The sequence below is a fragment of the Pseudonaja textilis genome, chromosome 6 (assembly GCF_049901715.1).
Source record: "Pseudonaja textilis isolate UNSWEBS1 chromosome 6, rPseTex1.2, whole genome shotgun sequence".
Classification (NCBI taxonomy): Eukaryota; Metazoa; Chordata; class Lepidosauria; order Squamata; family Elapidae; genus Pseudonaja; species Pseudonaja textilis.
The window spans coordinates 4,885,793-4,946,740 of NC_141995.1; the positions used below are offsets into that span (position 1 = coordinate 4,885,793).

The 60,948-nt window shown below is 47.3% G+C and overlaps 2 protein-coding genes across 3 annotated transcripts in view; both read left to right on the forward strand.

Moving 5' to 3' along the window:
- SIGLEC1 (sialic acid binding Ig like lectin 1) overlaps positions 1 to 1,403 on the forward strand; it is a 57,874-nt gene extending 56,471 nt beyond the window's left edge. For both annotated transcript variants that reach the window (XM_087935719.1, XM_087935720.1), the window contains exon 22: positions 679 to 1,403. In XM_087935719.1, coding sequence (XP_087791845.1) covers positions 679 to 831 — 153 coding nt within the window. In that variant the 3' untranslated portion in view covers positions 832 to 1,403. The remainder of the gene's footprint in view (positions 1 to 678) is intronic.
- Positions 1,404 to 21,670: 20,267 nt separating this feature from the next.
- On the forward strand, positions 21,671 to 57,740 carry VAX2 (ventral anterior homeobox 2). The gene is made up of 3 exons (XM_087935726.1): positions 21,671 to 22,436; positions 52,025 to 52,212; positions 56,831 to 57,740. The coding sequence occupies exons 1-3, from the start codon at positions 22,163 to 22,165 to the stop codon at positions 57,311 to 57,313; spliced, it is 945 nt and encodes a 314-aa protein (XP_087791852.1). The 5' UTR covers positions 21,671 to 22,162; the 3' UTR covers positions 57,314 to 57,740.
- Positions 57,741 to 60,948: the final 3,208 nt, after the last annotated feature.

Here is a 60,948-nt window from a genome sequence, read left to right on the forward strand (position 1 = left end):
GGCACAATTTGGCTGGGCAGAGCAGGACAGAGGTAGAACAAGGCAGAGGGAATTTGGAGGAAGACCCAGGCCCACCCCCTCTTCATCCTAGGGCACGCAGGGAGGAACGGAGAAGGGAGCAATGTGGGTTGCATGGCTTTATGGGGGAGGAAAGGGCCCTGATTCCCTTCATTAGCCGCATCTGAGAACACAGTGTTTAAAAAGGGAGTTTGCACACAGCAACTTGTTGGAAGCAAATCATAAGTGATCCGTTATTGTCGAGGCTAATCTGGGTTCCTGGCGTCTTCCCAACTGTGTGTGTTTTGTTGGCCTTTCAAGTCTGCAATTCTTTCTCCTGTCCCGTCCCGTTGATTGTTGCAGCGTGGTTTGTGTGGCTTTTTATTTATAGTTTATATGTACTTTGTTTTCGGACCGAATTTCCTCCACTTAAAGACTGTTCTTGGGAGAGTTATTTTTTTCTCTCCAGCCAAAGATAACTGGACATTGGGGACCAAGTTGGAGGAATTAAAGGGACTTTTCTTTCTTAGGTGACTACGTTCGCCTTTGTGCCACGCCCTGGGTCATCTCATTTACCTTTACCTCTATCTGGTGTCTGCTTTGGCATCCGAAAAGCTTTCTCTGGCTCAGGTAGATACCTTGAGGTTCCTTTTCTGACTGGCTTCCTTGCTCTTTCCACAGTTGAACGTGGAGGCCCCTGACACTCCTCCTGCTGGACAGCCCTGCTTGTCCTATAGAAGGCTACTCCGGAAGGCTGGCCCCGTCCCGAAAGAGGCTGTGTCTGAGGCTGTATCTGAGGCTGTGTCTGAGGCCAGCTGTACAAGCACCATGTGAATGTACCAAAGAGGACCTCCAGATGGGTGTACAAGCGAGACAACCCAGGGCTGATCAGGATGGACAAAGATTGCGGGGTGGAAGACGTACTCTCTGTCTGGAAACCTTTTCAATCCTGAGTTCATCCTTGCCCAAAGACTCCCTTTGCCTCCCTCCCGAGCGCAACAGGGTTGGCCAAACGCAACGATTTTCACCCATGCAAATTGTCCACTTCCAAATTCAACAATTTTCTGTTGTTGTTGGGTTTTTTTATTATTGTTTTAAACGAGAGCCCCTTTCGGTCCCACGTCGAAGCACCAGGCGAGAAAGCCGGAGGCCGTGAGTTGTAGCATCGTCCTGCTGGGTGACTTTGGGCCAATCATTAGGAGGTTATGAGTTCTAGTTCTGCCTTTAGGCACGAAAGCCGGCTGGATGACTTTGGGACAGTTCCTCTTTCTCTTTCGGTCCAACCCATCCCATGGACTTGTTGTTATGGGAGGGGGAAATAGGAGGAGGAAGATGTGTTGGCGATGTTCGGTGCCTTGTTTTGTAAAAATAACAAAGGCAGAATAAATAAGAGCAGAGATGATTCAGCTACCATGAATGATCCTTTCTCACTGCTAGTAAGGTGAAGGTAAAGATTCCCCTCATTTGTGCTAGTCATTTCCGGCTCTAAGCGGAAAGGCCAGTGCTGTCCGAAGACACCTCTGTGGTCATGTGGCCCCCATGACTAAACGCTGAAGGCCCATGGAACCTTCCCACCAAAGTGGTCCCTATTTTTCTACTTGCATTTTTACATGCTTCCGAACTGGTAGGTTGGCGGAAGCTGCTGGGACAAGGAACGGGAGCTCACTCCATTACGCAGTGCTAGGGATTTGAACCGCCGAACTGCCAACATTCCTGATCAACAAGCTCAGCGTCTTAGCCACTGAGCCACTGCGTCCTCTCACTGCTAACACTCCACCCTAACTATCCCGGACAATTAAAGGGGGACCCCATCTATAGCCTCCACTTCCCTGTCTCTGAAGAGTCCCACACTTCCAGGTCAAAGGTTGCTTTTCCCAAAAGGCGACTAGATTTTCTCCTGTTTTCCCTTTTGAAAAGGTTGTCAGTTAATTTTATGAGTTTGCTTGCAAGCAAATTTTATGGGACAGACTGAGCTAGCCAATGGCAGATAGATAGATTTCTGAATGAATCTGCGATTCTGTGAGCAACTCAATCTGCCTGCCTGCTTTGCCTGACTTTGGTAAAAGTTGCTCTTTTTTAAAATAAAAAAATCAATATTTACATACATGGTGTGTTGTGAGTTAATTTTATGAGTTTGCTTGCAAGCAAATTTTATGTGACAGACTGAGCTAGCCAATGGCAGATAGATTGATTTCTGAATGAATCTGTGATTCTGTGAGCAACTCAATCTGCCTGCCTGCTTTGCCTGATTTTGGGTAAAAGTTGCTCTTTTTTAAAATAAAAAATTCAATATTTATATAAATATTTATAATATTTACACACAAGCCATGCCCAGCCAGTCACATGACCACCAAGCCACACCCACAAATTAGGCCACAGCCACAGAACCGGTTAATGGTCCCTGGGATCTAAAATTATGAGTTTGGTGGTCCCTGAGATCCAAAAGGTTGGAGACTTGTGGCCTAGATAACCTACAAGGTCTCTTCCAACTCTGTCATTTTGTTAAAACTGCCAACACAGCAATGCCAGTATGTAAAATATATTGTTTCAGGGTCCACGTTTGGAAAAGGATATCATAAAAAACAAAAGGATGAAAGAGAGCCGTCCAAACAATTCAGTTGCAAGCTTCAGAATTTTTGGAAAAGGGGCTGCTTGGAACCCCCAGAAATAAAATCAACATTAGAAGTCACATTCTTCCATGTGAAAATTACTGTTTCTCTATAGATTTTCCCCCATTCTTCCTTGGATAATATTTATTATTTGTTTATTAAATTTCTGGTCCACCCATCTCACTAATACAGCAACTCTGAGGTGGTATACAATATAATAATAATAAAAAAAAGATTAAAAAGTGGTAAGAAAACAAACCTAGAATGAAAAGATTAAAAGAATTCTAAACAGAAAAGAATTCTATTCTATGAAAAGATTAAAACTTAAGAACTGAGGTGATGGGGCAGCTTAAGAAGGAAACCTCAAAGCCACAGGCAGGTGGCGCTATTGGTCCCCAAACGATTGAACTACAGCTCCCATAATTCCTCAAACTGTCAGAGAACAAGACCGGAGCTGTAACCTCATACAGGCCAAGTTGGGGAAGGATGGGCTTTGAAGTTCCTTGCGTTGGGTGTGAGCTCCACCAGGTATCTGACACAAACTAGTGTCAAATGTTGTGTTTCCTTGGCCAGGAATTGCACCCGCAACATGCCTATGGGTTGCAGAGATCCGTATTAGATTTCGCATAAGGAAGAAGAATAAGAATAAGATTTCGTATAAGGGGCGTGCATAAAACACACCACCGTGCCTACCCTCCCTGTCCTATTGTTCCCATTTATTCGTACCTCTTTCCTGTATTCTTACTCATGTTTATATTTATATCTATTATCTTGCAAGCGATTGACAAATAAAGTAAATCAAATAAAAAAAAATAAAAGAAGGAAGGAAAGAAGGAAGGAAGGAGAGAAAGGAAGGGAGAGAATACCCATTCCTAAGACATCTGTAAGGGGCGTGCATAAGCACACCATCGTGTCTACCGTCCCTGTCCTATTGTTCCCATTTATTCATACCTATTTCCTGTACTCTTACTCATGTTTATACTTATACCTATTGTGCTGTCCAGACAGTATATGGATAGTTAGGAATTGGGAGCTGTCCCCTTAAGGGAATGCCTCATGGTAAATGTAGTCAATGCCTCCTGGGAAATGTAGTTTATGTCATGTGATCACATCTGTAATCCTGATTGGTCACTGAATTGGACCCTCGGTTGGGTTAGGGGAGTTTCCTTTATTCTTGCTTGGACCCCAGCATGGTGCTGGTGTCTTTCCCTTCGCTCCATCGTTACTGGATGAAGATAACTATATTTTCACACTATGAAGTCAACTGTGCAAAGATTGGACATTAGATGAATCTCAGCATAACTGTGAGTTATACCTTGAGGATGCCTGGTGTGAGCCAATAAAGAAACTTTGCATGGAAGCCTTTGTAGAGTTTATCTAACTGTCTTTATATTCAGCCAGCAATTTAGAAACAGAACACCTATTATCTTGTAAGCAAGTGACAAATCAAATAAATCAAATAAAAAAATAAAATAAGAAGAGTCTAGAGTAGACAGTGAAATGACATAGGTTTTCCTGCTTAGCAGTGGGCTGGACTCCAAGGTTCCTTCCAGTTCACTCATTCATTCATTCATTCATTCATTCATTCATTCACTCACTCACTCACTCACTCATTCAAGAATTTCTCAACCTTGAGATTGGACTTCAAGCTCTCAGGATTCTGTGGGAATTGTGCCATGATAAGGTATATTATGCACCTGGAATTATGGTTCCAGTCAGGGATGTCCAACCTTGGCAACGTTAAGACTCAATGACTCCAATGCCCCAGAAATCCGCAGCTGAGTTGCAAGAATTGAGTATGTCTAGTTTAATGAAAAGAAGGACTCGGGGTGACATGATAGCAGTCTTCCAATATTTGAGGGGCTGCCACCGAGAGGAGGAGGGTCAACTTATTTTCCAAAATATCCAAAGGCAGAACGAGAAAATGGGTGGAAACTAATCAAGGAGAGAAGCAACCTGGAATTAAGGAGGAATGAACCTGACAGTGAGAACAATTCATCGGTGAACAGATTCCCACCAGAATGTGGATTGTCCATCACTGCAGACTTTTAAGTAGAGATTGGACAGCCATTTGTCTGGGGTGATATATGATCTCTTGTTTGAGCAGGGGGTTAGACTAGAAGACCTCCACGGTCCCTTCCAACTCTTGTTATTATGGTCCTGTCCCAAGGAAACGTCCCCTCTTCATAAGCCAAGATCTCCTTGGAGCCTCCGAGCTCATCTAACCAGCCATTCAGGAGGACCAGGAACCCTGCAAACACCTGGATTAAATCCTCCTTAATCCTTCTTTTCACTAGGCCGGAACTCTTGTTTTCATATGTTTGATGATCCGTTGTTTATTTTCTTGGTGGTCCATGAAATGTTCTCTGGAGCCTCTTCTCTAACAGCAACGCTCAAAAATCTCCATCTTCTTCCGGTCTGTTTTTCAAAGTCCAATTTTTCCTTCCACAGAGGCTCACAGGAGACATCACAATTCTGCTTGCACAATTCTGGTCTCTCTAGGTCACCTTGACTTTTGTATGTCTTCTCCAAGGACTTTCATGGAGAACTTCCAACGCCTATTATACATTTCACTTCATGGTTCTTCCTTCCCTTTGCCCTGTTAACAACTTTGCCATCTGGCTGGTGAAGTTTCTGCAGGACCACATCACACACACACACACACACACACACACACACACACACAGAGAGAGAGAGAGAGAGTCCTTCTCTTCTCGTCCTATGTGGAAACCTCCACTCCTTTTTAGCATTGATGATGTTCCCTAGTTGGGTCATGAAATGCAAGAAAGAAAGAAAGCTCAGAGACCACTAAGAACCCCACAGTCATTGTCCTCCTCCTCCTCCTCCTCCCCCCACCCCATACATCCCACTCCCTTCTAGCACTGATAATGTTACCTACTTGGGTCATGAAATGTCTGCAAGAAACAACCAAACTCAGAGAGCACCAAAGACCCCATAGTTGTTGTTGTTGTCGTCATCCTCCTCTTCCTCCTCCTCCTCTTCCTCCTCCTCCTCTCCCTCCTACTCCCTGCTACCACTGATGGTGTTACCTACTTGGGTCATGAAATGCAAGAAAACAAGTAAGCTCAGAGACTACTAAGAACCCCACAGTCATTCTCCTCCTCCTCCTCCTCCTCCTCCTCCTCCTCCTCCTCCTCCTCCTCCTCCTCCTCCTCCTCCTCCTCCTCCTCCTCCTCCCCCCATACATCCCACTCCCTTCTAGCACTGATAATGTTACCTACTTGGGTCATGAAATGTCTGCAAGAAACAACCAAACTCAGAGAGTACCAAAGACTCCACAGTTGTTGTTGTTATTGTTGTTGTTCTTATCATCATCATCCTCTTCCTCCTCTCCTTCTCCTCTCCCTCCCTCCTAGCACTGATGGTGTTACCTACTTGGGTCATGAAATGTCTGCAAGAAAACATCCAAGCTCAGGGAGCACCAAGGACCCCACAATCCTCCTCCTCCTCTTCCTCCTCCTTTCCTTTTCCTCCTCTTCTTCCCCTCCCCTTCCTCTCCACAAACCCATTCCCTTCTAGTACTGACGATGTTACCTAGTCAGGTCATGAAACCTCTGCAAGAAAACAACCAAGCTCAGAAAGCACCCAGAACCCTTCTTTTTTTATCATTAAACCCCGTTAATGTTTTTATTTTTTTCTTTTAAATAAAAAAAGACCATTTCTTTCTACTTTAATCCGATTCGCCTCCCCTTGGATCTGGCTGCCTGGATGCATCTTATCTGTCCGCAGGGAGGGTTGAGTGAAGGAATCGCGCGGTTGGCCTCGTTTAGGCGGCCTTCGGGTGTTTAGGGCGTCGTCTGAATCCAGACCTTTTCCCGAGGAAATGGGCTCCCTTGCACGTGAACACCTTACGCGCAGGTAGACTTGCGATGCCAGGAAGGGTTATCTTTCTCCGGACGTCTTTGCTTTTTCTTTGTTAAATTGTGCAGTTGCGAGACCAGTCCTCCAGTCCAAAAGGCGGGCAGGGCGCCGGGCTTTGGATCGGGCGCAGTTCCCAGTGAGCGCGCTTTGCGCCTGTGGTGTTTAGGCGCGGGGGAAACCGGGATCTCATCCAGATAGATGGACTTTCACACCCAGAATAGACCGCATTATTCATTGATTTAAAAGATGTATACAGCCGCCCACCTTTCACCCAGCTCTGGGCGGCTATATACATCTTTTAAATAAATATACGAATCGTTGGATGCGCCCACCCCGTGTCTTTTTTTTCAACGAGTCAGTGGTCTCTTAGAAGGGTCGTTGGACTCTACTTCGGACTCCCCTCACTTTAAAAATAGCTTTTGCTGGTTGTCCAAGGCCAGAGTAACACTCCAGGCGGCCACTCCGCCCGGACTACACCTCCCATCATCCCCGGGACAGCCGGGCAGAAAGCAGGGTGCTTCTTAGCCACAGGATCCGTTAAGGACTCTCTCCAGCTAGGAATTCGTTTACAGAGCAGCCGCACAATAATCAGGAGGCCCATCATCCGCTTCCGAAGGAGGGAATTCGAAGGCGAAGGTTGAACAGAAACCAAGATTCATTGCTGGAATGAAAATGAGGAATTTCCAGGCGGGTCGGCATAGTATCGCAATAACAGACACACACACACACACACCCCAGTCGCGATGGCGAAAAACGTTCTGGGACACCCAGGAACGAAGCGGTTCCTCTCCGGATCCTTCAACAAGGACCGGGATTTAAGTATGAAGTGCTCTTCGAATATATAGTCCCTTCGGTTTGATAGCTGCCAGTCGGAATATGCTGAGGAGTTTCGCTTGTAATTTTCCGCCAGAAAATCAAGGTATAGGCACCCGGTGTATGTTTGTATAAATATGCACGTTATTTGTACTGCTGTGCGCTTCTAGGGCAAGTAATTCCAATTTGAAAAGTGGGAAAAGAGAGAGAGAGAGGAACGGAGGAAGGGAGCGAGGGAGGGAGGAGCAGGGGGAGAAAGAGAGAAAGAGAGAGAGAGAGAAAGAAAGAAAAAAAAGAGAGAGAAATAGAGAAGAGAGAGAAAGAGGGGAAACAAGGGAGGAAGAAGATAGAAAGGTGGGAAGGAAGGAAGGAAGGAAGGAAGGAAGGAAGGAAGGAAGGAAGGAAGGAAGGAAGGAAGGAGGAAAAAAGAAGGAAGGAAGGAAGGAAGGAAGGAAGGAAGAAGATAGGTGAGAAGGAAGGAAGGAAGGAAGGAAGGAAGGAAGGAAGGAAGGAAGGAAGGAAGGAAGGAAGGAAAAGATGAAGATGGGAAGGGAAGGAGAAGGGTAGGTGGGAAGGAGAAGGAAGAGCCCACCGGCTTGCCTGCTTGACAAAAAATATTTCCCGTCTCCCCATTACATACGATTCTAATTCCTGCATATCGGTTTTATTTTTATTTTTCCTGGAATTTAACAAGGCTCTGACCTCCCTCCGTTTCCCTTCTTGGCCCGGGGAACGGCTTCTGTTGGGACTCAGGTCGGACCGCTGCTGTAGGCGGCCTTCGCCAGCTCCAGGCCGTAGAGCCCCGGTGGCTAGAGGCCACCACCGGAGAAGGAGAAGGAGAAAAAGGGAAAGGAGAAGGAGGAGAAGTGTGGTAATATATCCATCATATTCTGCAAGTTCTTGTACAGCTTTGTAAGATCTGGGGGTATCACAAACGCTCCTCATGAGGGCAGTAGTGTCTTTATGATGAGAGTTTGATCCTGTTATCTGCAAAGCTCAGAGGACAGGAATGTGTGTGGGAGTTCACAGTACCTATCCGAGCCATGGGACCTTTGGTGCCCTGCTTTCTCACGGGAAATTTATCACCTTCGCCAAGGCCTAGCTAGATAATGTTGCTGAGCTAATGTTGAAGTCATTGTTTTGATTTTGTATTTGCATTTTCTTAATAAATACTGCTACCTGGGGCTCGGGGCTGGCAGTTGCTCAGACGTCTTCTCTGCGTCTCCCGTCATTTTTTCAATTGCCAGTCCACCACAAGTGGTGACCCCGACGTGATAGTTTGGAAGGCTATACGTTTTGGCGTGTTAGCTTGAAAGCTATACGTTTCCCGCATCCTATACTCATCGTCGCGGACGTCGACTGGGCCCTCATCTTCTTCGCTGGACGGAGACAGATTCTTTTCGTGAGTATGGGGGAAGGTCTCTCGAAAGCTCAGACAAAGCACCTTAGAGAAATGAGAGAGATCGCTGGGAATAGTTTTAAGTTTGGAGTTCATAGTAGAGGACATGAAGTAGGAAAGAAAGAAATTGAGGATTTATTACAGTATGTTTGGAAACATATTCCGTGTTATCCAGAGGAGGTAGTATTAAAGTAGAGCGCTGGAGAAAGATAGGGAAATTTTTGCACGAGGAGCCTCGTGCCCTTCTTCAATTTTGTTAACCTGGAGGGTGGTTATGGATGCATTAGCTACGCATGAACAACCGCTCCTATCACCCCCGAAGAAGGTTTGCCGCCTTACAATGCGGTACGTATATTGCCACCGACAGCACCTCCAGATAAATCCAGAGGGCTGTCAGGCACTGAAAATACTTTGTCAGAAGAGAAGAGTTTGCCTTTAAGAGTTCAAGTAGATGCAGTTACTGCAGCTATTCAAGAAGCAACAAATAGAGGGGAATTATCAGGAGATGATTTGGTAGATTTTGGAGTGGAGATTCAACTTAATCCAGTAGAAATTGGTGTGGACGTTGCTTTAAATCAACAGAGAGATGGAATGCTTGAGGAGGGGTTCGTTCTTCTCCCACAGTTAAATTTACAAGCCGTGGGGCTCTCCCTGACGGCGAAGGTGGTGAGAAGACCTTTACTAACATCAAACAAGGAAACAATGAACCCTATGAAAATTTCATTAGCAGATTGAAAGTGGCTATTCAATTTGCCCGGTATGAATTGCTTTTGAAGTTAGCAGTAGAGCAGGCAAATGCAGATTGTAAAAGGATTCTGAATCCACTTATTGCGTGTGGAAAGCGAGAGATCACAGATTTGATAAACGCATGTAGAAAGGTGGGGAGTCAGACTTTTAACATGGAGACTTTAGTTCTGGCTCTCCAGGCAGGAAATGCTAATAAAGAAACTTTTTTCAATTGTGGGAAGCCTGGACATTTTAAAGCGCAATGTCGGGCTCCTGGGGGGGGGTCAAAGTCAACAAAAAAAGAGATCAATGGGACAGGGTGTGACCTAAATCAGTAATCAGTATATCAGATGCTCCTACAGTCTTTACTGATGGAGAAAATTTTTTTTTTGGTGCTTGTGTTTGGAAAGATAAATCTGGAATTTGGCATACAAAAGTGACATCAGAGCAGAAGTCTGCCCAACAGGCAGAACTTGCTGCTGTAGTTTTGGCTTTTCAAAATTTTCAAAATCAGGATTTTAATCTAATAGTGGATTCTTTGTATGTATATAATTTGTTACCCTTTGTAGCAGGTTCTTATTTGTCTCCTGGAATATCACCTAATATTCTACGTTTGCTTTTGTTGTTGCAAGAATGTTTGGAGCAGCGTATGAATGTGTGTTTTATTGCTCATATCCGTAGTCATAGTAATTTACCTGGAATTTTATCACAAGGCAATGCCAAAGCTGACAGTGCTGTAACTTCAGTTCTCACTGTCCAGCCATGGGACAGCCATAGTTATTTTCATCAAAATGCTAAAGCGTTGGCACATCAATTCAAGCTTACTGCTGCAGAAGCTGCTGCCATAATTCAACAATGTCCAACTTGTTCAAAGCAAGGCACGGCTATTCCTATGGGAGTCAACCCCAGGGGGTTGAAACCCTCAATGATTTGGCAAATGGATGTTACTCAGTATCCATCATTTGCACCTTGGAAGTATATACATGTGACTGTGGATACTTATTCAGGATTTCTAATGGCTACTCCTCAAAGAGGTGAAGCGGTTAAACATGTCATCAATCATTGCATTAAGACATTTTCAGTCGCTGGTACGCCTCAAACTTTAAAAACAGACAATGGTGCGGCTTATCGGAGCACAGTCTTTGATCAGTTTTGCAAACAGTGGTCCGTGGAACATAAATTTGGAATTCCATACAATTCCACAGGACAAGCTATTGTGGAGCGTTATAATGGCACGCTCAAGAACATGTTAGCTAAATTAAATAAAAAAGGAGGGAAGCTCCTGGGGCTTCCGGCAATTCAAGATCATTTAAATCTTGCTTTGTATACTTTAAATTTTTAAATTTGTCTGGTAACCCCCTGCGAGCGCGGCCAGCAGGCATTTTTCTTCCCTTCTACAGATGCAGTGAGGCCTCGAGTGTTGGTGCGATTCCTTCCGGATCCGGCATGGGTTCCCGCTGAGCTGATTACGTGGGGACGTGGTTATGCAGCAGTAGAACATCTTGGTCAAATTCGTTGGGTTCCTGGTCGATGTATCCGGCCTGATCATTCACAAGCGCCTTCGCAGGTGCCAGTGAGGATGTTTCTGATTCTCAGGATTCCGTTCCTGTGGTTCCTGATTCCGTTCCTGAGGTTCCTGATTCTCAGGATGGTGTTTCCGTGGTTCCTGATTCTCTTGATGCCGGCAGTCCAGGCGTGGCGCTGTGAAAGCTGGGAAAAGATGACTGCTTATCTGAGATTATCAACTTGTATGCAGCAGGTTCCTTTGGGGAATCGGACTAAATTAATCTGCAAACAGCGGCATCTTTTGATTTTTCCAGCATATTGGTCCTGGCATAAGGGTCAAGACATTCTTTACTCGGGACCTGATAAGGATATTATATCTTCAGCCTGTGCTACAACTCTGATTCTGTTTAATGTTTCTGTTTCAGACTATGGACAATATTGGTGTCAATTGGAGTTGCCTAAGTTACTTTACACAACTTCTTTTTCCATTCGTCTTATGCCTCCACGGACTCTAATGCGGAGGCGGAGAGCTGCTATTATCTCAAAAACTAGAGACCTTGGTGATAATTTATGGAAGGAAAATTCCTACATCAAGGACGTTCGGATTGCAGCAAAGAGTTTAAATGTAACTAATTGTTAGCTTTGTATGCATGTACCCACCTTTTGGAATAGCTATGAACTATAGAGATATTCATATTTTAAATAATTTTACTGTTGCTATGTTTTATGATACTGTTGAGAATATTAAGATGTTAAATGAAGAAGTGTCTGAAATTCGCCAAGTTACTTTATGCTTTAGATATAATGTTAGGAGTTTGTGCTTTAATTCATTTACATTGTTGTGTTTTTTATACATAATTATGAGCCTAACATTACAAGAACTGTTCATGATATGGAAGACCGCATAGCGAACACGAAGCAGGAAAGATGGCTTCAATAAGTCACTTTGGGCTTTGCTATGGGATTGGCTTCCTGACAGCTCATGGTTACGTTTATTGCTTCAATTAGTTGTAATAATTGTTATTACACTTATTATGTTATGTTGCTGTATTCAATGTATTCCTAATCTATTTCAAATGTGTGCCTCAGCCTTAAGTGTACGAAACCAAGTTTGCGAGGGAACTGTGTATTTTGCCACTGAAACACCCCCTATCTTTGAATAAATAAAAAAGGAGGGAATGTGGTAATATATCCATCATATTCTGCAAGTTCTTGTACAGCTTTGTAAGATCTGGGGGTATCACAAACGCTCCTCATGAGGGCAGTAGTGTCTTTATGATGAGAGTTTGATCCTGTTATCTGCAAAGCTCAGAGGACAGGAATGTGTGTGGGAGTTCACAGTACCTATCCGAGCCATGGGACCTTTGGTGCCCTGCTTTCTCACGGGAAATTTATCACCTTCGCCAAGGCCTAGCTAGATAATGTTGCTGAGCTAATGTTGAAGTCATTGTTTTGATTTTGTATTTGCATTTTCTTAATAAATACTGCTACCCGGGGGCTCTCGGGGCTGGCAGTTGCTCAGACGTCTTCTCTGCGTCTCCCGTCATTTTTTCAATTGCCAGTCCACCACAGAGAAGGGTGAAGGAAGAAAGAAGAGAAGAACGAGAAGCCCTCTCCACAGATTTCTGGGGAAGAGAGATGCCGCTCACCAGATGGACGGAGGAGGAGGAGGTTTCTTAGGTATTTATTCGTTTTGTTAAATATCTACACCGCCCCACCTCACCTACGTGACTCCGGGCTGTTTACAACAGCATCATAGACCTATAAACACAAGGATGAAAGCGTAGCTTAAAAACGGAGTTTATCGTTTTAAAAAACGGTAAACCAAGTTACTTGCCCTTCGTTTCTCACGGAGCTAGTCTAACCCGGGACTGGTGTGTGTGTGTGTGTGTATGTGTGTGTGTGTGTGTGTGTGTGTGTGTGTGTGTGTGTGTGTGTGTAGCAGCAGAAAACCACCGTTCTCAAATGCGAGAGAATCTTTCCTCTCTCCCCCACATCTCCCTTCGGGGGTTCCAACTTAAATGATCCAAACGGCGGAGTTTCTCCACGCTCGCTCGAGGCCGCGGAACCCGAGTCCCAGCGACGAATTTGTTCGTGTGAGTGGTCGTTTCTGTTCTTCCCGCCTCGCCCACCGCCTCTTTGAGGCTTTCTCCTTATTTTTTCCTCCGGGCGGGCAAACGGTTTTGGGGGGGGTCTTTTGCGCCCGCCTTTATGACCAGGTTTAAGAAGTCTGCCCCCCGGAATGTTTTCGGGAGTCTGAAACGTTCGTGGGAATAGAAAGGCGGGAGTGAGCTCCATTGGGGACCGGGGGGGAGGGGGCCAGCCTCCTTCTGGAAAGCCATCATCCTGCCCAAGGCCCCATCCAACGGAACGCATCTAGAAGAGCTTTAAGAACAACTCCGCGGAAACCGGCCTGACTCTGGAGCGCAAGAAGGGGAGGGGGAGCGAATTCCTCCGGCTTAAAAGAGGGCTCCAGGGCAGGAGGGCTCCTTCGCTCTAGGAAGCCGAGGCAACAGGGAGCCGGGAGTAGCGGGACGGCCTCCCTTCCACCGGGCTCCATTCCCCTGCCTTTCGGTCTAAGCGCAGCTTCCTTGCGGCCTCGGGGGTGGAGCGAGATCCGGGGCTCCTTCTCCTCCAGCGCCCAGGCCTTTAAACCTCTCCCCACCCCCCACGCCCACGCCGGGGTTTCTGCGCCTTGGAAGGTCGCTGGCTTCTTTGCTTCGAGCCCCCAGAAACTTCGGTCTTGGGGCGGCCTGACTGCCTGGAAGGGGAAACCAAGGTTAGAGTAGAGTAGAGTAGAATAGAATAGAATAGAATAGAATAGAATAGAATAGAATAGAATAGAATAGAATAGAATAGAATAGAATAGAATTGAAGAGTAGAGTAGAATAGAATAGAGTACAATAGAATGGAGTGGAGTGCAATGGAATGGCATGGCATGGAATGGAATGGAATGGAATGGAATAGAATAGAGTAGAGTAGAGTAGAGTAGAGTAGAATAGAATAGAATAGAATAGAATAGAATAGAATAGAATAGAATAGAATAGAATAGAATAGAAATGAAAGGAAATGAATGGAATGGAATGGAATAGAATAGAATAGAATAGAATAGAATAGAATAGAATGGAATGGAATGGAATGGAATGGAATGGAATGGAATGGAAAGGAATGGAATGGAAAGGAAAGGAAAGGAAAGGAAATGAATGGAATGGAATAGAATAGAATAGAATAGAATAGAATAGAATAGAATAGAATAGAATAGAATAGAATAGAATAGAATTCTTTATTGGCCAAATGTGATTGGAGACACAAGGAATTGGTCTTGGTGCAAATGCTCTCAGTGTACATAAAAGAAAAGGTACATTCATCAAGAGTCAAGAATCATCAGGTATATCACTAAATGATAGTCACAGGGTTATATGGTCACAGGGTATATAGTAAATAGAATCTAGTCATAGGGTACAATAAGGAATCAAATTATACTAGGAAGCAGTCGATATAAATTGTAAGGATACAAGCGACAAGGTTACAGTCATACAGTCACAAGTGGGAGGGGATGGGTGATAAGGAGTGGTGAGAAGATTAATAGTAATAGTAGTGCAGGCTTTGTAAATCGTTGGACAGCGTTGAGGGAATTATTTGTTTAGCAGAATGATGGCATTTGGGAAAAAACTATCCTTGTATGTAGTTGTTCTGGTGTGCAGTGCTCTGAGGGTAGGAGTTGAAACAGTTTATGTCCAGGATGTGAGGGGTCTGTAGATATTTTCACAGCCCTCTTTTTGACTTGTGCAGGATCCAGGTCCTCCATGGAAGGCAGGTTGGTCGCCACTGGGTTTTTTTTTTCCTGCAGTTCTAATTGAGGTTCGGCTCGTTGGCCAGGAGAGTCATCCCTCCCCCCCCCCCCACACTCCGATTTAACATCCCGGCGAACGTCTGAACTGACCTCTTCACACACACACACACACACACACACACACACACACACACACACACACACACGTGGATTCTCTTAATCTTTCCTCCACCTGGTGACCTTATAGGTGTGGGGTAGGGGATTATGGGAAGTTAAGTCCCGGGCCTCCGGCACAGCAGAGAAGCACGTCCCTTCCCTCGGCATTCTGGGTCATCAGCCTGAATTTCGCGAAGAGCAAATGAAAACGGCTACATTTGGGCAGGAAGAGGAATAATCAAAGGTGGGTGGTGAGGGGCGCCTGGAAATCGTGTGTTTGGGGGTGGGGAGATTGACTGGCTGGAGCAAGAAAGAGCAACGGGGGCCCCGATGAAAAGGAATCCGTTGTGAAAAACCACTGGGGTCGGAAGGAATCGGGCGTGAAAAGCCACTGGGGGCCGGGAGCTCCTTCGGGGCCCTGAAGGGTTCCCAGGTAGAAAGCGGGGTGGGGCTGGGGGCTAGGTGGGGATTCCTCCCAGGTCCCCATTACAAAGGGGTCGAAGGGGTCACAGCCGAACTGCGGGTCCATTTCCTCCAGGCCTGCCTCGACCCCTGGCTGGGGAGTGGGACTAACTACCCCAGGCCTTCCTCCCTTCGTTCCCCTCCTCTCTCTCAGCCGCAGTCAAAGGAGCTTTCCAGGACACACACACACACACACACACACACACACACACACACACACACACACACCAACCATACTCCGGAGCCATGGCTCCTCTGGCCAGGCTGTTTCTCCCGAAGGCGCCAGGGAAAGGCAGGCAGAGAACGCAGGCTGCCCTTTCTTTCTTTCTTTCTTTCTTTCTTTCTTTCTTTCTTTCTTTCTTTCTTTCTTTCTTTCTTTCTTTCTTTCTTTCTTTCTTTCTTTCTCTCTCTCTTTCTTTCTTTCTTTCTTTCTTCCTTCCTTCCTTCCTTCCTTCCTTCCTTCCTTCCTTCCAATACAGCTGCCTGTCTGCCTGTCTTCCTGCCTTCTCCTTCCTTCCTTCTCTTTCCCACCTTCCATCCTTCCCCCCATCTTCATCTTTTCCTTCCTTCTCATCTTTCTTATTCCTTCCTTCTCACCTTCCTTCCTTCCTTCCTTCCTTCCTTCCTTCCTTCCTTCCTTCCTTCCTTCCTTCCTTCCTTCCTTCCTTCCTTCCTTCCTTCCTCCCTTCCCATTTTCATCTTTTCCTTCCTTCTTTCCTTCCTTCCTTCCACCTTTCTATCTTTTGCCTGCCTGCCTGCCTGCCTGCCTCACCTCGGGGCTCGCAGATCCTTCTTCTCTGGAACCGAAACCCCGGCTCCAAGCGAAGCTTTTCCAGAAAGAGAAGCGTGGGGGACGGGGGGACTCTCTCTTGCGGGTGAACTGACGTGGTTTTCAGCCGGGCCGAAGATCCGCACCGCGCTCTGCCCCTCGCCCGCTGCCTTCCCGAGACGGTCTCCCTAAACCTCCGAGGCGCGGCGAGAGCCTAGGAAACAAGGGCCGGCCCGCAAAAAGGCCCTGGTTGCGGGCAAAGGAGCCGGCGGAGGAAGCGGAGCCTTGAGCGAAACGAGACCGAAGCGAGAGCAGGAGGAGGCGGCCTCGGCAACTGGGCCCGGCCCGGGGCGGGGATCTGGGTGTCCGGCTGGTGCATTTGCGATCGGGGGGAGAAAATATTATTTGCAACAATTGCAAGAGGGCGGTGCAAGCCTTTGCTCTAATGAATTGATCTTAATTCGTAACTTTCTTCTTCTTCCCGCCGCGTCTGTTTCCCCCTCCCTTTCGTTATTTTTAATCCTGGTTTTATTTCCACGCGGAGCGGGGGGTTGGTGAATCTTCTGAAGGTTGGAGACCAACCGCCTTTGCCGGGGAAGCCCCCCACCCACCCACCCCCATCCTTTTTCTCCCCTCGCCCCCAAATGCGGCGGGACGCTGCGCCCACCCCTCCTTTGCAAGAGGGCCCCAATCCGCGGCGGGGGAGGGAGCTCGACCCCCGGTTTGCTGGCTCGCTTTTCGCCTCTTTCCAAGGCTGCAAGGTTCGTCCCTCCATCTTTCGCGCAATTCCGGCCCGGAGGCCGTGTGGCACACATGGGGCAACACACACACACACACACACACACACACACACACACACACACACACAGGTCCTGGGTCGTATCTCCGCCTCTCCGCTTGGCCTCCTTCATCCTTCTTTCGTACTTCTTAACCAACGGGAGGTTCTGGATCTCAAGCGGGGTCCAGAACATTGCTAAGGTCCGAGTCCAGAAAAGCCTTTAGTAGGGGATGAACGGTCCTACTGGGCGACGGGGGTGTCCCTGGTTGGCGCCCCTAACAACCTATGGGGGGGGGGGGCTGAGCCCCCTTGGAGGAAGGTCAGCCTGGGCAGGAAGATTTCTCTTCGGGGGCGGCCAAAATTGAGTCAGAATAAGAATTGGAAGGAAACCTGGGCTCCCTAACTGAAAAACTTATTATCTTTTTATATTTTTATCATTGCACTTATTCTATTCCTTCCTGTTTAGAGAAACCCTTAAACCAGCCGGCCTGGCCCGGGCCTTCTTCCCACCCGCCTTCATTCCTGACCACCATCGAAATAAAAATCGAAACATGGCTTGGTGAAATAAAAACCGTAAGATATTTGTTTGTTTGTTTGTTTCAAATTCAGACCGCTCCTACTTTGGGATGCCTGAAAAAGGGTGTGGTTTTTTTTGTTTTTGAGAGAGGCATAAGAATGCAAGCCCGCCCTTTTATACCCTGAGTTTCTATGGGAACCCCCTCCACATCAAACAGGCAAGGAGGTCTGTTCCTTGATTATTCCAAGGATGGGAGACCACAAGGAAGGCTGGACTAAGAAAATGGAAAAAGCCCCTCAGTCCGAAAGATAGCTGCGCCCCAAAACCTTCACGTTGTTGTTTACAGAAAATGACTGTAAATCTTTACAGGAGGTTTACAGAAGATTATTACCCTGCTAAATTGCAGCAAAGCAACAAGAACAGGAACTTATGTGCGTATGTATGAATAGAATAGAATAGAATAGAATAGAATAGAATAGAATAGAATTCTTTATTGGCCAAGTGTGATTGGACACACAGGGAATTTGTCTTGGTGTAAACACTCAGTATACATAAAGAAAAGGTACATTCATTAAGAATCAAGAATCATAACCGTACAACACTTAATGATAGGCATAGGGTACAATCAACAATCAATCAATCTATTTATTTATTTGTTTGTTTGTTTATTTATTGTATTTATTTTTGTATTTTTTTTGCTTATGTTTGTTTTTGCCTTTACCTGGAGGTGATACCGCCCCCCCCCTCTTTAAAGTTTTGAAAAACAGGAATATAATTTCTACAAGGCTGGTTCTTCCAAGCAAATTCCCATCTCGGTGGTAATTCAGCTGGCAAATCCGCTCCTTTTCTGGATCCCTACCTCCCCCCTCTCCGCCGTATTTAGGGAAAAAATCCTGTAACAAGTAACCCAAATGGGGAAAAAAAATAAGGAAGGTTGAATTCAAGAAGAAGAAAGAGGGAAAAAAAGTGGCTTTAAGGCTACAGCGATTCCTCACACAGCCCTCGCATTTGAAGGAAGGGATTTTATTCTATTTCTCTCTTTTAAAAAAATAAATAAATATATAAACCATCACAGCAGCGGTCCAAATTTTAAATAAAAACCATTTCTTCCGGCTTTATTTCCCCCAGCCATAAAAACATAAAACAATTAAGTTCCTCCACTTTTTTTGCTGTTTTTCCGCCCCCTTTCCCAACCCCTTTTCAAAAGCTTTTCGTTTGTGGCCCTGCGTTTTTCTGGACGACTAAAATCCTGACTAAATTCCTTCGGGGTACTTTTTTTTTATTTTATCTTGTCGTGAAGATGCAACAGGGTTTTGTATTGTTTTTTTCCCTCTTTCTGGCAAGTGTGTTGTGGATGTGTTGGTTTTATCAGAGGCTCAGGGAAGTTGGAACGCCGCCAGTTCTGAGGAATTTGAGGGTGGAATTTGAACGAGAATTAAATTCTTCCTCGCGTTCGCCTTCGAAGCGCCTCTCTCGACCAGCTCTCGGCCTAAAAAGACCGCAATAATCCCACGGGGACCGACGCTTCCCTGAAACGTGTCTCTGTGTACCAGCGATTGCACGACTTCTGTGGGTGCCACGCGTTAAATAGATTCCACGGAAAAACCCTGAAGGACGTGCTATTTTCCCTTCTCTTCTTCAACGGGGATGTCGAGGGGTAGGAAGGCATCAGGCTAACGGAGCTCCGAGAAAGGCGCTCCTCCTCGCCCTAGAAAGCTGGGAAACCTTCCCCAACCGGGGCAGAACCCGCCTGGGAGAAACGGCTGACCCGCGTCCACGCACAAACACGCACCCATCCCCAGCTGGTTAGGAAATGCCCTGGATGGGTGGGTCTTTCCAGTCTATGGAGACACTTTTCGCCAAAAGTCCGAGGTTTGTTTAAGATGCGGAGCCCCGTGTCTGCAAGCCCAGCCTCGCCTCCACTCCTCTCCTCTTCTCCTCCCCCACTTCCCCTCCTCTCCCTTCCCTTCCTCTCCCCTTTTCTCTCCTCTCCCCCCTTCCCTTTCCTTCTCCTCTCCTCTCCTCTTCTCCTCCCCCTCTTCCCCCCTCTCCCTTCCCTTCCTCTCCCCTTTTCTCTCCTCTCCCCCCTTCCCTTTCCTTCTCCTCTCCTCTCCTCTTCTCCTCCCCCTCTTCCCCTCCTCTCCCTTCCCTTCCTCTCCCTTTTCCTCTCCTCTCCCCCTTCCCTTTCCTTCTCCTCTCCTCTCCTCTTCTCCTCTCCTCTCTCCCTTCCCTTCCCCTCCCCTTCTCTCCACTCCTCTCCCCCTTCCCTCCCTGCCCCTCTCTCCTTCTTCTCCTTCTCCTTCTCTTCTCGGCCCCTTGCTCCTTTCCCGAATTTAAATCCTCCACCAGGCCAGGCAACCTCCGCATCCGAGGAAGTGAGCCGCGGCCCCTCCTGCCTTTCACTCAAAGGGGCCAGTCGGAAAAGGGGCGACACCCCCCTCTTCTCACCCACACCCCACAACCGAAGGTTTTGAAACTCTGAGAGTCTTCCGGGGGTGGGGGGGGGAGATCCCGCATTTCCCCAGGCTGGGAAGAGTACAAGCAAAACGACTTCTTAACGTCCTTCTGCCTTTGATTTAAAATTAGTCCGTGGGGAAAAGCCACCCTGGGGGTTCCTCCGTGTGTTTTTGGCACCCAACGCGGTTCTCTTCCCACCAGTCCTGGGAGCGAGCTCGAGTTCTCACTTCCGGCTGGGAGAACGGTGGGCTGCGCCTTTTTCTGAGCCCAAGAGGCAGCGCCGGGCAATAGGGAAGGTGCTGCACTAGGATCGGGTCCTCCTTCAAGCGGAAACCGGCTGGATTCAGGGCCAGCTCCCCCCCAACCCACCCCGCTCTCTCTGCCCCAAAAGTTGAAGGCAAAGAAAGCTTTAGTCCTGCAAACCCGCGCAAGGTCGCGTTGTGGGTGAGGGTCTCTAGCCCTTTCTCACGAAACAGGTTGGTCGGGCCTGGTTAGAACAAGGAGCAGCTTGGGGGCGGACTCGGTTACACCGGGGAGGCGTCCCAGGATCCCGAGGGTAACGGGCAGCCTGTCTGCGAATCTGTTTGCCTGGCGTCCTCCCGGCTGGATGGATGGATGGATGGATGGATGGAATGAAAGGGAAAGAGAAGGAAAGAGGAGAGGAGAGAGGAGAGGAGAGGAGAGGAAAGGAAAGGAAAGGAAAGGAAAGGAAAGGAAAGGAAAGGAAAGGAAAGAAAGAAAGAGAATGGGAGGAAAGGAAAGGAAAAGAAAGGAAAGGAAAGGAAAGAAAGAAAAGAGAATGGGAGGAAAGGAAGAAAAGAGAATGGGAGGAAAGGAAAGAAAGAAAAGAGAATGGGAGGAAAGGAAAGGAAGAAAAGAGAATGGGAGGAAAGGAAAGGAAAGGAAAGGAAGAAAAGAGAATGGGAGGAAAGGAAAGGAAAGGAAAGGAAAGGAAAGGAAAGGAAAGGAAAGAGAATGGGAGAAAGGAAAGGAAAGGAAAGGAAAGGAAGAGAATGGGAGGAAATGAAAGGAAACGAAAGGAAAGGAAAGGAAAGGAAAGGAAAAGAAAGGAAAAGAAAGAGAATGAGAGGAAGGGAAAGGAAATCAGCCCCCGCGAGGCACTTTCTAGCCTGCATGCCCGGAAAGGCGCAGGGGGCAACCGAAGCGCTCTGCCGGGGCTGCTCTGCCGACCCTGAATCTCGCTCCGGTCCCTGGCAACGTTTCTACGCCGGGCTGTCCTTCTTCCCGCACCGGCGGAGCAGCGCCTGTGAACGGCGGCGGTACAGGAGCTCTCCCCAAGCCTTCAGCGGCGGCGGCGGGGGCGGCGGGGAGGGGAGGCGGCGGAGCGACAGCAGGGCCAGTCAAGAGACGGACTCGATGAAGGGGGAGGTCTGCCGTCCCCGGGGGCGGGGAGGGGGCCAAGAGGGATCCCCAAAGGCCATCGCGGGGGGAGGGACACTCGGGGGGGGGAGGGAGGGAGGGGCGTGGAAGGGGTGCGGGAACCGCCCAGCCGTTCTTTGTTCGCCAATGAATGAACCCGGGCAGGCCCCGCCAAGCAGGAAATTACGTGCGGGGGTGGGGGGCTTAGCCCCCCCCTCGCCCACCCCCCAGTTTCAGAGCGCTGGTGCGGGGGGAGGCTCGCTCATTGAAGGCGGGCCGAGCGCGGGAGGGGGGGCCTCTGGCCGTGTTTCCCTCCCCCCGCACCTTCCCACCCCCCCCTCCGCGGCCGGGGTCGCCTGGAGCCGGGGATGGTCCAACCTGGAGGGCGGGCGGCGGAGAGGAGGAGGAGAAGGAGGAGGAGGAGGCCGGGCTTGCTAGCTGCGCTCGCCTGGGCTCGCCCTTCGCTCATCAGAGAGAGACGGCGGGCGGGAGCGCAGCGCAGCGCGGGGATGGAGGCGGCAAGAGCGCGCCGGCCCGCCGGCCGGCCCGGAGAAGTTTGACCCCGCGCCGAACCGGGCGGTGGAGTTGGTTGCGGCGGCGGCTGCTGGGGCAAGAGATGGCCCAAGTTCCGGCAGACGACATTCGGAACCGGCGCCGGCTCTGCGCTTCTGGCTCTCCCGCCGCCGCCGGGACTTGCGCAGCTTCTCCAGGCAGCCGAGGCTTCTAGGCAAGAAGAGACGCAGCTCGGGGACCCTTCCCAGCCGGTCGAGGTCATCAGGAAGAGCCTGGCGGGCGGAGGCTCCGCCGGGCGCCATGCCCCCCGCCTGGGCTTCCCGGTGCCCCGTGGCGGAGCCCAAGTAGCCGGCGGGGGGGGGAGGGGGCGGGAGAGAAGGGGCTCGGCATAAGAGCTAAAGGCCCATGTTCCACTCCGGCATGAGCGATGGGGCCAGGCGCGCCCTCCTCCTGGGCGAGCCCGGCGGCCCCTTCGAGCGGGCGCGGGGCAAGGAGAGCGCCAAGGGACGAGGCGGAGGAGGAGGAGGAGGAGGAGGAGGAGGAGGAAGCGGCGGAGAGCCGAGGGACTTGGCGGCGGGGACGTCGGCTTCCAGCGGCCCTTCCCAAGAGGGCGCTTCGGAGAGCGGCAACCAGTCCCCCGCGGGCGAAACGGATTATTGCCGCCGGATCCTGGTACGAGGTAAGGGGTCCCAGCAACTTCCCAGGCAGGAGGGGCGTGGGTTGGAGACCTCTCCCTCCTTCACCCACCCCCCTTCCGGCAGCGCCTTCTCCACTCAGCCCCCACCTCGCCCAAAGCCCCTCCAAAAAGGGGGGGTTTCTTGCCCCCTCGTCCCCTCCAAAAAACACCTGGCGTTTTCCAGCCTTCTTTCTCTCCAAACTCGGCCGGTCTTTACCACCTCAGGAGCCCCCTCCCGACCCCAGCGCGCGCCCTCTTCCAGCCCAGCTTTCCCATTTGGGGGCATCCTCCTCTCCACCCCCGGCGTTCCCACCGACACCCCCCCACCGCCAGCAGCAATAGCGGGTCTTGAGCTGCCTCCTCTACGCCGAGGTTGAACCGGCGCCTGCTCCTTCCTCCCGGCTCTCTCCACCCCCTTCGCCGCTGCCTGTCCCAACCGATCCGGGTCCCGGTTACTAAGCTTCCACCGGGCGGGGCGGGGGTCCCTTTTCAATCGCCTCCCCCAATCCCAAACACCCCATTCCATGCAACGGAGGAAGAGGAGCCAGGCCAGGCCAGGGTTTCTGCAGGTGCGTTTTTAGGAGAGGACGGGGAATGGAGAGGGGAGGACGGAGCTCAGAGCGAAGATTTTTCTCGTGCGCGTAGGTTGGTTTGTTTATCTTTGCGTTGGGATGTGTGGTGTGTGCGTGTGTGTGTGTGTGTGTGTGTGTGTGCGCGGTGTGTGTGTGTGTGTGTGTGTATTTGGAGGCTGGAAGACCCCCAGCGCCTGAAAGGGCAGCTCGCGTTGGCTGGTTCATCTTTGCAGTCCGGCAATGGGGGTGGGGGCGCCTGGCTTGGGGTCTTGACCGCATCTGCTCCCCCACCTCCGCTTTACCAGGGCTTCGGGGGCACGGGGCGCGCGCGTGTCCCCGCACCAGCCTCGTCGCAGGGAAACCGCGTCACCGCGGCCTCAGAGAGCCCAGCGCGGGGGGGGGTTCTTCTCCCTGCCCCCCCGGCTCAGGCTTCACGAAGAGAAAGACACCCCCCGTGGCCGGCCTTTCCCTCCCCACCACCCCATCCCCCTCCGGGTTAAAAATGTCCTAAACCCGCCGCCCTTGGGAAACGCTTGCGCCGCGTTCCCCATCCTCCTCAGCAGATGCGGGCCTTGCCTCCGTTTGGCTGGGGAGGATGGGAACAGGAGTCCCGCAGCCCCACCTTGCGGAGGTGAGAGGGAGGGAGGGAGGGAGAGTGGGGTGGTGGGGGGACGCCCGGTATGAGCGAAGGGCCTTTTCCACGCAACCCTCTGGGCCGGGCCGGCGAGCCGGTTCGGTTGAGGATTCGGTTACGAAACAGCCTCGGAGAAAGGAAGAGGGGAGAAGAGGCGGGGCGGACTCCTGAAGAAGAATGGCTTGGATGGGGGAGGAGGAGAGGAGGAGGGGGAGGTCTCCGATGGGGGGTGGGGGTGTCTAGGTCTCCCTCGCCATCCTCTTCCACGCCCAGGTGCTTCCTCCGCCCGGGGCTGTTTCAACTTCAGAGCAAATACCTGGTCCTGCGCTTGGCCTGGCCTGCTCGCCCCCTCCCATCCACCCCCCCACCCCCAAAAAACCTTCTTTCTCCTTAATCGGTTCGGGCGATTTATCGTGGGAGCCCTTAGCGCACCTGCCGCCTTTCCCGGGGCTTATTTGGCCGAGGTTGTCCGCTGCAGGGGCTGGGTGGTTTTCAGGACTACGCCGCCAGCAGAATGAGCCTTCTGGTGCTTTTTTTTAAAAAAATGGGGGTCTTGGCTGTGAAATCGGGGCCTCAAAGTAGTTGAAGGGACTCTCGGAGGAGAAGCCGCCGAAGCAGCCAGCGGATTGCCCAGCCACCGGGCGCTGGAGTAAGGCCTGCCTTTCGCCCCTCCTGTGAGGAACGGGGTTGTGTCAATGTGTGCTCCTTAGCTCCTGCCTTAGCTCCTAGTAAAATTTCGGGTGGCCTCGGCGATTGGAAGGGCTGTTGGCTGGACACCCCCTCTCGCAAGTGACCCGAAAGGGCTGCGGAGACCGAAGGGAAGGGAGAACTTTTTGCTACGCAGGCCGAGAAGCGTCTGAATGGTCCTTTTCGGAGACACCCCCCCAATTTCAAGCTCCATTTCAGTGGGATGTTTACCGCGGGGAGGTTTCGTTTACAAATGAGAAGCTGACGTGGGGAGCTCTTAATTTCTTCCCCAAAATGTTGCATGGATGGAGAATGGAAGAGGACGGACTAAAATACGCCCTTTGTGTGTGGAGTGCCACTTGAAAGGCAAGGAGGCACTGGAGGAGAATTATTACTACTAGTAGTACAACTAGTAATGGTAATAACTCTGTAGTAATAGTATTTATTACCTGCCCAACTATCGGATGAAGGAAAGGCGAGGAGGTACCAGAAGAGAATTATTACTAGTAGTAATGCTAGTATAGACATAATATAGCGAATAGTTATACTATAATAGCTAGATGCTATTATTACTAATTCTAGTAGTTGTAATTCTCTGCTGCTACTATTAGTATTTATTACCTGCCCAACTATCATACAATGTCATAGTATAAAATAACTAATAGTTATACTATTATAACTAGTATGCTGTTAATTACTAATGCTAGTAATAATTCTCTGCTACTACTACTACTAGTATTTATTAGCTGCCCAACTATCATATGAAAGGCAAGGAAGATAATTACTAGTAGTAGTAATGTTAAGTTGTCATAGTATAATATAACTAATAGTTATACTATTATAACTAGTATGCTATTAGTTATTACTAAAACTACTAGTATTTCTCAGCTGCTACTACTACTATTTATTAGCTGCCCAACTATCATACAAAAGAAAGGCAAGGAAGATAATTACTGGTAGTAGTAAAGTTAGTTGTCACAAAATAACTATTGTTATCATCATTATTATTAATAATAATTTTATTATTTAATTTATTTATATTGCCGCCTATTTGCCCATGGTGACTAGAGGCGGCGTATACAATGTAAAACCATATTTAAAACAAAAAACTAAAAATAAAATAATACTATGTACTATAATAGCCAGTATGCTATTAGTTATTACTGATGCTAGTAGTAATATTTCTCTACTACTACTACTAGTATTTATTAGCTGCCCAAGTTTAAGATGAAATAAAGGAACGAAGGCCCTTTTTGTGAGTCAAATTGTTGCTCGCGGTTGTTGTGCAAAGGCAAACGGCCGAAAGAGGGGCTACCCCACCATTTCCCAGCGCCAAAGGCCTCCTCCGTTTCTCTTCCGTTTCCCCTCTCAGAATTTTTTTTTGGGGGGGGGGTGCAGTAGAGGGTTGGCCGCAGCTGTAACTAAAAAAAACGGGCGGGTTTTTAGGCCGGCCTCCGGCTTCTTCTTCTCGTCCTCCACCCTCCGAGGCTGGGGTAGAGGGGCTGGAGAGAAGGCGGCGGAGGCGGCGGAGCAGCCAGGCCTGCCCGCGCTCCTTCCAACGAGGCCTCTTTCCACCTGCCCAGTCTTTCGGACACCGGCAAAGCGGGGGGGGAGGGGATCCCACCGAATTCGCCTTCGCCCTCCGGCTGAGGCCCGAGAGTCGCCGCTCTTACGGCCTCCATCTCTTCCTTTTTCTCCCGCCGAAGACGCTTTCCCGGGAGTCAAAAGCTTCCTTACGAAGAGATAGATAGATAGATAGATAGATAGATAGATAGATAGATAGATAGATAGATAGATAGATAGATAGATGATAGATAGATAGATGATAGATAGATAGATGATAGATAGATAGATAGATAGATAGATAGATGAAAGATGATAGATAGATGATAGATAGATAGATGATAGATAGATAGATAGATAGATAGATAGATAGATAGATAGATAGATAGATAGAGACAAATAAAAGAGTTTATTATATATCTTTATATAATGAAGAGAGAGGGTGTATATATATACACACACACACACACACACACACACACACACACACACACACACACACAGAGAGAGAGAGAGAGAGACTCGCGGTTGAAATCCGGCAGCCGTTTCCCTCGGAGGAAACCTCGTGGGTGGGGAAATCTGTGCGGGGATCAGGCGGTTCAGCCTTTCCATCCCGTGGTTTTCGGGGGATCCGAGGCGTGGCGTTGGCCTCGGAAAACGGGGCGCTCCTGCGGGCAAAAAAAAAAATCCCTGGGAGGTTTTTTTTTGTTTGCTTTTCCCGGCTTTCCTTGACTTAGCAGGTCCCAGACGGGCGCGCTTGTTGCAAGGATCCCCACGCGGGAGCGTCCGTGCCAGCCTTCCCGTTAGAGTCCCCGACGTGGGTGACAACCCCTCCCGTCTTTACCTCCATTTATTTCCGATGTTTTAATGTTTTTTTTTTAATTGATCAGGTCTATCTCACCTCCCGTCTATATAACTCTCAGGCGACGCACCAATAAAGCTAGAACAAAGTAAGGAATACGACACAACGGGATAATTGTGGTTAAAATATTTTTTTTAAAGAAAACGATACCAAGGGATTTTAGGGGAAACCCTATGAACCCACACCTGAATCATTCTCCCGCTTCTCTGGGGTGCCCACAGGCCTGATGGCACAAGCCAGATTTTGAGAGATGGTGGGATAGTCTAAAAGGATGGTGAAACCAGCCCGCTTTGAGAGACTATTTTATAAAGTAGGCCTCCAAAAGTAGAGAGAAGGCGCCCACCTTCTTCCGTGTAGTCCAGTGTTGGTGCGTTGTCGAGGCTTTTCAATTCAATGCGTGGAGGGCGAAAGATGTGCCTCCGTGTTTATTTTCACGGTCCCGACGTGCACTGAAGATGGTGTTTGATTTTTAGCAATTAAACTAAAGTCAACTTTCTGGAATCGTTTGGCAAGGGTCTTTTCCCCCCTGAAACGTGGGGAGCCACAACGCACCCTTAGATCTGAAGGATCAAACAGAATCGAGGCGGACGGATCCCCTGCGCAGATAACCCGGGTCCCAAGGCACGTGGAGCTTTAAATGTCAGAAACAGCACTCAGAATTAAACCCGGAACCAAAAGCCAAATCCGAATAAAAGGGACTCCTCTGTTTTGTTCCGATTTCTCTTTTCTGCAGCCCTCGGCTTTTCTTCCACCCCCACCGACGCAAAGCTCCTTCCTCCCTTTTTGGAAACCCTTCTGGGGCCTTCCCACTTCTCCTTTCCAGTTCCTCTTCTTTCCTGGAAGAGTATGCCAAGAACTGTGGGGTTTCCAGCGCTGCTGCCCCGTTTCCGAGCTGCCGCTCTCCTCTCCTTAGCCCGTGGGGTCGTTTCTTGGCCGGGCGGCCGGGCCGGGGAGCCCCGGGTGGATTTCCTTGAAGGCTGAAGGCTTGGATAAAGAGCAGCAGCGCTGGGTTCTTGGGGCAAGGCAAGGCCCCTGGGAAGTCTGCCCAGGGCTCCTCCGTCCAAGTTTTTATTGATTCGTACTCGTTTATTACGTCTATACTTATTATACCCGCTTGTACTTTTATAGGTTATGTTCTTATACTTGATTTCTAATGCATGCTTGACAAACTGAACTAAATAAATAAAACAAAAATAAACTAAAAGGTGAATGGGGTGCCTCGAGCAGGCCAAACGAGGAGGGGGAAGGAGAAAGAGAAGAAGGGGGTGCAGAAGAAGAGGAGAGAAGAGAAAGAGGAGAAGGGGAAGGAGAAGATGGGGAAGGAGAAAGAGAAGAAGGGGGTGCAGAAGAGAAAGAGGAGAAGGAGAAGAAGGAGAAGGAAAAGAAGGGGAAGGAGAAGATGCGGAAGGAGAAAGAAGAAGGGGGTGCAGAAGAGAAAGAGGAGAAGGAAAAGAAGGAGGAGGGGAAGGAGAAGATGGAGGGGAAGGAGAAAGAGAAGAGGGGGATGCAGAAGAGAAAGAGGAGAAGGAGAAGAAGGAGAAGGAAAAGAAGGGGAAGGAGAAGATGGGGAAGGAGAAAGAAAAGAAGGGGGTGCAGAAGAGAAAGAGGAGAAGGAGAAGGAAAAGAAGGGGAAGGAGAAGATGGGGAAGGAGAAAGAGAAGAGGGGATGCAGAAGAGAAAGAGGAGAAGGAGAAGAAGGAGAAGGAAAAGAAGGGGAAGGAGAAGATGGGGAAGGAGAAAGAGAAGAGGGGGATGCAGAAGAGAAAGAGGAGAAGGAGAAGAAGGAGAAGGAAAAGAAGGGGAAGGAGAAGATGGGGAAGGAGAAAGAGAAGAGGGGGTGCAGAAGAGAAAGAGGAGAAGGAAAAGAAGGAGAAGGAAAAGAAGGGGAAGGAGGAGGAGAGGAAGGAGAAAGAGAAGAAGGGGGTGCAGAAGAGAAAGAGGAGAAGGAGAAGATGGGGAAGGAGAAAGAGAAGAGGGGGTGCAGAAGAGAAAGAGAAGAAGGAAGAAGAAGGAGAAGGAAAAGAAGGGGAAGGAGGAGGAGAGGAAGGAGGAGAAAGAGAAGAAGGGGTGCAGAAGAGAAGAAGGAGAAGGAAAAGAAGGGGAAGGAGAAAGAGAAGGAGGAGAAGGAAAAGGAGGAAGAGGAGGACAAGGTCCCAATCCTGGAAGTATTATAGGTTGCTTCTGGCCAAAAGCCACAAACTTGCAGGGAAAGGAACGGGGCGACGAAAGCGCGCCGGGGAGCCACGGCGGGCAATTTGGAGCGTCAATGGAGGGAGCAGGCAGATCTGCACTCCCCCACCCCCAAAAAATATGCAGGTTGGGGAAATTGCCCCCTTTGAGTCCATTTTTATTGCCGACGCTGTTCGGGGAAGGGCGGGCGACGGGGGGGGCTCTTCCTCTGCTGGGGCTTGAAGGGGCCGCAGTCGGTTTCATTGATGCTCCTTCCCTTTGGTGTCGAGACCCCCGCAGCAAACGGAAGGACCTCGCCAGCCCTCCCTGGGAGCCCCCCAGAACGGCCGGAGTCCCCCCGCCAAAGCGGCCTCCTATTTCCGCCAGTGGCCGGCAGACACCCCGAGAAATGATCGCCGCTTCCCGGAGGACCGCTGGAGGTTGGGGGTTTGCTGGGACCCCAGACCCCCTCCACACCCCGCCGGAACACGCGACCCCCGCCCCGGACTCGAACCCACCTCCCGGTCCCCGCCAAGGCTCGGCAGGAACAAAGGGCGAAGGAGATGGGGGGGGGTGGGAGGCGGATCCGCCGCGAGGTCGCCAGTCGACGCGGCTCCCTGGGCCTTTCTCACGACCGCTGCTCTTGCGGGCCGGCGCGGTGGATTCCTTCCGAGCCCGCTCGGCAGCTCCCTGGACTCCTCGGTGAAGCCGAAGCCCCTGCCAAAATCGGCGGTAGCCTTTTTTTTCCACGGGCTGCACACTTTTCTGTCTTGGCGTTTCCTTCCTTCCTTCCTTCCTTCCTCCTTTCCTTTCCTTTCCTCCTGTAATTATATTTTTTTCTTCTTCCCTGTTCGTTTTCTCTCCTTCCTTCCTTTCCTTCCCTTCCCTTCTTTTCTTCCTTTCCTTCCTTCCTTCCCTTCCTTCCTCCTTTCCTTTCCTCCTGTAATTATATTTTTTTCTTCTTCCCTGTTCCTTTTCTCTCCTTCCTTCCCTTCCTTCCTTCCATTCTTCCTTTCCTTCCTTCCTTCCTTCCTTCCTTCCTTCCTTCCTCTTTTCCTTTCCTTTCCTTTTCTCCTGTAATTATATATTTTTTCTTCTTCCCTGTTCCTTTTCTCTCCTTCCTTCCTTCCATTATAATTTTCCCTTCTTTCTCCCTGTTCCTTTGTCTCTTTTCACTTTTCCTTCCTCCATCCCTCCCTCTAATTATATTTTTCCATCTTTCTCCGTGTTCCTTTTTTCCCCTTCCTTCCTTCCTTCCTTCCTTCCTTCCTCTTTTCCTTTCCTTTCCTTTTCTCCTGTAATTATATATTTTTTCTTCTTCCCTGTTCCTTTTCTCTCCTTCCTTCCTTCCATTATAATTTTCCCTTCTTTCTCCCTGTTCCTTTGTCTCTTTTCACTTTTCCTTCCTCCATCCCTCCCTCTAATTATATTTTTCCATCTTTCTCCGTGTTCCTTTTTTCCCCCTTCCTTCCTTCCTTCCTTCCTTCCTTCCTTCCTTCCTTCCTTCCTTCCTTCCTTCCTTCTTTCCTTCCTCTAATTATATTTTGCCTTCTTTCTCCCTGTTCCTTTTCCTCCTTCCTCCCATTATATTTTTCCCTTCTTTCTCCCCCTTTCTTTTTCTCTTTCCACTTTTCCTCCCTCCCTCCATCTTCCTCCCTGTTCCTTTCCTTTCCTTCCTTCTTTCCTTCCTTCCCTGTGTGGAGAGTCTAGATTCTTTTTAGATCCAGCCGCCATTTGCCGCTCTGAACTCAGAAAACGGGAGGGGCAGCTCTCCGTTTATTTATTTATTTGTTATTTATTAATTTATTAAATTTATTCGCCACCCATCCCGCTGCAAGGTCTATTCCTAGAGAGGGGGAAAGGGGGAAAAGAGAAACAAGCCGCACTCGCCATCAAAATTCAGGTGTCCGTGAGAATTCAGGGATGGATTTTTTTCTCTCCGGCCAAAGGCTCACAATTTCTTAAGGCGCGATTCATTTTTATTTTATTTTATTTTTTTAAATCGTAATCGCAGCCGCTAAATATTCCTTTTTGAGAGTTGGGGAACCCCGGTGTTGGTGAAGGGATTTCAGCTCCAGATCAATTTTCTTTAATTTGGGGGGAAGGAAGCGACGCCCATGGAGAGTAGCGGGTACGGCTTCCATTTAGTGCAAAACCTTCTCTTTCTCTTTCTTTTTTTCCCCTTTCTTTACTCCTCGCCGCCGGTTGATGTCGACACGTTATCCAACTAGGGGTTCGCGCGGGCGGGTGTGTTATTATTTATTTACTTTATTGAGCGAGGAAAATATTGCAGGGCGAAGACGGGGTGTGTGTGTGGGGGGAAATGGGACTCTTTTTCCACCGCCCCCCCCCCTCCCTTGGCGAAAATGGCGACTGAATTCATTGGGAACTCTTCGATGGCGGATTTCTTTCTGAAGTGCTGAAACGCTGCGGCCTACATCTCAAACATAGATTTTGTGGTGGTGGGGATTTTAAACGTTGATTTGCAACCGTAGGTTTTAACAAAAAATTTTTTGGGGGGGAGCTCTTTTCCTTCTTCCCGGTTTGAATAAAATAAAAATAAAATCATTTCAGGTTTCATAAAAATTCCAGGACGCCCTCTCTGTTGTTACCCTGCACGAGAGATATTTTATGGGACATTTCGAAATGGAAAGGCATTATTTTGTTAAATGGCATTGCCCAGAGGATCAATTGGTTGCCCTCTCCCCTCTTTGGAAGAGCTTTATAGCTCCCCTTGCTGCCTTAAGAAAGTTCAAAACATCCTCAAAGATCCATCTCATCCTGGGCACACACACCCCCCCACTTTTTTTTGAAGTATTACCATCTGGCAGACGGTACAGGAGAATAATAAAAACGAGGACAAATAGGCTGAAAAACAGCTTCTATCCCAGGGCAGGAGCTCTGTTTAATTCTATTGTAGAATGCAGTGTTGGTACAGTATCAGGGGTTTTCAATTCAATGCGTGGAGTGTGAAGGATGTGTGTTTGCGTTTATTTTCATGGTCATGACGTGCACTGAAGGTGGTGTTTGATTTCATTGTGCGAGGTGGAATGACAAAGTAAAAGTAAAGTAAAAATGTAAAGTAAAAAAGTAAAATAAAGTAAAGTAAAGTAAACCAAATCGATTGCTTACCTACAAGGAAATTGCCTGCTATTTTTCAGAGCAGAGATCCGCGCGCACCCCACGAAAGATTTACACACCGTCTTCTGGGCGTGTAAGATGCGCTTGGTTTACAGGCAGGCCTATGATCTCAACAGCCAGAATTAAAACGCGCATATTTAAGCAAAGAACACATTCAGCAGTTACGAATCCGGCCAACACACGTCTCTTCTCTACACTTGCAGTCAAACGGCCTCACTCCGATTTCGGGGTCTGTTTGGCGTTTTTTGTCTTGGGGAACCTCCCCACTCTCTCCCGGGCCTGCAGGGGGAAAAAATTGTTCTATTTCATCCAGAGTCTCAAATTGTGAGATTTGGGGCGGGGTTGGGTGGCTGGGCTATAAATACTACAAATAAATGCACGCTGGGAACTTTAGGAAATCAGGGTAATGTTCAAATCTGAAAAGGATAAAAGTGGATTCTTCGCTTCCACCCGAAGCGCAGGTTGCATAAAGATGATCTTGCTAAGATCTGTTTGCGAAGGAGAAACATCAGAGAGTTAGGGTTAGGCTAGGCCTGGGAAGGGAGACCACCAGGAGACCAATGCCCACACCTACTTACCCCAGCGTGGAAATTCGAACCAGGAACACGGGACTGGCCCGCCCTGGGAAGATGCCACTCAAAGGATAAATGACTAACCTTGGTAGATTTTTTTTTTCTTCGAAGTCAAACTTGGAGGCGTTTTGACTGGCGCTTCTCGCTTGGCCGTTTTAGAAAAACCAGCCTGAATTCTCTTAACCAGAGAAGACAGGGAAGCTGCCCCAGGCAGGGGCTCTCCCCAGCCGCTTCGCCCCAGGCCTCCGAGACGCAATTCCGAAAACACATTTCTAAATTCCTGGGTGGATTACGGTGTATTAGTGACGTGGTGAGCAGTTGGCTTGTTGGGACCAGCGAAGTCACAAACGGCCGCCGTTAGATTTCTGGCTAAAGGGGCTCCACTTTTTTCCTTGCACTTAAGGTGGGGGGTGGGTTTCAGTAAAGTCCGCCCACTGCCATGGGGTCCACTGGGTTCTGCAGGTCTGCTACCAAAACAAAAAACAAAAAAAGGGCCTTTGGATTGGATCTCCGCCGCAAGCTGAGAAAGCCAAGGAGAAGGATTAGGGCAAAATTCATCCCTGGAACACGCGCTCCATTCATCCAGATTCTTTCCGATTTAGCAGATCGGGGATCCAGGCCAGGAGATCTACTGTGTGTTTGTGTGTGTGCAAAATCCGTTTGCCTTCAAAACTGCTGCGCTCCCCCCCCCCAGCAGTTTTGAAGGCAAAAGGATTTTACACACACGCACACAAACACACATTGGATCTCCTGGTCTGGATCCCAGATGTGTTCCTTTGAGGGAGGCCTTCCGCCTCGGACCCTCCATGCTCCAGGTGGTGGAAAAGGCAGGTTGTAAAAAAGCGAAATCAGAATTTCAGTTAATATTTGTGGTTAATAAAAACTGCTACCAAGCCAGCGTTGACGCTTAGCAACTGCTAAGGTATAATATAGTAACAGATAGTTAATAATAGTAGATAATAATGCCAGATAATATTAACAGGTAATTAATAATGGCGGATCTTAATACCTGGTAGTTCGTAATGGTACAAAATATTAGCAGAAAATAATGCCAGATATTGTAGTGATCAATTATAATGTAGTAGATAGATAGTTAGAGTCATTTTGTTACCAACTGGGTGGCAAATAAATCCAATAAATAGAATAATACCAGATTGTTTATAGCAAAGCTGGCTGAGGAATTCTGGAAGTTGAAGTCCACAAGTCTTAAAGTTGTCAAGGTTGGACACCCCTGGTTTATAGTAATAGTTAATTATAATGTCCTTGCAGATTCTCTATCCTCCAGGTCATAGTTGTCCCAAAGGGGCTTTTCTCAAGAGACAACTGGGCTTTCTGTTTTTTTTTTGTTTGAAGGCATTTCACTTCTCATCCAAGAAGCTTTTTCAGCTCTGACTGGATGATGGGGAATGGAAGGATTTCTACTCCTTCCATTCTTCACCATCCGGTCAATTAATTATAATATACAGTCAAGAATGACAACATATAATTAATAATAACAACACATATAGTTAAAATAATACCCAAAATTCTGCTTGACAGTTTCTCAGGCAATCTGAGCTACCTTACAAGGTTGTGGCATAGTAACCAGGGGAGGAGGAAGAGGTAGAGGAGGAGGAAGGTTGTAGTATGTACATCACCTTGAGGTCCTGAATGAGAGACAGGATATAAATCAAGAAAATTTAAAAAAAAAAAAAGACAAACGGAGTCCTGTGTTTCATGTAAAGTTCACCTCTGTGTATTTTCTTCTCCCTGCAAAGGATGGCATTTGTGAACCTAATTACTATTTGAGTGGCAACCTGGGGCTGGGCTGGAAAAGTGCAAAAAGCGAAAACAAGCACAAGAAAACAGATGTCAAGAAAACATGGAAGATGCTGGGAGCTGAGTGGCTTAAGGTGATTTCTGATTCAACTTCTCCCTGCCAAACCCCGGAAGCTTTCAAGAAAGAGACTGGCCTACCATCTTGTCAGAAACGGTGTAGAGTCTCCTGCCGGGGCAGGGGGTTGGACTAGATGACCTACAAGGTCCCTTCCAACTCTGTTCATCTGTCTGCCGGACAGAATAATTCATAACTGCAGAGAGAAAATGTCTCCAGGAAAGGGAAGAACATGAAAGGGAGAGAAAGGGAATTTGCGACTCAAAAAGTCCCTCGAGTTGTTTTTCCTTCCTTGCTTGCTTGGTGCACCTGAGCATCCTTGAATTACTGTCAGGGAGAACGTGCAGAGGGAAGGGCTCTCTCAAAGGGAAACCTTCAGTCGGAGTGGACAGCAAGACCTTCCAGCTGGTAACCACAGCAGCCAAAGACTTTCCACTTTGAGGGCTCCAACTAGCCAAGAATTTTCCCCTGCACAAAGTCCACCCAACCTGAAGGAACATAAGTTGATCCCCTCTTCTTTGTGGCAGCCCTTCAAATCCCAGAATGCGGCTATTGTGGTTAGCCAGCAGCGGGCGTGGACGGCTGAGGAGAGCGAGGACTCAGAGGAGGGGCCAGGGCCATTAGGAAGTGGACCGCTGCCTTCAGAGATTGTGGGGGCTGGCAGTAGTGAGGAAGAGGTCCCCGAGGAGCCTGTGCCAAGTGCGCGAGTGTGCAGGGCTGCTCGCAGGAAAGAAGAGCTGCAACAGCACGGGCAACTCGGGAGTAAGGCTGCAAGATAAGGGCCTCTCCTTCAAGAAGATAAAAGCCAGCTGTGAAACTAACCTCCTTTGCAGAAGGCAAAGACATTTTGAAACTCCAGCCTCGTGGACATTCCAGTATCCTGAGTTTGTATTTGAAGATTCTTATTTTGCAAATTATTTCTTGTCTGTTATCTTTTGGCAAAATCTCACACCGTTTTGGCAAGGCTTGTGCTTATCACAGCGAATTATTTTGCAGAAGTGTTAAAAGGTTTCCCTTCCCTTCGGATTATGTTTAATTTGTTGGAAAAGGGCATGGGTCAGAGCAGCTATCATGTCCCCGCTAGTCCTACTTTTCTCTAGACTGGCCAAATCCAGTTCTGCATGTGTTAAAGGCCCGGAGACTAAAAAATACGAAGAACATTTGCAGGATCTGGGTATGTCTAGTTCAATGAAAAGAAGGACTTGCGGGGACAGGATGACTGTCTGTCTTCCAGTATTTGAAGGGCTGCCCCAAAATTAGAGCGAGTCAAGCTATTTTCCAAAGCACCAGAAGGCAGGACAAGGAAAACAATGGATGGAAACTAATCCGGGAGAGGAGCAACCTGGAATTAAGGAAAAACTTTCTAACAGTGAGGACAATTAACAGATGGAACAGTTTGCCTTCAAAAGTTGTGGGTTCTCCATCACTTCAGGTTTTTAAGAAGAGATTGGACAGTCACTTGTCTGAAATGGTAGAAGGTCTCCTGCTTGAGCGGGGGGTTGGATTGGATGACCTCCAAGGTGCCTTCCAGCTCTATTCTGATTGATTGATAGAAGGAAGGTTGTGAAGAGGAAACCAAGTTGGAGTTTTTTTTATTTTCGTGAGAAAGGGTGAAGGTTCTGGAGAGGAGAGCAGACACACACACAACCTCCACACACACACACACAACCTCCACACACACACACACACACACACAACCTCCACTCAGGTGGCCCTGAGGACACAGATAAACCTCCAGGTGGCCTCGAGGACCCTCTAAAAAGGATGCAAATGACCAGCTGTCTGCGGGGGAATATGAATCCTGCCGTTCCCCTCCATCCAGTCAGAGCTGAAGAAGCTTCTGGGATGACAAAACAAAACGTCTTCAAAGAAAACACACGCACACACATCTCTACAGACCTCCAACACACCGAAATCTGGATTTACTGCAAGTCCCTGCCTGACATTGGGGTTTGCTGCTCTGAAAAGAAGGAGGGCTAAAGAAAAATCCTGAAGCCAGAGTGATTCCAAGGAAGTTGATGGGGAGAATTTCAGTTTCATCTCCTGGTGGCCTCCTTTCCCAGCATTTACCAGCTCTGACCTCCCTAGGTTTTGAAGCCCAGGCAAGGTCAGCTACGGGCTTTGAACAGAGCCGGAAACCACTGTAGACACAATCTAGTTCAGGGCTCTCCAACCTTGGCAACTTTAAGACTTGTGGACTTCAACACCCAGAATTCCTCAGCCAGCTGGCTGAGGAATTCTGGGAGTTGAAGTCCACAAGTCTTAAAGTTGCCAAGGTTGGAGAGCCCTGGTCTAGTTGGCTTTTCACTGTGCTTCAGAAGGAGATTACCACGATCTTCTGCCAATAGAAATATTCAGAGACTGGTAAGAGGAGGGAGATGCCACCAATAGGTCACACTGCCCTCTTCCTGCCCTCCTTGGCAAGACCAGCTGCTGAAGGGGGCTATAAAAGGGGGCAAATGGGACCGTACGGAGCAAGGGTGGGCATCTATGCCAACTTTACGACTGGACTTCAACTCCCAGAATTCCTCTGCCAGCTCAGGAATCCTGGGAGTTGAAGTCCACAAGTGGGGGGCTAGACTCCTGCCACCATCTCAAGGAGGGACAGCAGCCATATTGTTGGGGGTCAGAAAGGGGTCTGGCCCTGAGGGGGGGCTGGCAGTTAGATGGGGCACAATCATGTCAGACAAACCCGGTTTACACATCGTCGCATTCCCACATTCAAGGTTTGTGTGTGTACAGCAGAAGTCTCCAAACTTGGCCCCTTGAAGACTTGTGGACTTCAACTCCCAGAATTCTCCAGCCAGCTACACTCATCTGGGAGGAGCTACTCTGGCTGGAAAATTTGGTGGAGTTGAAGTCTACAAGTCTTAAAAGTAGCTAAGTTTATTTATTTATTTGATTTGTCCATCACTTACAAAATAATAGGTATAAGTATAAACATGAGTAAGAATACAGAAAATAGGTGCAATTAAATGGGGACAAGAGGACAGGGACGAGAGGCACAATGGTGCACTTATGCACACACCCCTTACAGACCTCTTAGGAATGGGGTGAGGTCAATAGTGGGTAGTTTGAGGTTAAAGGAGTGGGGGTGTTTGAGGATGTAACTACAGAGTCAGGTAGTGCATTCCAGGCATTGACCGCTCTGTGGCTGAAGTCGTACTTTCTGCAATCAAATTTGGAGCGGTTAAACATTGAGTTTGTATCTGTTGCGTTGCTCTTGTATGGTTGTGGTTGAAGCTGAACTAGTCATTGACTGGTAGGACATTGTAGCAGATAATTTTGTGTACTATGCTTAAGTCCAACCATAGGCAGCATAGTTCAAGATGGTCCAAGCCCAAAATTTCAAGTCTGGTGATATAGGGTATTCCGTTGCGAGCGGAGGAGTGTAGTACAGTCTGTCCTTAAAACCTTGATGCTGTGGGTGAGATTTGGGGGTGCAAGTTGTTCTCCAGTTTCCCCACCCCCACCCCCCATTCATTTCGTGACTGTTCAAAGTTACCACAACGTCGGGAAAAAAGCGACTTACACCCGGTTTTTCACACTTTACACTCTCATCCCTGTCCCGTCGCCTCTTTGCTTGGATTCTAGTTTTTGAATCGGTGCAGTTTTTTTTTCATCTGTTCCTCTTTTCCAGGGAGTCCTTGACTGATGACCGAGGGCGCAGCCTACTGTCGTAAACATGAGTCAGTTGACAGGCATCTAAATTTGGATCATGTGACCATGGGGGGAAATATTGCAGAGGTCGTAAGTGTGAAAAATGGTCAAAAATCCCTTTTTTGAATGCTGCTGTAACGTTGGTCACTAAACAAACTGTTATAATTCGAGGACTGCCTGAAATTACTGTATTCTAAACATAATTTTTCCCCAAAATAAAGTCACTGTAGACTCTTCTTCAAATTCTGTGTTAACTGTTCTAGGAGAAGCTTTCTGTTCATCTGGCTAGAAATTCCCCAAAGTGCCACGTGGTCACCTACATTCAGAAACATGCAACTCTTCTGGAAAAGGAAGGACAAACTAGACAGACAGTTACTTATCTGAAATGGTATAGGTTCTCCTGCCTGAGCAGGGGGCTGGACTAGATGACCTCCAAGGTCCCTTCCAGCTCCTGTTCTGCATTCCTATTCTGTTCCATATTTCTATTCTATTCTACATTATTCCATTCCATTCCATATTTTCTATTCTATTCTATTCTATTCTATTCTATTCTATTCTATTCTATTCTATCCCATGCCATGCCATGCCATGCCATGCCATATTTCTATTTCCTATTCTATTCTTTTTTATCCTTTTCTATTTCTATTTCCTATGCCACTCTATTCTATTTCTATTTCCAACTCTATTTTATTACGTTCAATTCTATCTCCTCCTTCCTTCCTTCCTTCCTTCCTTCCTTCCTCCCTCCCTCCCTTTTGTCTCTCCTTCCTTTCTTTTTTTCTTTGTTCCTTCTTTCTTTCCTCCTTCCCTCTTCTTTCCTTCTTTCTCTTCCTTCCTTCCTTCCTTCCTTCCTTCCTTCCTTCCTTCCTTCCTTCCTTCCTTCCTTCCTTCCTTCCTTCCTCACTTAACCGACATAAATCAGGAATGCTAACGGATCTTCCTATCTATTTTTCTATCATTGTTGTTCAGTCACTAAATCCTGTCCGACTCTCCATGACCCCCAAGTATCACACTATGTGAAGCCCCCTTTGCCCCCTCCTCATCCTCCACCGTCTTCTGGAGTTTTCCCAAATTCACATTTGCCCTAATCCTAACCCTATCTAATTTAGCCCTCCTCTCCTCTGCCGTTTGCTTCTCCCTTCGGCCTTCCATCTTTCTCCACTTTGGGGTCTCCTCTTCTTCTTTGATGGCCAAAGCATTTCGGCTTCAGGATTTCTCCTTCTGATGGACAGTCGGGTTGACTTCCTTTAAGATCGACTGATTGGATCTCCTTGCAGTTCAAGGCAATACAAGAGTTTATTATTTTACTAGCTCGATCTCCCTGTTTCGCTATGAAACTATGTGGTTGGGCTTAATTTGGGGGGAGGAAAATAGGGGGGGGGGAGGAATTCTGTCTCTGCCTACCAGCATCCATCGGTATTCATCTGGCTAGCATCCTGTCAGTGTGTGAGAGAGTTGAGGGCTGTTTGGAAACTAGAACAGTATTTGCTATATAAGCAAGGAGGAGACAGCAAGGAGCCTGGGTGTGGCTTAGCTCAACTGTTCTGTCCTATAGCAGCTTGGTGGTGTCAAACTAAAACTGAAACTCCTCTGCTTGTGTTTTGCATTTGGAACAGATTTCTTTTCAGGTGGGGAGGGTGCATGTTAATAATAATATATGAAATACTAATGCTCTGATGGTCGTTTCGAAAAATCCTTTCTGAGTGAGCACCTAGAAGCCAAGAGGAACATAGGTGCCAAATTTGAAGTTTGTAGGCTTTACGATTCTGGAGATTTTGTGATGATGCATGAGGGGTATTTCGCTTTTATATGGATAGATGATCATTCTTTCTCTCTCTTTCTGTCTCTAACTAGAGCTCGGTCTCATCTGGCTCTCTCTCCAGTAGATCCAAATCCTGTCTGTGAGTTGCCTCTCCCTGCAGCTTCATTGCCTGCCAATCCTCAGGGAAAGAAAATTACATTTTCTCCCCATTTCTCTGCTTGGAAATCTTATAGCTTTTATCCCAGAGCTTCCTAAATGACCCTCAAATTGGGTAAAAGTGGTCTTTCTTTGGGTAATGTCACACAAACTCATTACGCAATCACAACAGGGATACTTCAGTTAAAGTGTTTTGCCTACATTGGATAAAAAGCTCTTTTGGGTAATGGGAACAAAAAAAAAGGCTTGAGGAATATTGTTTTATTTCTACAAAGCCTATAAGCCATTGCAGGTGATTCTCTGGAGATTCATTTGACGGTCTGACCACCGAAGAAGAGAAAACCCCTCCCCACTATGTGTGCGTGTGTGTGTGTGTGTGTGTGTGTGTGTGTGTGTATGTGTATGTATGGCATTCGGCTTTGTTCGGGTATTTTCCCACGTCATTGTAGTTGTGCTTTTAAAGTTGTAGCAACGTTTCGGCAGAATCTCATCTGCCATCATCAGGCTTCTGTATAGTGTTCATCTGTGAGTCAGACTTTTACAGTGGTTTCAGATTTAAATTCAGATTTAAAAGCACAACTACAATGATGTGAGAAAATACCGGAACAAAGCCGAATGCCATACATGTAAGTACCTGCGAAAACTTAAGAATATATATATATATATACCGTGTTTCTCATATAATAAGGCCGGGTCTTTTTTCTTTTGAGCCCCGAAAAAATGGCTAGGCCGTCTTTTCGGGAGTGACTTAATTCCCCCCACACCTTGCATCTTCGGGTGGGGGGGCAGCGTCAGCTTGGATATTGACCTCGGCATTGGTGGGGCACTTCATATCGGGGTCAATGCAGGCAGCACCATATCCGGGTGTGCAACAAAAGTACTTCCTAACAGCAAGCCCCCCCAGCATTCCCCCCCATTTCACATGTTTTGATATAGGCCTTAATTTGGGGGGAGGGGCTTAATTTCATTTCATGCCTATAAAACATGCTGAGACTTCCTATTGGGGGAGGCTGTATTGTTGGAGAAACAGAGTGTATATATATATATATATTCTTAAGTTTTCGCGGGTACTTACATGTATGGCATTCAGCTTTGTTCGGGTATTTTCCCACGTCATAGTAGTTGTGCTTTTAAAGTTGTAGCGACGTTTCAGCAGAATCTCATCTGCCATCATCAGGCTTCTGTACTGAGAGATATAGAAGCCTGATGATGGCAGAATACAGAATACAGAAGCCTGATGATGGCAGATGAGATTCTGCTGAAACGTTGCTACAACTTTAAAAGCACAACTACTATGACATGGGAAAATACTGGAGCAAAGCCGAATGCCATACATACATACATACATACATACATACATACATGCATACATACATACATATTGTTTTTAAGCTTTGTTATAAAATACAAATATGGGGAAAACAAACATTAGAAACTAAGAGAGAGAGAGGGAGGGAGAGAACGAGAGAAAAAATATACAGTGACTTCTGTTTTTTTTCCTGTGCAGTAGATCTCAAAAATAATACAACCTCAACTATTTGCTTTGCATTTCACAATATTTTGATCCATTTCTTGTAATAAGAACACCATTCTAATCACCAAAAAAAAATCTAAAATCAAAGTTTCATTTTTTCCCAATTTCAAGCAAAAAGTCCAGAAATTGTTTCCTAGCAAAATATTATTGAATACATTTTATTCTTTAATTAAAACAGTCAGTTTCACCCTTATTTATTGGTTTGTTATATTTATATGAATCCCATTTTCCTGATTGGGTAACTCTGCTTACATAATAAAAGAGATAGATAGAAAAACAATTAAAAATTAAAATTATTCAACCCCCACCAAACTCTTAATTCCATCACTTTTATCACCCATTCATGCACCTTTCCACTTTTGTGCATGTAAGATTCTCACTGCCAGAAGAACAAAGGACCATATTTTCTTGCTGGTTCTTTATCCATCAAACCAAAAAGGAAAACGTTTAGTTTCAGTGTTTATATTTATTTTCAGAATCTTCAGAATTAAAGTACAAATCTGATCCCAAGTGTTTCTTTGCTTTAATGCAATTCCCCTGGAGATGATAAAATGCATCCTCTTTGCGGTTGCATTTCCAACCTACATTTGAAAGTCCTTTACACGCTTTTGACAATTTCTCGGGTGTTCAGTGCCATCATTTTATAAAAAAATTTCTTCCGAATGATAATTCAATATAAATCTCAATCCATTCATTTGCATGGTTTCCCACTGACCAGTCTTTATTTTGCAACCAAAATTCTTAATTTTCCCATACAATCTTTAACATATTCATTTTCCAAGTTCCGTTTCAACAACCATTCCAAACCTTAGCAAAAAAAAAGCACAGTTATCCCTGCAGTTCAATTTCGAACCTACTTTCTGTATACAAAAACCACAGCTTCGCCTATCTCAGTTAAATCTTTATTTTAATTGTCAACATGTGAATCTGTGACAGATCCATCCTCCTTTCAACTTCAAATTAAGTTCATCTTTCGTAAAACAGTGAGATGAGTGGCAAACCAATTTAATAAATACAGTTAAATCCATAAAACAGTGTATTTCACCAAAGGTCTACCAGATTGGTTTTATTATCATTGCTTTTGTAAAATAATGCTTCTTAGGGTGGCAATCCAAAAGCTATTTTAGGAGAAAGCCTTGTTTTGTATTTAATCCTAACTCTTAGCATGGCACGCTTAACAAAACAATTCTTAAAATTTGTATTCTCTTTGGCTTTATCATAATTCCACCTTAATTTAATACTTTATTGTATATTGTACCATGTAAGTATAAGTACCTTATACTAACATACACAATTTTGTTTAAATAGGGCATCAGAAATATATATATATACACACATGCACACACACACACTGCTGATGCTATAATTAAATATCTTTGCGTTTGTATGTATAATGTGTTTTATTATTGTTGTATATCAGGGGTTGCATGTTCTCTATAAATATTATAATAAAATACAAAATAAAATAATGAAATAATCATGTCACAAATAAGCATGCCACTCAAATCTCAAATTAGGGCAATGCAAATTAAAAACCTCTTATTCTTCAAGATCACCCATCCTTCCATCCAAACAAAACAACAAGCCTCAAAATATAATTTTAAATTTGATAGATCCAATCCTCCCCTCTCTTTAGCATCCTGCAACAATTTATATTTAATTCTCATTTTTTTCCCCCTTTGCCATTTAACTAAGAAATATCTGTCTGTCATTGTTTAAGGAAAACACCCATAATCGGATATTGGTAATGTCTGGAATAAAAATGAGATGTTGGGTAAAATATTCATCTTGATTACAAAAATTCTACCTGACAAAGAAAGTCATAATTACATTTTAATACGGTAACACCTTTTAAAAAATATTTCCAGTCCCATAATTGTTCTTTTTCATATTTTTAATTTTTTTAATAACTTAGAATTTGTACTAGTCGGTATAACTCCATGGTTTTCCTCTTTTTTTCCTCTTCCATTTTAAAATCTGACTTACTCATCCGTATTTACTGGTTCTGTAGAGTCCTATTCTTAAACAATATTTTGGGGTTGGTTTTTTTTTTGTTTATTTATCTTAAAACCAGCCAAAGCAGTATTCAGCTTCTTGATCAAATATTATCCCATTCCATTTTGTGGGTCTTGTAAAATCAAAACTAAATAGTCAGAGAAGACTTGATTTCTATGTTTCGTTTTTAATCTTCAAACCCAATTTTTCCTCATCCTGTCTAACATCTCTGGTCAAAACTTCCAAACTAAAATAAAAAGTAAAAAGACATCTTTGTGTTGTAGCCTTTTGAATCTCACATGGCTTGGTGAATTCTCCATTAACAATAATATCAGCCAGCTGAGATGTACAAACCAACTTATTGCATTGTTTTTATTTATTTATTCAACCTGTTATACCGCCTTAATTGCTTTGAGTAAAAATTCTCCATATCTAGAGAAGTCCATATTTTCCAAAACTTTAAATATAAATTTAAATTGTCAAAAGATTTCTCCACACCCAAAAATATTAATGTTGCTTGTTTTTCATGTAAATGTTGTTATAATTGTAAATATTCCATAACATCCAGACATCCTTGAACTACCTTTGTGGCAAAAATCCAGAATGATCCTCATGAATAGAAATTTGCAAAACCTTCTTCACTCCTTCAGCCAATCTGGCAGTAAAAGGCTAATCTTTGTTGTTTAAAGATGAAATCTGTGGGGTTTGTTTAATTGTTAAATTTTGACCTTTTTCGGCGATAAACTCATACAAGACTGAGGCGTTGCATGTCCTTCCAAGGCAGAATTCATTACAGTCTTAAGTGGTTAAACATTCATTGCTTTGAGTTACTTATAAAGCAATAAAGGCAGAATAAATGAAAAATCTAAATAAATTAAAGTAAAAGGCAGCCTGGAAACATGGAAGAACATCCTATCCTGGTGCTAATTTTCATCTTTCTATAGGCATCCAATATTTCAAAAGCTTATTATATTATTGTTTTCATAAATATGCATCTTATTGTTTCCAAATCAGCTTCTTACTGTTTATTCAGATTGGAGTCAAAATTATAAAAGGACCCAAAATGTTTGCAAGTATCATTTTTATTTGTCTGCTTGCCTCAAGGCAGCTTAACCTTGCTGGCTTCCATTCTTTCTTTATTATTTCATTTAAAATGTAGCTTGGTAGGCATAAGCTTTTGCACAACCAGACATGGGAGGTTATGATTTTCATCCAGGAAAGACCAAGGACAATATTTCATTCTTGCTGAACCATAACAACAATCGAGGAACAATTGGGAATCATAACGCTGGGATCTTTGTAAAAAATAAGCAAATACATTTCCCGCCGGCAAAAAAAACAGAGTCCATCACTGCTTGCAATTTTCCGCTGGAAAGCTACAAGGGGTTCTTTTGGCTGTTTGATTTGTTTATTCAATCTATATCATAGGGCTCAATGGCCAAATTGGTTCGTGGTCCAGGGACCCCTTTATTAATTATTGCTGGTTGGCGTTTGTTTTGTAATTTTTTTAAAAGAGCCCAAACTAGAAAAAGTATATATTTTTTTAAAAAAATTTCTTTGTAGCCAGTGAAAGGAATTGAGATTTCAGTGGATGCAAAATACGATCTCTGCCCCTGGCTGGGAAAGAAGAATTGTGTTTTATATTTGATTTTCGTTCAGAAAATAAAGTAGCGGACCATTTGTCTGGAATGGAATAGGATTTCCTGCTTGAACAGGGGGGTTGGACTAGAAGACCTTTGAGGTACCTTCCAGCTCTATTCTGATTGATTGATTGATTGATTGAAACCCGTGTCATCACTCTTCTTATTTTTTTCCTCACCGCTACTACTACCATGTGGGGTATGTTAGGCAGCGAGAACAACCCAAGAAGCTTCCATAATTAAGCAGGGATTAGAGGGTGGCTTTCCCTGTGTAAACACGACCCCAACTTCGCCCTCTGAACTGCTTGGGAAGGGGGAGAAGCCCAGCTGAATTCAGTGGGACCAGACTGTGTGCATCGGAAGGCAGCTTCCAGCTCTGTTATGCTATATATATTCTTCTTCGTTTCGGAACTGCTGATTTTGCACAGAAACTGCTGAGGAGGAGGAGGAGGAGGAGGAGGAGGAGGAGGAGGAGGAGGAGGAGGAGGAGGAGGAGGAGGAGGAGGAGGAAGAAGAAGGAGGAGGAGGAGGAGGAGGAGGAGGAGGAGGAGGAGGAGGAGGAGGAGGAGGAGAAGAAGAAGAAGAAGAGGAGGAGGAGGAGGAGGAGGAGGAGGAGGAGAGGAGGAGGAGGAGGAGGAGAGAGGTGGAGGAGAGAAGACCCTTTCTTTGGATGGAAAGGGACTTCTGTCCACAGGAAGCAACACTTCTTATCTCTGCGTCACGGTGTGGCCAGATCCTGCCATGACAAAGTAAAGCTACGTTCCTTTCACAGCCTCTGGCTGGCCTTTCCTGCAGCTCATATTTATTTATCATGACAGTTTGGATGAGGTTACCTAGTTTGATGTTGAAATATCTGTAAGAAAGCCACCAAGGACCTCACAGTCTTCTTCCTCCTCCTCCTCCCTTCTCCTCCTCCTCCTCTCCGCAAACCTCACTCCCTTCTAGCACTGATAATCTTACCTAGTTTGGTCATGAAACGTTTTCAAGAAAACCGCCAAGTTTGGTGTCCCTAACTGTTATTTGTGTGTGTCTGTGTGTGTGCTATTTTGTTTTTTTCAAAGCTTTGCGGCAACACCACCTGTCTCATGCGCCATGTATATGTTTTTGTCTTGTACTGATCAGTCTCCCCTTTTGACGTAGACCTTTCAATCAGAGCCGAAGGAGAAGGGCTCGGCTGGACGATTAAAACCAGGTTAATTAAGCATCCAGGTAAATTGAAGTGTATTCACAGGTTTGATTCTGTTTTTATGCACGGCAATTTGCGCAGAAGCTGGGCATCTGTTGACTTCTCTTTTCATCACCCTTCATCCCTACCATTGCCAAAAAGCTAATCATGGGGGTTTGTGCATCTAAGGAGGTTTCAAGTGAGTTAGTACACAGTGGGTGATTGGAAATAATGGCAGCTGCAATCTTAAGATATCTGGATGTTGTTGCGGGAAAGAAAGAAATCGGACCTCTCCCTCTATGTCTGTGTGTGCATGCGTGAATGCGCCTTTGAGTCAGTTTTGACTCCTGGGGATAATAGCTTGCAGTTTTCCTGGCAAGGTTTTTCAGAAGTGGTTTGTCATTGTTTGCTTCCTGGGGCTGAGAGAAAGTGGCTGGTCTGGCTTCTTTGTGCCTTAAGGCAGTAATAATAGAATATAATAGACTGTCTACTCTATTCTATTCTATTATTATTCTATGTATACTATTCTAGTGTGTGTGTGTGTGTCTATGTGTGTATATACATATACATATACACGTACACACATACACACACACATATATATATATGAATAGAATAGAATAGAATAGAATAGAATAGAATTCTTTATTGGCCAAGTGTGATTGGACACACAAGAAATTTGTCTTGATGTAAATGCTCTCAGTGTGCACAAAAGAAAGACGCATTCGTCAAGAATCATAAGGTACAACACTTAATAATAGTCATAGGTACAATAAGCAATCAAATCATACTAGGAAACAGTCCATATAAATCGTTAGGATACAAGCAACAAAGTTACGGTCATACAGTCATAAATGGGAGATGGGTGAAAGGAAAGATGGAAGGATTAATAGTAATAGCAATACTTAATATATTATAGATAGAATAATATATATATTATTCTCTCTATATATACTATTATTCTATCTACCACAACACTGTCAAACTGCTTAGTAAGACTGTATTACTATTATTCTCTTCCTTCCTATGATCTATCTCTTCCCACTTACGACTATAACCATGTTGCTTGTGTCTTTACAATTTATACTTTTTATTTGTTTCTTAGTATGATTTGATTGTTTATTAGTTAACCTATGTATGATTTGATTGTTTACCTATCAGTAAGTGTTGTATCTTATGATTTTTGATGTATTTTTTTTTCTTATGTAAACTGAGAGCATTTGCACCAAAGACAAATTCCTTGTGTGTCCAATCACACTTGAAATTCTATTCTGTTCTGTTCCATTCCGTTCCGTTCTATTCTATTCAACTCAGGGTCTTCTGGTTTCTAACTGGTCATCAACCTCCAATATAACCCTAACCCTTCATATCTACCCACCCATGGAAAAAGGGGTGGGAACATTTGATGTGCTTCCATGAAATTGCTTATTCAACCCCCAGAGTTGGAAGGAGTGACATTTGGCCTTTCCACGAGAGGCTCAGGGTCAAAAAGAGAAAAAAATATTTCCATCCTTCCATCCTTCTCCTCCCCACCCCATCCTGGCCTATCCCTTGCTGCCTAAGAGGAGGGGCAGCTCCCACTAAGAGCCTTTATGTAACAGCCAGAGAGCAAAGCCTGACCCCCAAGAAGAGAATGGAGATAGACAGATAGATAGATAGATAGATAGATAGATAGATAGATAGATAGATAGATAGATAGATAGATAGATAGATAGATAGACAGACAGACAGACAGACAGACAGACAGGGATAGATAGATAGATAGATAGATAGATAGATAGATAGATAGATAGATAGATAGATAGATAGATAGATAGATAGATAGATGATAGACAGACAGACAGACAGATAGATAGACAGATAGATAGATATAGAAAGATAGATAGATAGATAGATAGATAGATAGATAGATAGATAGATAGATAGATAGATAGAGATATAAACAGACAAATAGTAATAATGGTGATGATATAGTTTTAGATAGATAAAGAGAGAATATAGATTTATTTGTTAAACAGATGAGTGAGGGAGATAGGGAGGGAAGGAGAAAGAGATATAAATACTAGCACTGATGGTGTTACCTAGTTGGGTCATGAAATGTCTGCAAGAAAAACATCAAGCTCAGAGAATTCCAATGACGACTACTCTTCCTCTTCTTCTTCTTCTTCTTCTTCTTCTTCTTCTTCTTCTTCTTCTTCTTCTTCTTCTTCTTCTTCTTCTTCTTCTTCTTCTTCTCTCTTCTTCTTCTCCTCCCTCCTCCTCCTCCTTCCTCCTCCTCCTCCTCCTCCTCCTCCTCCTCCCTCCTCCTCCTCCTCCTCCTCCAAATCCACTTCTTTCTAGTCCTGATGATGTTTCCGAGTTGGATCATGAAATGCCTGCAAGGAAACCCCCAAGTTCAGAGCGCCTCAAGGACCCCACATTTCAACCCTGAGCTACCAATATTCTCCTTTAGGGATAGGCTAGATGTGAGACCCTGGAACGATTCAGAGGCCAAGCCAGTTGGTCTGTGTGCCAAAGGGTTTCTGCCACACAGGGCTGGGTGTCCCTCTGATGGCTTTTCCCAGACCCACAATCCAGGGGGATCTAAAACACCCACATTTTTGTCAGTTCGCTAAATGGCGTTCTCCAAGAATTGCTTTTGCCACGGAGTATACAGTGCCCTCTCCCTGCCAGCAGGTGTCCCTTTGGGTGAAGGTGGGGGGTGGGGGTGAAAATTCCCCTCCCCCACCCCCACTATTCAGTAAATACGAGCCACTTTAACCCACGAATTTAATCAGCAAACCCCAAAGTCAAGATTTCTTTTTTTCTTTTCCTGTCTCAAGCACAAAGTCTAGCAGCGGTATCTAAGCAGAAAAAAAAACTAGATTATTTTAATTCGCTGATTAAAATAATAGAATTCTTTGTTGGCCAAGTGTGATTGGGCACACAAGGAATTTGTCTTCGTGCAAACGCTCTCAGTGTACATAAAAGAAAAGATACATTTGTCAAGAATCATCGGGTACAACACTTAATAATAGCCATAGGGTACAATAAGCAATCAAATCATACTAAGAAAGTCAATTTAATATAAGAATAAGAATAAGAATAAGAATAAGAATGGAATGGAATGGAATGGAATAGAATAGAATAGAATAGAATAGAATAGAATAGAATAGAATAGAATAGAATAGAATAAAATTCTTTATTGGCCAGGTGTGATTGGACACACAAGGAATTTGTCTTGGTGTAAATACTCTTAGTACATATAAAAGAAAATATATGTACATCAAGAGTCAAGACTTATAAGGTGTAACACTTAATAATAGTCATAGGTACAATAAGCAATCAAATCATACTAGGAAACAGCCAATATAGATAGTAAGGCGACAAAGTTATAGTCATACAGTCACAAATGGGAGGGTTTGGGTGATAAGGAGTGATGAGAAGATTAACAGCAATAGTAGTGCAGTCTTTGTAATAGTTGGACAGTGTTGAGGGAATTATTTGTTTAGCAGAGTGATGGCATTCGGGGGAAAACCTGTCCTTGTGTCTAGTTGTTCTGGTGTGCAGTGCTCTATAGTGTCATTTTGAGAGAAGGAGTTGAAACAGTTTATGTCCAGGATGTGAGGGGTCTGTAGATATTTTCACAGCCCTCTTTTGGACTCGTGCAGTATACTGGTCCTCGATGGAAGGAAGGTTGATAATGATTGTTTTTTCTGCAATTTTAATTACTCTTTGAAGTCTGCGTCTGTCTTGTTGGGTTGCAGAACCAAACCAGACAGTTCTAGAGGTGCAGATGACAGACTCCATCGTTCCTCTGTAGAACTGGATCAGCAGCTCCTTGGGCAGTTTGAGCTTTCTGAGTTGGCGCAGGAAGAACATTCTTTGTTGTGCTTTTTTGATGACGTTTTGGATGTTAGGTGTCCATTTTAGGTCTTGTGATATGATAGAACCTAGAAATTTGAAGGTCTCTATTGTTGATACTGTGTTGTCTAGTATTGTAAGAGGTGGTCTTATGGGAGGGTTTCTCCTAAAGTCTAATAATTAATTTTTCCATCTTGGCCAATTCCATCCCTTTTTCCATCGTTCTCCCCATTGTGGGAATGGACATATCTTTCCATTTTAGTCTGTAAAGAATTCTCGCTGTGCTCAGTATATATAAAATCTCAAAGCTCCATATATTTTTTTCAAGCTCCTTTCTGATACAGGTACTCCTCAACTTACAATGGTTCATTAGTGACTGTTCAAAGTTACAATGGCACCGGGGGGGGGGGGAAAGGGACTTGTTTTTCTTTTCTTTTTTCTACCCCCACCCCAAAAAAAGGGAAAAAAAAGGGACTTGCTGAATGACAATATGAACCAGGTTTTGTAAAAGTTGCGACTTGCTCGAAAAGGATGATGTGAATTTGTAATCACAGTCTAATAATGATTTGATAATAATATGGTATCAAGTGGACAGTAGCTTTATACATTATGAAATGAAACATAAAATTAAGAGGGAATATTCTGCACAAAAGATATGTACCAAACGACACACTGTACCGTGATGACCCAGGGTGGGATACAAAACAAACACAGTAACAGGAAACAGGTGAAGCCCCTTTTATTCCTTCACTTTATTCTAAATATCCTTGACGGAAGACAAAAAAACTCCCACACAAACAGTTACAAGAAGGAGGGAAAAAAACAACACAAGCCAGGCAAGATAAGGGCTGGAGGACGTCCACAGATAACAGGACACACACTGGAAAGGACGCCAAACTCAGAGAGGAACCATAAACTAGAGATACTTCCATGCTTTATTTCCAGCGCTCGCCCATACGCATGTCTGTCCTCTTATTCAATTGTCACAGCTGCAGCCCATGAAGAAGATCAAAGCTCTCTCCTCCCGAGTAGACCATGTCTCTCCCTTATCCTCTCCTCCCTCCATGCCCTAGGATGGAGAGGAGATGGGCCTGGGTCCTCCTCTGACTGTCCAGCCGGCGTCTGCCCTTCCCCAGCCTCCTCCACAACCTCCGGAGCCACATTTCCACTCCCTGTCCGCTGTTCCTCCTCTCCTTCAGTCAGTCTCCACCAGGGGCATGACACTGTACAATGGAAAGAAGATTTTATTTGATGTTTTGTGTTTTTGTGTTTGTTTATGTTTGTTGTTAAAAATTACACAAAAATTTCCAAAAAAGAAAAAAAAAACAGGGACTTGTGACCAGTTTTCACACTTAATGACTGTTGCAGAATTCCCTCACGGTCACGTGATCAAAATTCGGCCGCTTGGGAACTGAATTCACATTTATGACGGCCGCGATCCCTTTTGGTGACCTGCTGACAAGCAAAGTCAATGGGGAAGCCAGATTCACTTAACAACGAGGTTACCACCGCCGTGATTCACTTAACAACAACGGCAAGGAAGGCCGTAAAAGGGGGCAAAACGCTCACTTAATGTCAGTTAACGACATAAATTTTGGGCTCGAGGATTGCCTGTGACCCTCAAAGAAAACCATCCGGTTTTGGTTTTAGGCTAATTTTCGGGATCTGCTGCCCCGCAACCTTTCTCTCTTGGCTTCGTCCCACGTCCATGGAAGCTGCGAAGTGGGGAGTTCTGACCCCTGTCTCCTTATTGGTTCCTCCAGATACGAAAGGGACTATCCGGGAGATTGTCCTTCCCAAAGGCCTGGATCTGGACCGGCCCAAGAGGACTCGGACCTCCTTCACCGCAGAACAACTGTATCGTCTGGAGCTGGAATTCCAGAGGTGCCAGTATGTCGTGGGCAGAGAAAGGACGGAATTAGCCAGGCAGCTCAACCTTTCAGAAACCCAGGTAAGAGAGAGAGGGAGGGAGAAGGGGAAAGAGAGGGGGGGAAGGGAGAGGGAGAGAGAGAGGGAGAGGGGGGGGGAGGACAGGAGGCAGGGAGAGGGAAAGAAGGAGAGGGAGGGAGAAAGAGAAAGGGAAGAAGGGCTGGAGAGGGAGGGAAGGGAGGAAGAGAGAGGGACAGAGTGGGGAGAGAGAAAGACAGGGAGAGAGAGAGGAGGGAGGGAGAGAAAGAGAAGGACAGAGAGAAAGGAAGGGGAGGGAGGGGGACAGAGAGAGAGAGGGGGAGGACAGGAGGCAGGGAGAGGGAAGGAAGGCGAGGGAGGGAGAAAGAAAGGGAAGAAGGGCTGGAGAGGGGGGGAAGGAAGAGAGAGGGACAGAGTGGGAGAGAGAGAAAGAGGGAGAGAGAGAGGAGAGAGAGACCGAGAGAAGGACAGAGAGAAAGGGAGAGGGACAGAGAGAGAAAGGGAAAGAGAGGGAGAGGGGGAAGGAGAGTAAGGGAGAGAAAGAAAGAGAAGGAGGGGTAGAGAGGGAAGGAGACATGGTGGACACCATGTCCACCATGCCACGCCCACCAAGCTACGCCACGCCCAAGCCACACCATGCCCACCAAGCCACACCACGCCCATGAAGCCATGCCACGCCCACCAAGCCACGCCACACCCATGAAGCCACACCATGTCCACCATGCCACACCCACCAAGCTACGCCACGCCCAAGCCACACCACGCCCAAGCCACACCATGCCCACCAAGCCACACCACGCCCAAGCCACACCACGCCCACCAAGCCACACCACGCCCATGAAGCCACGCCATGCCCACCAAGCCACACCACGCCCACCAAGCCACACCACGCCCACCAAGCCACACCACGCTCACCAAGCCACACCGCGCTCACCAAGCCACACCGCGCTCACCAAGCCACACCGCTCACCAAGCCACACCGCGCTCACCAAGCCACACCGCGCTCACCAAGCCACACCACGCTCACCAAACCACACCACGCTCACCAAGCCACACCACGCCCACCAAGCCACACCACGCTCACCAAACCACACCACGCTCACCAAGCCACACCACGCCCACCAAGCCACACCAAGCTCACCAAGCCACACCACGCTCACCAAACCACACCACGCCCACCAAGCCACACCACGCCCACCAAGCCACCACCAAGCCACACCACGCCCACCAAGCCACACCACGCCCACCAAGCCACACCACGCTCACCAAGCCACACCACGCCCACCAAGCCACAGCGCTCCCACCAAGCTACGCCCATAAAACCAGTAGTAAAAAACATTTGAATCCCACCCCTGGACAAAACCACAGGTAAAGCCTCTCTCTGTGGAAGCACACAGGTGTTCTTGTACTGGATTGCAGGCTAAAACATGCGGTGTTTAGCTGTCAGTAGAGCTACTTGAATGAAAGGAAGTATCAGGAGGGAGGGGGTAGGAGTCTTCCAACATTGGAGGGGCTGCCACAGCGAAGAGGGCGGTGACACCTCTTCTCCAAAGCCCCGGAAGGCAGGACAAGAAGCAAGGGATGGAAACTCATCAAGGAGAGAAGCGACATAGAAAGGGAGCGGGGGAGCGGGAACAGGAGGCAGTGGAGGGAAGCAGGCCAGCCAGCCCAGTTAAGAAAAATTCAAGAAACTGGGCAATGTTTGGCACCAGTTACCATGAGAGGCAGAAAGAGAGGAGTAGGGAGTGTCACAAGGAAGCGGCTTGCTGGGAACAGGAAGGAAGGAAGGAAGGAAGGAAGGAAGGAAGGAAGGAAGGAAGGAAGGAAGGAAGGAAGGAAGGAAGGAAGGAAGGAAGGAAGGATGAAAGAGGGAGGAAGGAAAGAAGGGAGAAAAGGAAGGAAGAAAGAAATACAGGAAGGAAGAAAAAGAAAGAGAAAGAAAGAAAGAAAGAAAGAAAAAGAAAGAAAGAAAGAAAGAAAGAAAGAAAGAAAGAAAGGGAGGGAGGGAGGGAGAAAGAAAGGGAGGAAGGAAGGAAAGAAGGGAGGAAAAGAAGGGATGAAGGAAAGAAAGAGAAAGAAAGAAGAAGAGGGGGAGGAAAGAAGGAAGGAAGGGAAGAAAGAGAATGTGAAAGAAGAAAGGGAGGGAGGGAGGAAAGAAGGGAGGAAAGGAAGGAAGGAAGACAGAAAGGAAGGAAAGAGAGAGACAGAGAGAAAAGAAAGAAAGGGTGGGAGAAAGAAAGAGGGAAGGAGGAAGGAAAGAAGGGAGGAAAAGAAGGAAGGAAGACAGGAAGGAAGGAAAGAAAAAGTGAAAGAAGAAAGAGGGAGGAAGGAAGGAAGGAAGGTAAAAGATGAAGGAGTTGGGGAATTCTAGGAATCGGAAGTCCACTCATCTTAAACTTGCTAAGGCTGATCCTGAGGACATGTTCGTGGTCAGCCCTGGGTTAGTCCTTTGCATTCTGGAACCCAAGACCACTGTCCTGCTTTAAATTGGAGATTTTGGCCCATTCCTCCCTCCTCCTCCTCCTCCTCCCTTTCTCAGGAGGGTCCTTGTGGGACATTCCCATTGCATCCGCCAGCATCCTGGACCTCTCTCCATCCCTCCTGCCCCACCTGGTGCTCTTGATGGACAGGATGCAGGATCTGTCCAGCAAGGGCTATTTCCAGATTGATGCAACTCTGTCAAAAGGGGGGGTGGCTCAAAAGATGCCCCCCGCTCCTCCCACCTCCACGAACTGGGCAGAGTTGAGCAGCCTGCTGCATTTTCAGAGAAACTGTCTCTCAAACACACACACACACACACACACACACACACACACACACACACACACCCCCTGCTGACTGGGTCATGCAATCTCTCTCCCCGCCTCCCCCTTCCGGGAAGGGCTCACAATCGCCTCCAGGCCGCTCTGAGCCCCTGTGGATTGGTGTCATCCAGGACCTATTTTTAGCCCGGATAAATAAATCCCAAACCAGGGAAGATTGTATCCCTTGGACTGTCAGCCCCACCAGGTAGAGCAGAGCGGGCAAATTCAGGGCCACCGAAAGAGCTGCTTGCTCTTTTCATTCAGACTGGCCAGAGGAAGGGAGGCTGCTGGGGCTACGGCCACTATTATTATTAGGAATATTATTATCTCTCCTCCTCCTCCTCCAAAAACTATCTCATTCTGGACTTTCACAGGTTTCAACCCCTTTTACCTAAGCAGGACCTCTTGTTATCTTTTCCAAGATAATCTCCTACAAAACAGCCTTCTTGCCTCCCTCTCCTTCCTTCCTTCCTCCCTTCCCTCAGGTTCCCTTCCCAGCTCCTTCCTTCCTTCCTTCCTTCCTTCCTTCCTTCCTTCCTTCCTTCCTCCCTCCCTTCCCTCATGTTCCCTCCCCACCTCCTGTATTCCTTCCTTCCTTCCTTCCTCCCTCCCTCCCTCCCTTCCCTCATGTTCCCTCCCCAGCTCTTGTATTCCTTCCTTCCTTCCTTCCTTCCTTCCTTCCTCCCTCCCTTCCCTCATGTTCCCTCCCCAGCTCTTGTATTCCTTCCTTCCTTCCTTCCTTCCTTCCTTCCTTCCTTCCTTCCTTCCTCCCTCCCTTCCCTCATGTTCCCTCCCCACCTCCTGTATTCCTTCCTTCCTTCCTTCCTCCCTCCCTCCCTCCCTTCCCTCATGTTCCCTCCCCAGCTCTTGTATTCCTTCCTTCCTTCCTTCCTTCCTTCCTTCCTTCCTTCCTTCCTTCCTTCCTTCCTTCCTCCCTCCCTTCCCTCATGTTCCCTCCCCACCTCCTGTATTCCTTCCTTCCTTCCTTCCTCCCTCCCTCCCTCCCTTCCTCATGTTCCCTCCCCAGCTCTTGTATTCCTTCCTTCCTTCCTTCCTTCCTTCCTTCCTTCCTTCCTTCCTTCCTTCCTTCCTTCCTCCCTCCCTTCCCTCATGTTCCCTCCCACCTCCTGTTCTTCCTTCCTTCCTTCCTTCCTCCCTCCCTCCCTCCCTTCCCTCATGTTCCCTCCCCAGCTCTTGTATTCCTTCCTTCCTTCCTTCCTTCCTTCCCTCATGTTCCCTCCCCACCTCCTGTATTCCTTCCTTCCTTCCTTCCTTCCTTCCTTCCTTCCTCCCTCCCTCCCTTCCCTCATGTTCCCTCCCCACCTCCTGTATTCCTTCCTTCCTTCCTTCCTTCCTTCCTTCCTTCCTTCCTTCCTTCCTTCCTTCCTCCCTCCCTTCCCTCATGTTCCCTCCCCACCTCCTGTATTCCTTCCTTCCTTCCTTCCTTCCTCCCTCCCTTCCCTCCCCAGCTCCTGCACTCCTCCCTCTCCTTCCTTCCACCTTCTCTCTCTCTCTTCCCTCCCTTCCGCCCCCCACCGGGGAATCCTGAGAATTGAAGTCCACGCCCCTTCAAGCTGCTCAAGGTCGAGAAACTCTCGCCTGAACTTCTCAGGGGTGGCATTATAATTTCTTTCCAGTCCCCCGCCCACCCCATCCCCTCCCCCACGAGGCCGTTCCTTGAAGACCCCTCCCTACTCTCTAGGGGGAGCAACCCAGAACCGGGGGCAACGGGCCATGCTTCAGATCTGGGTGGGGGAGCACCCCTGAGCGGCAGAGTCTCCTCCTCAGGTGAGGCGGGGTCCCACCCACCTGGGCGCTGACCCTTCTCCTCCTCTTCTTCTCCCCCTCCCCGAACAGGTCAAGGTGTGGTTCCAGAACCGGCGAACCAAGCAGAAGAAGGACCAGAGCCGCGAGTCGGAGAAACGAGGCGGCGGCGGCGGCGGCGGTTCTTCCACCTCCGAGGCTTTGGCCACTTGCAACCTCTTGAGACTGCTGGAGCAGGGCAGGCTCCTCTCGGTGCCGGCGCCCCCAACGCTGCTCCCCGCTCCCGCTTCTCACCCCGTCGGTGCTACTCCCGGCCACGGGAGCCCTTCCCCGGGGTTGAGCCGGGCGGAGAGCCCTCCGGCTACGGGCGGCTTCAGCTTCCAGGTCGCCTCGCTGGCCGCTTCGGCTCCTTCCACCCGCCTCTCCGCCGGGCCCCTCTGCTTCGGCAGCCCCCTCGCGGGGAACCTGCACAAACTCCCGGCCGGCTACGGGCTGGGGCCGTCCGCCTTCGAGCCCTACACGCGCCTGGAGAGGAAAGACAGTCCGCGGCGCGGGCCTAAGGCCCCCAGCCCTTAAATAAAAGCGGGGCGCGGGGTGGGGGAGAAAAAAGCCCGTCAGAACTCGGAAAACTTCCTCAGGATCGCGGCCAGGAGGATGCGCTGAGCCTTCCCACCCACCCATGAAAAGGACCCTTGCAGCTTTCCGGCTGGTCGCCCCTCCGTTCCCACCCACCCACCCCCGAGTGGGGCCGTCCAGCTTGCGAGTGGAAGCCCCGGCACCGTCTACCAAATGTCAGGAAAAACCCCCCCGCCGCCCTCAACCCCCCCACCCCCACCTCACCCCCACCCTCACCCCGTGTGTGCGTGCGTGCGCGTGGGAGTGGGTGGGTGGGTGGGTGGGTTGCGAGCGCGTGCACGGATGGGCGACCCTTTCACGGCACCATTAAAAAAAAACTTGAGACCTCCAAGAAGAGACTGGACTGGCTTTTGTCAGAAATAGGTGTGGGGTCTCCCGCTTTGGGGGACTAGAAATCGGGCAGGGGGGGGGGGTTGTCTCAACCTTGGCCGCTTTTTAAGACTGGTGGACTTCAACTCCCAGAGTTCCTCAGCACAGCTGTGCTGAACTGAGGAATTCTGGGAGTTGAAGTCCACCAGTCTTAAAAAGCGGCCAAGGTTGGAGACCCTGGATTAGATGACCTATAAGCAGGGGTGTCCAAGCTTGGCCACTTTAAGACTGGTGGACTACAACTCCCAGAATTCCTCAGACAGCTGTGCTGAACTGAGGAATTCTGGGTGTTGAAGCCCACCAGTCTTAAAAAGCGGCCATGGTTGGAGACCCTGGACTAGATGACCTATAAACAGGGTCTCCAACCTTGGCCACTTTAAGACTGGTGGACTTCAACTCCCAGAATTCCTCAGACAGCTGTGCTGAACTGAAGAACTCTGGGAGTTGAAGTCCACCAGTCTTAAAAAGCGGCCAAGGTTGGAGACCCCTGGATTAGATGACCTATAAACAGGGTCTCCAACCTTGGCCACTTTAAGACTGGTGGACTTCAACTCCCAGAATTCCTCAGACAGCTTTGCTGTCTGAGGAATCTGGGAGTTGTAGTCCACCAGTCTTAAAGTGGCCAAGGTTGAGACCCTGACCTATAAGGTCCCTTCCCCACTCTTGAGTATCTGTTACCTGTTTCAAGGACCCGCTACTGGCAAACCCGGCTCCCTGCTGTGACTGGGTGGGTGGGTGGGGCTAGGGTGGGGGAGGACCTTGGCACAAGCTGGGGAGGAGGGGGTGGTGATGGTAGGAAGCCCTTCACCAAGCCAGAGAGACGGGGGGGGGGGAGAGGGCGAGGGAGGGGGCATAGCCAGAGGCCGCCCATCCGGAGATGGAAGCACCTTTGAAACGGCGAGAAAAGGGGCGGGGTCTCAGCCCGCAAAAGGGGCCGCGGGAAGGACGTTGCCTGCTTCCATCCCACCCCACCCCCTGCCACCCCACGGATGGGGTAGGTTGCAGAATTGGCCCCAACGTTTAAGGGCGACGGAGTAGCTCTGAAATGGTTTTCGTTATCTTAACATCCTCTCTAGTTCCTCCCCTCCTCCTTTCCCTTCCCCTCCCTCTCTCCCTTCTCCCTTTCTTGCTGCTTCCATTTCTTCCTTTTCCTCCTCCCTCCCCTCACCTTCCCTTCCCTTTCCCTCCCTCCCTCCCTCCTATCCTCCCTCCCATCCCTTCTTCCCTTCCTTCTTTCATCCTTCCTCCCCTTCCTCCCTTCCCCTCCCTTCCATCCTCCCTCCTTCCCTTCCTTCCTTCCTTTCTTCTTCCCTTCCCTTCCTCCTCCTTTCATCCTTCCCTTTCCCCTCCCTCCCTTCCTTCCTTCTCCCTTTCCTCCTTCCTTCCCTCCTCCTTTCCTCCCTTCCTTTTCTCCCTTCCATCCTCCCTCCCTTCATCCTTCCTTCCCTTCCCCTCCCTTCCTTCATCCTTCCCCCTCCTCCTTTCCTCCTTCCCTTTTCCCTTCATCTTTCCTTCATCCTTTCCCTTCCCCTCCCTTTCCTCCTTCTTCTCCCTTTCTGCTTCTCCCTTTCTCCTTCATCCTTTCTTCCTTTTTCCTTCCTCCCTCCTTCATCCTTCCTTCCTCCTTCCATTCCCCCTTCCTCCCTTCCCTTCATCCTTCCCCTCCCTTCCTCACCTTTCCTTCATCCTTTTTCTTCTCCCCCTCCCTCCCCTTCTTTCTCCCTTTCTTTCTGCTTCCATTTCTTCCTTCTTTTTCCTCCCTCCCTTCATCTTCCCTTCCTTCCTTCCCCCTTTTCCTTCCTTCTTTCCCTTTCCTTCTCTTCCTCCCTCCTTCCTGCCTTCCATTCCTCCCTCCCTTCCTCCCTCCAGAAGCCAGCTCTAAGTCACAGACATTGCACTCCTTGCTCGGTGGCTGTCCCCCACCGGCTGGGGATGATGGGTTGAAGGAGGAGGGCTGTGAAGCCCCCTTCTCGCTGATCCTCATCCAGGAAGGATCCAGAGTCTCACAGCCAAGTCCCTGCCAGCCTCGTGGTTGGAATGGTCAGAGTCTTTGATTGAAATGGGCAGTGGTAGAAATGAAATGAAATGAAATGAAATGAATGAATAGGGTTAGGGTCCCCCTGACCCCTGTTTGACCTTGGGTGTCTTGAGATCAAGGTGCTGACTCCAAATTTTAGCCTTGTGTATTCATCACAGGGGGATAATCTCTCTCACACACACACAGACACAAACCCTTTGTCCTCCTCCAAACATTTTCCACGATTGCTTAAAACCTGGTGGTCCATTTTTCCTACGCACTTGAGGGAGAAAACATTGGAAATCTGCTGAGGAGAAAGCGTAATCTTACTTTTAAAGCAAAGAAAGAACCAAACTTATTTAATGATCGTTATTGCTTTTTAATCCATAACCAAGAAACAAACTCACACACAAAAAATTGTGATTGTGATCCACAAGAGAAAGGGGGAAAAAGACTCAGAAGCGGGGCTGAACAAAAATGTGTAAAGACAGGACAACAAAAGAAACTTATTATGATGCATCATTGCAGCAATAAACGGTTAGAATTCCATATACGCCTGTCTAATGCTGGTATTCAAGGTGTATATATTTCAGATTGTATTTTCATGACGATCATTTTTAACCTATTTTAACTCTATAAATGAGTCCCTGGTTTCATCGTATTTCTCCTTACAGCTGATCCTTGCCATATAGCTGTATCGAGTCTGCGATTATGGTCATCAATCAAGACCATCCTAAAACAGATCATCATGGGGGCCAACCAGATTTTGTGACCTGTTTTTTTTTTGGGGTGGGGGTGGGGGTGCTAGTTGTTAAATGAATTCTACCGTTGTTAAGTGAATCCATTATTCATTATGGAGCATTTCTGCCAAAACCGAGAAGTAAATGCTGTTTTGGTTTGTTGTTTTTTTTGCTAAAAATGTCCTAAATCAGAGGTCTCCAACCTTGCTTACTTTAAGACCTGTGGACTTCAACTCCCAGAATTCCCCAGCTAGCATGTCCCACCCCCTTCCCCCTCCTCCTCCTCCCTTCTAGCACTGATGGTGTTACCTAGTTGGGTCAGGAAACGTCTGCAACAAAACAACAATGTTCAGAGAGCACCAAAGACCGCCCCCCCAGTCCTTTCCCCACCTTCTCCCCTTCTTTTTGGGGAGGGGTCCACCTTCAAATGGCCACTAAGTTAGCGTTCA

What these genes read in the sequence shown, in the direction of transcription:
- VAX2 (XM_087935726.1), top strand. Translation starts at nt 22,163, where the DNA reads ATGTTCCACTCCGGCATGAGCGATGGGGCCAGGCGCGCCCTCCTCCTG. An exon ending in CCGCCGGATCCTGGTACGAG is followed by an intron (nt 22,437 to 52,024) that starts GTAAGGGGTCCC and finishes TGGTTCCTCCAG; the next exon opens with ATACGAAAGGGACTATCCGG. An exon ending in TCAACCTTTCAGAAACCCAG is followed by an intron (nt 52,213 to 56,830) that starts GTAAGAGAGAGA and finishes CTCCCCGAACAG; the next exon opens with GTCAAGGTGTGGTTCCAGAA.